The 72,089-nt window shown below is 43.7% G+C and overlaps 3 protein-coding genes across 3 annotated transcripts; 2 read left to right on the top strand and 1 right to left on the bottom strand.

Moving 5' to 3' along the window:
* Positions 1-5,205: 5,205 nt before the first annotated feature.
* LOC138775948 (membrane frizzled-related protein-like) lies at positions 5,206-22,698 on the top strand. Its single transcript, XM_069956090.1, has 12 exons — positions 5,206-5,368; positions 6,494-6,602; positions 6,740-6,853; positions 8,263-8,370; positions 9,347-9,554; positions 9,637-9,767; positions 10,162-10,287; positions 11,991-12,216; positions 13,712-13,842; positions 15,904-16,038; positions 16,965-17,092; positions 22,250-22,698. The coding sequence occupies exons 1-12, from the start codon at positions 5,219-5,221 to the stop codon at positions 22,472-22,474; spliced, it is 1,791 nt and encodes a 596-aa protein (XP_069812191.1). The 5' UTR covers positions 5,206-5,218; the 3' UTR covers positions 22,475-22,698.
* A 2,279-nt stretch (positions 22,699-24,977) lies between these two features.
* LOC138775949 (complement C1q tumor necrosis factor-related protein 5-like) lies at positions 24,978-31,723 on the top strand. The gene is made up of 3 exons (XM_069956091.1): positions 24,978-25,104; positions 27,191-27,405; positions 30,641-31,723. The coding sequence occupies exons 2-3, from the start codon at positions 27,195-27,197 to the stop codon at positions 31,177-31,179; spliced, it is 750 nt and encodes a 249-aa protein (XP_069812192.1). The 5' UTR covers positions 24,978-25,104; positions 27,191-27,194; the 3' UTR covers positions 31,180-31,723.
* A 13,891-nt stretch (positions 31,724-45,614) lies between these two features.
* LOC138775947 (E3 ubiquitin-protein ligase RNF26-like) lies at positions 45,615-48,059 on the bottom strand. Its single transcript, XM_069956089.1, has one exon. It carries the CDS (start codon positions 47,573-47,575, stop codon positions 46,262-46,264), a length of 1,314 nt encoding a protein of 437 aa, XP_069812190.1. The 5' UTR covers positions 47,576-48,059; the 3' UTR covers positions 45,615-46,261.
* Between the last annotated feature and the right edge of the window lie 24,030 nt (positions 48,060-72,089).

The following is a 72,089-nucleotide window of genomic DNA, read 5'->3' on the forward strand; positions in this document are numbered from 1 at the left end:
CAGCTTGGTTCCATTGAAATAAATGGAGCCTAATTACAAACCACACTGGATCTGGAGACAAGAGTGGTGCTGTCTCTGGAAGAAAGGGGACATGTTTTTGTAGCGCTGGATAACTCCTTTAATCCGAACCCGAACTTTCGGCATTTGATTAGCGGTGGCTGCTGAAGTTGGATAAAGCCCTAAGGCTATGTGGAAAACATGGATATAGTCATTGGCTGTATCCATGTTTTCCAGACAACCTTAGAGCTTTATCCAAGTTCAGCAGCCGCCGCTAATCAAATACCGAAAGTTCGGGTTCGGATCGACTCGAACCCGAACCCGGTTTGCTCATCTCTAGTCCTTATACACACTGGTTTCTCACACCGCATGACTCCAGAGCACAAGCTTCTATAGTCTGCAGGTTTGCCCAAACATCTTCTTGAGATAAAAACACACAACTTCCGAAATGAGTCATATAAACAACAAAAAGTACTTAGCTGCCCATGTTCACATGTCAGCTATACATTCACAGAAGGGACACTTATATTATTTTGATTTGAATCCATCCTTTCCATTTGTCTTAACAGAATAATCTTTTTTCATTCATGACCATAGCAACACATCCCCAACTTAGTAATTCCCCCTCCCCCCACACACACTCACACAGTCTCATTAATATTTAGCCCCCTGGCCCCCCTTACTTTGTAATCTCCCTCCAATACATATTGTCATATATGCCTCTGTGTGCTTGCACTCCATAAAAAATAATAAAATAAAAACCTAACCCTGTTCACAGGACGCATTCCTATGGTTCTCTTCTCTCTTCTTTGCCGTCTTCATACAGGCGACAGATTGGTTTATGCCTGCTGACTGTGAATGTGCAGAATCTAGAATTCATGACTAAAGGGGTATTCCACTCAAACATAACTATTGATATGTTGCTGCCCATAGTGAGACTAAGAGCATACTTGTTATCTATTTTGTCTCCTTCCCTTAGTTTTGCTGAAGACACAATAATCTGTGTGTGAGCCTTTATCTCTGTCCCCCCCTCCCTTCTGAGACAGCTGGTGTAAACAAGTCCTTGCAAGGCTTATGCTGCGTGTACACGGAACGATTATCGTGCGAATTTGCACAATAACAATCGAATTCGAACGATAATCGTATGTGTAAATGCTGCGAACGATCAAACGACGAGTGATAAATCGTTCATTTTGATCTTTCAACAACTTCTCAAATTGTCGTTGATCGTTCGCAAAAAATTTGCAGATCGTTTCGTGTGAACAGTCGTTCGCCGATTTAACCAATGTGTAAGATAGGCTTAAGCGATTGCAAAACGAATTTTCCGTACGATATATCGTACCGTCTAAACGCTGATCGTTATGAAAAAAAAAAAAAACGTTACTCCGACATCGTTAATTGTACGATTGGGCAAATTATCGTAGCATTAATCTGCAACACTGAAGCTTCTTTGTAATGCTGGGAGGGTTATTCTGAGGTCAAGTTACTAATGAACTCGCTGTGATTAACCCTCTCAGCATTACAGAAGCTACAATGTTGTAGATACAACCAGTCAGAGACTTGTTTACATCATCTGTCTCAGAAGGGTGGAGGGGGAGACAGAAAAAGGCTTACACCGGTGGTAGACATATCATTTGTGCAGGTGGTTCAGCTGCACAGGGGCCCAGGCCAACAGAGGGCCTACCAGGCTCTCACTCTGAGCCTCAGCCTAGCGGGCCCCTTCACTGCACCAGGCCCCGCCACATAGGTTATATGTATCAGGCATCCACCAATGTACCAGGCGCCCAATCAGATATCCTGCCACCCGCGGCCTGCCAGTGCCGAGATGGCAGCAGCTGTGGCCTGCACCACATCCCACACTCCTCTATAGGATGGGTAGTGTGTGGGGTTGCACAGGGGCCCTATGTAGTCTATGTCCACCCCTGGCTTACTCACAGATTTTTGTGTTTTCAGCAGAAAGCAGCAGCTGAGAACTGGAGGAAGACCGAATATATAATAACAAGTATGGATTGAGTTGTTAGTCTCATCATGGGCAGCAACATATCAAAAGTTATGTTTGAGTGGAATATTGCATTATGCCACCTGCATCATATAAAAAGTTCTTTTGCTCTTTTGTCATTTTAAGAAATGCCCTTTTATTTTTGAGATCTTTCGGATAACAGATGACACTTATTACTGTGTTATATATCTCCATGGATACAGTTAGTACAAACACCTTACACCCAGTAGCGAAAATAGGCGGGGGCAAAGGGGGCGGTCGCCCCCGGGCCCACTCAGGCAGGGGCCCACTAAGGTCTCAGACAGTTAATGCTGTCTGCAAAAGCTATTGCTTTTGCAGACAGTCTTAACACATGTCTGTCCTGGCCGAGGCCCCCAAGAAGCCAACAGCACCTGGCAATAGCGGGCCCCTTTAGCTGTCGGATGCCGTGCCCGGCCAGGGCTGGATCTTCTCCCTGCTTCTTCCTCACAAGCTGCTGCTGGCCCCTCCCCCTCATACCACACTCTGTAGGACAGTGAGGGGGAGGGGCCAGCAGCAGCTTGTGAGGAAGAAGCAGGGAGAAGATCCAGCCCTGGCCGGGCACGGCATCCCACAGCTGAGGGGGCCCGCTATTGCCAGGTGCTGTTGGCTTCTTGGAGGCCCCGGCCACTACAGACATGTGTGGGGAGGGACCAGCAGCTGGAGGCATCCTGCCGTCCATGGCTGCCAGAGAGGGACTGAAGTCATCCAGCAGCAGCTCTGACAGTAAGTGAGGCTGCTGAGCGCTGGAAGGTGTCAGGTACTGTGAGAGGAGTGACAACACACAGACAGACACAGACACACAACCACCCACCCACACCACTGACCAGACACAGCAGCTATATACAGTATATATATGACCAAATAATCAGGAGGAGCCACATATATATATATATATATATACAGCTCTGGGACCATCTTGTACTCAGTATGATGGAGGTCACACAGCTTTCCAGAATCTTCTATTCAGTATAATGGAGGTCACCCAGCTTTCCCAGTATCCTGTAGTCAGTATAATGGAGGTCACCCAGCTTTCCCAGTATCCTGTAGTCAGTATAATGGAGGTCACCCAGCTTTTCCAGTATCCTGTAGTCAGTATAATGGAGGTCACCCAGCTTTCCCAGTCTCCTGTAGTCAGTATAATGGAGGTCACCCAGCTTTTCCAGTATCCTGTAGTCAGTATAATGGAGGTCACCCAGCCTTTCCAGTATCCTGTAGTCAGTATAATGGAGGTCACCCAGCTTTTCCAGCATTTGTACTCAGTATGATGGATAGATAGATAGACAGACAGACATACATACAGACAGACAGACAGACAGACAGACAGGAGATAGATAGATGATAGATAGGAGATAGATAGACAGACAGAGAGGTAGACAGACAGACAGATGGAGTGATATATAGATAGATAGATAGATAGATAGATAGATAGATAGATAGGAGATAGATAGATAGGAGATAGATAGACAGACAGAGAGGTAGACAGACAGACAGATGGAGTGATATATAGATAGATAGATAGATAGATAGATAGATAGATAGATAGGAGATAGATAGATAGATAGATAGATAGACGGATAGATAGATAGATAGATAGATAGGAGATAGATAGATAGATAGATAGATAGATAGATAGATAGATAGGAGATAGATAGATAGATAGATAGATAGATAGATAGGAGATAGATAGATAGGAGATATATAGATAGATAGATAGATAGATAGGAGATAGATAGATAGATAGATAGATAGATAGATAGATAGGAGATAGATAGATAGATAGATAGATAGGAGATAGATAGGAGATAGATAGATAGATAGGAGATAGATAGATAGATAGATAGATAGATAGATAGATAGATAGATAGATAGATAGGAGATAGATAGATAGATAGATAGATAGGAGATAGATAGATAGATAGATAGATAGATAGATAGATAGATAGATAGATAGACGGATGGATAGATAGATAGATAGGAGATAGATAGATAGATAGATAGATAGATAGATAGATAGATAGATAGATAGATAGGAGATAGATAGATAGATAGATAGATAGATAGATAGATAGATAGATAGGAGATAGATAGATAGATAGGAGATAGATAGACGGATAGATAGATAGATAGATAGATAGATAGATAGATAGATAGGAGATAGATAGATAGATAGATAGATAGATAGGAGATAGATAGATAGATAGATAGATAGATAGATAGATAGGAGATAGATAGATAGATAGGAGATAGATACATAAATAGATAGATAGATAGATAGATAGATAGATAGATGTCTAAAAGCTTATTACCTATACCACTATTATTTTTAGGCAAAGATAATCTGGTTAAAAGGGTTCTCCAGAATTAAAAGAAAAACAGCATAATTGTTTTCTTCCAAAAACAGCGCCACCCCTGCTCTTAGGTTGTGTGTGGTATCACAACTTGGCTCCATTCACTTTAGTTGAATACCACACACAAACTGAGGACAAGAGTGGTGCTGTCTGTGGAAGAAGGTAGCTATATTTTTCTAATCTTAAAGGGAACCTGTCACCCCCCGTACCGGGGTGAGAGGCTCCCGACCCCCCGTTAGAGACCCCTATACTTACCTCATCCCGCCGGGTCCCGCTTCTGGATTCGGTCGGGTCCCGGAGATCTCAGCCGCTGCAGCCCGGCGCGCGCGCTGAGAGATGAGTCCAACACCCATAGAGAATGACAGGAGAGTCCAGCGCTCCGTCATTCTCTATGAGCGTTGGACTCATCTGTCAGCACGCGCGCCGGGCTGCAGCGGCTGAGATCTTCATCACCCGACCGGATCCAGAAGCGGGACCCGGCGGGATGAGGTAAGTATAGGGGTCTCTAACGGGGGGTCGGGAGCCTGTCACCCCGGCACGGGGGGTGACAGGTTCCCTTTAAGCCCTTTTACTTTTTTGCGGTTCTATATTCCAGATGTAGAAGCCTCTTACACTGCTCTGTATCCTTATTCACTATCAGAAATGTAGAACAATATTCCCTTTATTATTCAGAAATCCTTGTCACCTGCTGAGGTTTCCTATGGGTAACCTTGGTTGGGGGCCCACTCAGCCTCACTCGCCCCCCCTAGGCTGAACCCCTAGCTACGCCCCTGCTTACACCAAATAAAGAGCCATAATAAATGCAGTGTAACAATTATATCCATTGTTTTAACAGAATCATTTAAATTCATTCATGACCATAACAAAGCACATCCAGAGCTGGGTAACTTTGTATCCATCAAACCCAGAACCAGGAGGATCCGGAGACGCAGAACTTATACATCAGGAGCAGACAATGAGTGAAACCAGCTGTATCTCAATCTATGGGATGTCGGATGATGAGGTGAAATATCAAAATACTGTGTGAACCTAGTCTAATACTATATATAAAGTGAGCGGTGACTGCTATCACTGCTCACTGTGCTACAGGTAGAGCACCAATCATCACCCCCTCTGCAGAGCCTGCTGGAGCAGGGGACTAAATGGTTGGTGCCAGCCGAGGGGTCGTGTTTGATCAGTCTCCAGAGTACCCTTTAAATTTTCAGTTTTTGTTTCTTATATACTGACTAGGTGGACAGATATAGACTTCTATTACAAATGCCATTCATTTGTCATAATCTTCACAGTTGGTTTCCACCTAATATGATACACAACATGTTTGATGCAAATACTTTATCTTGCATTTGCTGTATTTGGGTATGTTCCCACTATGGAATACACGCGGAGGCTCATAGACTCCCCTGCGAATTCTGCCGTCCACCCAAAGAATTGACATGTCCTTGACCGGATGAAGCACAAAACATTTGCTGTCAGTCAGTGAGGACATGTCTGCTTCCACACTCCCCCCTCCCTGCACATATGATAAACCGTAACTGTGCGCATTAGACTGGTGAATGCCTACTACTTTCTTCCTTATATTGCTACTTTGTTTGCTTGTTGGTGATTTTATGCTACTTTCGATAAACTGCATACAACTTTGAGCACCTAGGATGTCTCTTTCTTTGTGCTTTGTGACTGCAACAAGCCCTCAATGGGCACCAGGGTCCTGGTGTGCAAAACTTATTTTACATTGACAATGAGGAAAAAAAAATGTTAATTCTAAAACAAACACAAATCAAATCAACTCTAAATCCCACATACACAAGACCCCATTGTTCATAGACTTATTTTATGAATAACCTATTTTATAGATTTTATTTTGTAGAATTTATTTGGATTATTTCTTCATCCTAATCTGCTTGTTATGAAGAATTCAATATCTGACAACATTTCCTCACTGTAATTCAAGAGAATGTCAACCTAACTGCAATTCCACAGCTGACTGCCGTGCTCCAGCTGCTTTAATTCTCTTAGGGCCAGTTCACAAGGAGTAAAACTGGCGGAATTCCGCGTCATGCAATTTATATATAAATAATGCATGGGTTCAGTTTTGATTACTGAAACAAACACATTTTTCCTTCTGTGACAGGTGAAGTTCTGTAACCTAGTCTTTGATCCTGTATCAGAGCTGTTAACATCAACTTCGGGATCATCTCCAAATCGAGAATTTGTTCAACATTCCTCTCAGGTCAGCACTGGTAAGAAAAAAAAAAAGTAGAATTTAACTGGTTTGTGATTAAAACACTACTGAGTATGAAGATTTCTAATGATTTATTTTTTTATACCTAACTATAGATTCCTTAAACTTTTTGGGTAACGTTTTTTGTCTCTTTAGTTTCTCTGCAGAGCAGAGGGCTTCAGACAAGTCGTCTGCCTATCCTTATTATTGCCGCCATTATTCTGGTCATTGTGTTGATTTTTAGCCTGACAATGGGAATTCTGCTGAACAGTGAGTTATGAACAGCAATTTGATTTTCATGTTGTAACGTAAGGAAGAAACAGAGACCCCTATTTATCAATGACAACTTCTCTGGGATCGGAGACACCCAGGGTGTGCAGAGGCCTTGGACACTACTATGTCTCAGGGCCTGTGAATGATGTGTTACCATTTCTACGTTAGAAGAAAGGGTTCTGAGGGATTTCATTGTAAACTAAAAATTCAATAATCCCTGAATGTTCATACAATGGCTCCGAAAAGAACATCAAATCTGTTTTTTGGAACCGAAATCGAAAGCATTTTTCTGTTAGTAAACAATCAGAAAATCCAGATGGAAATATCATCTTCCCAAGCAAAACGATTGTGTGGGAGCATGAATGAACTCATCTGTCTATTTTTCCAATATGTACAAGTGCTAAGTATAATGAGTTTTCATATTCTCCGTATAATTATCTCATGGGCTGTACGGCTCTAAAATGACAATGCTATTGATTTTTGAACCATTTGTTGAAAGGCCACATTCACACGGCCATTACCATACGATAATAATACACGTGTTTTGTCATGGTTTTCCAGAAATAGCAATTCTATGATTAAATTCTTGAAATAACATTTTCTTAAATTGTCATCTACTCCTCCTCCCCCCTACTAAAGTCATCCTTCATTCTGAAAAAACGCTAAACATCCACCTCACGAGAGGAGATAGACTATCAGCTTATAAGGGTAGTGGTTGAGGAGAGTGGCAGAGAGAGACAATATCTCACAATATTATATCTCACCATAGTACCTGATCACAGCTTACACTGCTCAATACTGCCACTGTCCTCCATATTACTTCTGAGGGTGTTCTATAGAGATTTAGGAGAACAGAATCTCCTCTTCTCTGTGTGTATGCATTGTATTGGAGACATCATAGCAAATGGTCTTCCCCCACTAGCTTAGAGACAACTGAATATTAGAAGTTGAGCCTGAAGGGGAAAACTGATGAACAATAATATCTATACATACTGATATTCCTTGTGTACACACTGCAACGTATTGTAAAACATAGATTACATTATAGCAATTTCTTCCTCTATATATGTGGAAATACTAACTTTGTTGGGAGTCAATATGGCAGCAGAGGGTATTAGTGAGCCTATCCATAGATTATCTCCAAATGAAAGTGTCAGACTAAAGAAAGAGTTGAGATTTCTGCATTGTAGAAAGTCCAACAAATGAATAAAAAAGAGGTTAATAGAGCGAGAAAAAAGTTAAGGATTACTGTAATAATGAACAGATTCCACCTCTCACTTTTTTAGCTCCTTTATATAAAAACAGTAGGATCTACATGATTTATTTTTATAGGTGAAATGCTTTACTTTACCATATTATCACCAATATTTTTTTTTGTAAAATCCACTGTTTTCTCTTAAACACAGGATATAAAGTTAATGATATGAAAGCAGGTGTTGTTTTATTGTCCAATCAGAGTGTAGCTACAGGCCCAGAAACCAATGTGATCAGGGAATCTACAGAAACACCTTCTGGTAAGTCATTGATGTAAGAATTGATATTATAACTCACTTCTAAGGATACGTGCACACAGAGCAAAAGTGTTCATTCTTCAGCGCGGAGACAGGAGAGGCTGTTACTATGACAGGGAGGCTGGCGGCATCTGCCGTGGAATTCCACCACTTTTGCTCCATGTGCACGTAGCCTAATGCTGAATATGTTCTTAGTATATTCTTAGTGTTTCCTTATTTCATACTGTAAATTGCCGTAAGACTACGTGACGTCATAAACTGTTGAAATGCCCTAGAGACAAGTCAAAGGTTTTGCTCTGACAAGGTCTGAGTGTTCAGGCCCTGACTGATCACAATAAGGAGCGGGGACAGAAGTGCACAGATGAGCACTTCTCTCTCTACTCTCCGTCTATAGGACTAAGGGTCTTATTACATAGTTACATAGTTAATATTAGACACAGTGATTTTTTGTTTTCGCCGATGAACGATTGCAAACGAGCGTTTTTAGGAATGACCTAAAAACGTTCACCATAACACACAGAACGATGCTTGTTAGTTAAAATCGCTACTAAGATTGTTTACTCCTGATTCCAGCAAAAGAAGGAACGATGTGTACATACATGGAAGATTAGTGAACATTTAGCGATTAGCGATGATTTTATGGTCAACTTAAAAGTTGCGTTTAGTGACACATGAATGATTTTTAAAATTATTTGCCTGCATACACACGGAAAGATTATTGCTTAAAATTGAACAATATAACAAATTTTCACAAGATAATAGTCCCGTGTAATAGAAGGTCCCATAGATTTGAATAATGAGCAATCGCTACATACCCATCTATCAGTAAAGGGAGCCATAAGTAGCACCTAAGTAGCACCACTCATTCATGTATAATTCCCAGGTTGTTACATAATATTGCAATGTTTACACAGATGTTAATCACGGACACTTAGTGGGTAAAAGTATCAATTTTGTTTTTCCCTTATATCCTCCCTAGTGTGCGGTGGATTGCTCAGGGACTCTGGGGGATCACTAAGTTCTCCAAATTACCCCTTCCACTACCCCCCAAACTGTCACTGTTCTTGGATGCTAGAAGCAGGCGAGGGGCGTCTTGTCCAGCTGAAGGTCATGGCATTAGACGTTGGACATCATGGGTTTTGCTTCTTTGATTGGTTGGAGCTAAAAGATGACAATTCATCACGCAGGTAGAGTCTCCAGTATAAAACTTAGCAGCAGATAATAGTCTATGTGTGATGTTACCTGTGATACCTTCTGTGATTGTTGCAGATTCTGCGGCTCTGAAGCTCCCACCACTTACATTTCCAGCTCCAGCTGGTTACAGGTTCAGTTTGTGTCTAAGGATCACACTGGTGGTACAGGCTTCCTTGCTACATATCAGATGATTGAAGTGACTCAGGGTAGGTAAGACAATGTAATATTTGTAAGGATTTAAAGGGGTACTCTAGAGAAAAAAATTATATATTTTTTTTAATCAACAGGTGTCAGAAAGTTATACAGATCTGTAAATTACTTCTATTTAAATATCAAGTCTTCCTGTACTTATCAGCTGTTGTATGCCCTGTAGGAAGTGGTGTAATTGTTCCACTCTGATATGGTGCTCCTGTCCTTGACAGGAACTGATCAAAGTAGTAGCAAATCCTCATAGAAAACCTTTCCTGCCCAGGACAGTTCCTGACACAGATATTTAATAGAAGTGATTTACAAATCTGTGTAACTTTCTGACACCAGTTGATTTGAAAAAAAACAAAAAAAACAAAACAAAGTATCTTTTTAATATTTGTTCTTTGGCAGGAAGCTGTTCCTGGGATGAATTTTTATGTGATGGAAGGCGTTGTCTCTTGCTTCCTTCCCTGTGTGATGGAGTTCCAGATTGTGATGACCATAAAGATGAGGAGAACTGCAGCCAGAGGCACTGGGGTATGTCTGCTCATTACAATGCTATAGAGAAACTAAATGTCAGTATATAAATGTACAGTGTATCTGAGGTAGCTAAAGAAAATAGAGTGTTTCATAGGATAGTACGGTATGCCAAGAAATTGTATATTCTTTGGGGTTAGGGGGTATAATATACCTGTAGGTAGTGTTCTTACCGTTGTATAAAAGATTAGACAGCTTATAGGGCCTGTAGGTTAGACTGTGGAAGGATGCTGCTTTTTCAAGGAGGTGAGAATGCTATCTATCTATATGTATCTAGTGCTGCCAGAAGAGGTTTCCGAGAAAAACCCTGGGATGTCGGTGCAAACTTTAATGGGATGGAAAAAGAACCTGGTTACAGTCAAATCCAATGTATATTAAATGTCAGCATAAAACATAGTTCTGATGTCTCTCCAGCAGATATACAGTATGAGATGACCATATACATGAAGCAATATTTAAATTGTCATAACATTTTAGCTTTTTACAAGATGACAGGGTCATGTCGAAAATTTTGATCGGCCAGGGTCTGAGACCCTCACTGATTGTTAGTATAAGCCAGAGAGGTGCACTGTAGTACATTCGCTCCCCGCCTTTATTCATGTGGCTCGAGTCTATGGGGCTGTCTGGACGGTGATTATTGACAGCTGGGAGGTGCTGCCGGATGCTGCTCCCCTGCTTGTTCTCCTGATCGGTGGGATCCCTGCTGAGACTGATCATAACTTTTGACATGTCCCAGTTTTTCTTAATATTGGCTTTAACAACAGGTTTCAGAACAGGGGGAGGAGCAGCCGTCAAAGTATGAGATAAAGAATAGTAAAGAGAAATTAAAAGAAAGATTACAATGATATGTATAAGCTTATTAACTTTATTAAATGTAGACTTTCTGGGAGAATAGAAAAAATACAGGTATTGTAGTTGTGGTTATAATTTAGAGGATACAAGGTGGTGGTGGGGGGGGGGGGGCGGTGTATCTGACAGGAGGCAGGCCAGAGATCATGTTTCCCCTTTACCATTCTTCATCTCATACGGTAGTTTGACAGCTGTTCCTCCCCCTTCTTCTCTGGACCTGTTCTTGGCACTCTTCCAAGGTTTTTCTCTGAAATCACATATTTATGAACAAGAATTTTGTATGTCAAATGACTTAGAAATCTTAGATATTGCAGACTTTATGGGGAAATTCAGTTAGACTGATCTTTTTCGATATACAGGTATCACTTGATAATCCCTCATTGGTATTTCCCACCACAATGGATTTCCAAATTAAGAGGCTCTGGAGCTCTGGAAATCTCGCACAACATGCTAAGCACACAGGGGGGATTTATCTATAGTATATGCATGCCGGTTTTAAAGGGGTTATATAGCGCTACAAAAACATGGCCACTTTCTTCCAGAGACAGCCCCACTCTTGTCTCCAGCTTGGGCGGGGTTTTGCTGCTCAGTTCCATTGAAGTGAATCGAGCTTAATTGCAAACTGCACCTGAAGTGGAGACAAGATTGGAGGCGTGTTGTCTCTGAAAGAAAGCGGCCATGTTTTTGTAGCACTGGATAACCCCTTTAACTGTGCCCTGCACTAGATTTATTAAGAGGTGAGCACGGCAGCCTCGGAAATCTACACTCGCTCGCAGCCGGCTATGATTTATGCCATAGTAAATAAGGTGTAAAAAAGGGGCTACATTCACCCACCTTTGTGCTTATGTCTTTAGATTGTGGGGGTTCGCTCAGCAGTCTGCAGGGATCCATTTTCTCCCCCAATCATCCAGATCTGTATCCTGGGAAAACAGTATGTAGATGGGTTATCTCTGTCAATGATGGACTGATCATTCAGATTCAGTTCCACAATTTCAGCCTAGAATCAGAAAAGGGCTGTACATTTGACTATGTGGAGGTCCATGACAGCGCTGGATTGGGAATTGCCAGTTCAATGGGAAGGTAAGTCCAAAAATGCACAGGAAAGAACCTTCTAATACCTGATAAGATTATAATTCTCAAACCTGGAGAAAAGACCCTATTACACGGAGCAATAACCTGCCCCATCAGGCCGATTCATCAGACATGTGTTATCAATGATCAGGCCAACGACTGAGGAATATGTGTAAAAAAAAAAAAACAAAAAAAAAACTTTATACATACCTCTCCATGCTCCCTCTCGTTGTTCTTCTAGCATCTGCCCACAGCCGCCACCGAAACTTTAGAAGCGGTCTAAGTGACAGGTCACTCGGCCAATCAGTGCGTGTGACGCTGTCCTGTCTTGGCCAGTGATTGGCTGAGCAGCCTGTCACTGCACAGATGAGTGTAGAAGCTTCTGTGGTGGCTCCTGACAGTGGGGAAACGCTAGAAGGTCACCAGGGAGAGTGAAGAGGTAAGTAAAAAAAAACTTTATTTTCTATATAAAGCAAGGACTACAGGGACATTGCTAATAATGTCCATGCAGCCCTTACTGCACTATAGTCGAGCTGTGTAATAGGCTCCATAAGTAAGCGCCAATCGAGAAGAATATTGTGTTGTGTAATGGTGCGCATACACTGGCAGATTTTGGAAGCCAAAGCCAGGAATGCATTTGAAAAGAGGAAAAATCTCAGCCTTTCCTTTATGACCTGTTCCCTGTTTATAGTCTGTTCCCGGCTTTGGCTTATAAAATCTGTCAGATAAATCTGTCTGTGTAAACACACCATAATACGGCCCTAAGAATGATGTCTTTCCCATTGCACTGGATGAATAAGGAATTTTAGTCCCCGACTTTCTTTATTAGGAAAGTTGTTTTGTGAATAGTCGTTTTTATTTGGAAAACCAATATTCAAATCATTCAGATCATATCTGCTATATAAGGTATTAGCCAGAGTGACCAGCAGCCACAAAAATTGGCTCTCACATTGGACCTGGCTTGCATATAAGAAAAGCTTGCTGATATTAATGGAAACTCTGTAACGCTTCATTTCTCTTGTGGTGGACCTACAGGGAAATTGGACGCTTGTCTGCAGTTCCCTGGGTGATCTCTGTAATCTGCCAAAGTGTAACCGTAAACTGTCCAAAGTGTAAGGGTTGCAAATTTATTAAAAAAAAAAAACGCATCAAAACGCATCTGTTTTTTTAACGCACACAAAAACCTAGTTGACCTTACTTTTGTGTACGTTTAAAAAACGGATGCCTTTTGATCTGTTTCTTTTATAATGGAAATCAATGGAAAAAACGGATCAAAACAGATGCACACAAATGCATCTGTTTTTTCCATCCCTTTTTGGCAAAAACGGATGAAAAAATGTATTGCAAAAACGTGTGGACCCAGCCTATCTGTTTATTTCTAAAAGATTAGGATGTGACTCATTCTTGTTTTCTTATATAATATAACCTCATTTAGTTGAAATTTTGCTGAACATGAAAAAAAAAGGAACTGTAGACTTTTTAATCTACCTTCTAATGTTTTTAGGTTCTGTGGGTCTGAGATGCCACCCGCCCTCACGTCTTCTGGGGCACAGATGACCATTTTGTTTGTAGCAGATGAAGAAATATCAGATATTGGATTCTATGCTACATATAAGGCGTTCAATGCTACAGAAAGTAAGTGAACTAAACAATAAACCAGGTATCTAGGCTGTCTTTAGATTACAGTGTACCTAAAACAAGCTTCTACCATGCCATAGGGTTTGGATAGGGGGGAGGGGGGGGGGGTGCTAGAAATTTGTGGGGGTTTCTGCACCCAGACCTCCACTGATCAGAGCTTCCGACATGTCTCTATAAGTTTGTTAAAACTTTAGACACACTTTAAGGCTACGTTCACACTACGTATATTTCAGTCAGTATTGTGGTCCTCATATTGCAACCAAAACCAGGCGTGGATTGAAAACACAGAAAGGCTCTGCTCACACAATGTTGAAATTGAGTGGATGGCCGCCATTTAATGGCAAATATTTGCTGTTATTTTAAAGGCTGTTATATTGAAATAATGGCCGTTATTTACTGTTATATGACGGCCATCCACTCAATTTCAACATTGTGTGAGCAGAGCCTTTCTGTGTTTTCAATCCACGCCTGGTTTTGGTTGCAATATGAGGACCACAATACTGACTGAAATATACGTAGTGTGAACCCAGCCTAAAGGAGTTTTCCAGCAAAAATCTTTTCTTTCAATTTGTAATTTACTTCTATGAAAAAAATCTCGTCTTCCCAAATTTATTAGCTGCTGTATGTCCTGCAGGAAATGTTGTTTCATTTTCAGTCTGACACAGTGCTCTTTGCTGCCATCTCTGGCCGAAAGAAGAACTGTCCAGAGAAGGAGAGGCTTTTTATTGTGTAGCAATGGTGCCATACAGCTGATCAGTAGGGTAGGGGTGCTGGGTGTTGGCACCCCAACGATCGGTGACTGATGGCGTATCCTTTGAATAGCTAATCAGTCTGTTTTACCCGGAAAACTACTTTAACGTCTAACCATATGATAGAAAAAAAAGGGAAACTTTGGCAGCATATCTATGACTCTGTTCACACTGCAGGTTGCACGCTGCTTGTGGCTTAAGTACAGACAAAAAACAAAAGGTGCAACAGCAACCCACAGGTGAAAGGGCCTACCGTTTATACTCCTCCCAGCGTACACACGATAAACACCTGCTCTGTAGATATTAAAAATTATAAAAAAAATTTAGTCAGGATCTTAGCAAACTATTTGATCAAACAGAGTGTACCATGTCGCCACGTTAAGGCGTCCTCAGAGACACGGTCCCTACTCTAGCATTTTCACACTAACAATGGCCTCTCCTGGGCTTTAATAAGCCTACAACTGGGCAGATAGGAGCCAAATTATCTCTTTTATAGCGGTCTTGGGACATGGGTGGAGTGCAGGCCAACAGGAGGTAGCCACCCCACCCCACCCACATTCAACAGAAAAAAAGGGAAGTGAAAAGAGATCATTTGGCTCCTATCTGCCAGTTGTAGGCTTATTCAGCCCAGGAGAGGCCATTGTAGAGTGAAAATGCTAGAGTAGGGACCTTGTCTCTGGGGACGCCTTAATGTGGCAACATGGTACACTCTGATCAAATAGTTTGCTAAGATCCTCACTTTTCTAAAGAAAAAAAAATATATATTAATTTTTAATATCTACAGAGCAGGTGTTTACTGTGTGTACACTGGGAGGAGTATATACGGTAGGCCCTTGCACCTGTGGGTTGCTGTTGCACCTTTTGTTTTTTGTTTATCCATATGATAGCATAATAAGCTTATCGCTGGAGTCTTACCGCTAGGAACCTTTCTGATCCTGAGAATAGAGATGCAATTGTTCCTGCGATGGATAGCTGATTGTGTCTGCACACCCAACATGGCTGGCACACCGTTCATCCTTTATGGGGCTGTCGAACATTTCTCAGTGCTCACAAATGTGGTCGGGCAGATGAGATGAGTGCTCCATTTATTGTGGGGACAACTGTATCTCCATTCTCAGGATAAGCGGCGGTTCCCAGCAGTCTGACCTGCTGCGATCAGCTTGTTATCCTCTGTACTATGGCTAGGGGATGACAAGCTGAGATGGGAATACTCCTTTAATCCGTGGCATCTTGTATGGCATGTGTGTTTTTTTCTAAAATATAATTATTCCTGATGCAATACTGAGTGCTCTGAATATTCCTCAAACAGATGAATGTGGTTCCATGGAGATAAGGTGTGATGATGGAAAGTGTCTACCATTGCAGTGGGCCTGTGATGGATGGCGGGACTGTCCTGATGGCAGAGATGAACAGGGCTGTCTGGTGGTAACAGAACCTGAACCAGGTAATAATACAGCAATATTAACAATGTTAGTTCATTCTAAAAACTTGGTTACATCCGAGGATACACACACTATTGTATGTAATCTCTTTGTTCTCACCTGTTTTCAATACAATGGCATGGATCATTTTAGAGAAAGGGTGGGGTTAAATATGGAATCAAATATATAATATGCAGAAAAAATAAATAAATAAACCTTCCAAATGGTAATAATCCTACCATGGTTACAGACCACCAACAAACTCTTCATGACTATAGGTTAGCAAGGAAACAAATGGATGTGAGAGGAGAAGCACCTGACTACAAACACTGTACATTGTCTGCAGCCATAGATACACAAACATCAGCAAAGAAGAACACGTTAAAAGGGATGATTCCATATATATTTTAACAAATAATATTTAAGTATTCAACTAACAAGAAGCTGTCCCACAAACAGTGCACACTTCAGCATACAGCCACACGTGCCAGGTAACTGCAAGTAGGACCTGCTAGTCCTCCGTGGCTCAGCTCACATACACCTTTGGGTTTTGCTCAGCATTTAACGGTTCATCACATCAGCAGATAGGAAGATGCGGCACTCGCCACTTGGTTAAAAGAGACCTTTATTCCATACTAGGGTCGAGGAGTGGAGGTTCGTGGACAGGCGACGGCCGACGGCCCGCTTCACGCACCAAACACTGTGCACATAAAGGGTTTATCCAAAATTAGAAAAACATGGCCACCTTCTTCCAGAAACTGCATCACCTGAGGGCAGATGTGGCGCTGTTTTTGGAAGAACTTTGGTTTTCTAATTCTGGATTTTATACATTTTAATTTAGAGCTAAATTTAGGCCTGATAGAAATGTCCCTTCAATAGAGAATATTATGGCATTATATGTGTCATATACAACTGTTCATATAAACACTTGTTTCCTCTTTTTCTGTAGAAAACCCATGCCAGCCACTTAAAGTTCCTCTGTGCCAGGGCCTGTCTTATTCTCTCACTGTGTTTCCGAATCTCTGGGTATCTCTTCTAGAGCAGCCAGCGGTCAGTGAGCACATGAAAGGATATCAGGTACAGTGGTTCTATAGATTTCTGGATTATGCGCTCTAGAACAGAGTTTTGCCAACCACAAATATTGTGTGATAATTTCTATTTAATGTTTTCAGCTATAACATAGAAATAATCCAATTGTTAATTGTAGAAATAAAATGTTGAAATATTGAATTTTAAGGAAATCTATTACTAGGTTTATGATGCTTTAAATGAGGGCAACATAAACTGGTGACAGAAATGCTGAGCAGATCGGTGTATTACTTACATCTTACTGTTCAGCCGTTCCTCTAATATGCAGGAGAATTCTTGACTGCCTATACACAGCACTGATAGATAACTGCCAATCAGCAGCTGGTAGGTGGAGTTTTCTGCTTCTCATGAACATCCAGGACTTCTGGACTCATGCACATAATGGAGAGGACTACTTATTGACTATAGAACAATGTAAGTGATACATCATTCTGTTCAGCTTCTCCGTCACTATTTTATACTACTCTTAGATAGGACAGCATAAACCTTCAGACAGAGGCAGAATACAGCAGAGACACTTTCTGAGCTGTCTACAGTAGTGTCTCAGTTCATTTATTTCGGCCCTCTATATTTGTACAAAATGATTTCTTTCTAGAGAGGATGAAATTGACAAAAAGAGTTGTTGGAAGTGCGGTGGACAGACAGGTCACCATTAGAGGACTGGACCATTGATCTCATTCTGCAGACATTTTACACTCTATGTGTAATTTGTAAAAATGATCAATTTATGAAACCATTAATGTCCTCTTGGAAACATGATGCCTTTAAAGTCTGTGTCATATTGCTTATCCATTCTGCAGCTTTAGAAGCCTCTTCAATAGGAGATGAAGTACAATCTTGAGTTGCAAGGAGCACTCTAAAAACTTTCATGATATGGCAGAAGAAAGGTGACGTTAGTGCAGTGAATAGAGTGTTGACTATAATCTGTGAGTTCTGCTATCAGCATTAAAGCATACCAGGCCGGTGCTCAGGAATAGACCAGCACCATGTGTGGGAAGTGGTCGGCGGTTCAAAAAAGGACCGCGCCACCAGCATCCCCATGCCAAAGCCGATCCATTCATGTAAAAAACCCAAAGCGATGTACTTAGTAGTACATTTCCTTTAAATAGGATAACTGCATCAGCTCAAACTTTCAGTATCGGTAACTACTACTACTACCATATGAAGGGGAGAAGGCCTGAAATAAGATCTAGTGTTTTCTAGACACACAAAAATCTCAGAAGCATGTAATACCTTCAGATATTCTGGATTCTGTGAAATCCAAAAATCCTCAAAGCTGTGGTATATACTTTTCAGTTTGGCGCAGTGCTCCCTGCTGCCAACCTCTGTCAGCAGGAGCAAATCCTCATAGCAAACCTCTTCTGAACAGTTCCTAACATAGACAGAGGTGGCAGCAGAGAGCACTGTATCAGACTGGAGTAATACACCACTTCCTGTGTGACATACAGAAGTTGATAAGTACTTAAAGGAGAAGTCCGGTGAAAATTTTTATTTAAGTATTGTATTGCCCCCCCCCCCCCCAAAAAAAAAAAAGTTATACAAATCACCAATATACACTTATTACGTGAAATGCAAAGTGCTTTTTTCCCTGCACTTACTACTGCACCAAGGCTTCACTTCCGGGATAACATAGTGATGTCACTTCCTGGATAAAATGGTGATGTCACGACCCGACTCCCAGACCTGTGTGGCTGTGGCTGCTGGAGAGGATGATGGCAGAGGGATGCTCAGTGCCCCTCCAGTGTCCCTCAGTGTCCCCCTGCCATCATCCTCCTTAGCAGCCACAGCCAGCACATCTCTGGGAGTCGGGTCGTGACATCACCATGTTATCCAGGAAGTGAAGCCTTGATGCAGTAGTAAGTGCAGGGAAAATAGCACTTTATGTGCATTCCCATAATAATTGTAGAGTACTGATTTGTATAACTTTTGGGGAATAATACAATAATTTAATAAAAATTTTCACCGGACTTTGTTTTTTTTTATTAGAAGGCATTTGCAAATCTTTAAAGTGACACTGTCACCCCCTTTTTGCATCATCACTTCTCTACACAGGTGTAAAGGGTAAATTTATCAGTTTTCATACCTTATTTTATATCATACCTCATGGTGCTTGTTCCTGTACAAAGTGATCTTTTATCTGTGGATTGTGCTATCTGGGCGGGGCTTCACGGCCTAAGCGCCACTTAGCCACACCCACAAGGTCACAGTTGGCCATGCCCCTGTGACGTCCTCGACGCATAGGCACCACCCCTCGGCTGCCATTGGAATAAGCCAGCCTAAAGGTCTAGACCCCACACCCCCTCTAGGTCGGCCCATACCAATGGCCGCTGAGGGGGCGGGGCCTATGTGGCAATGCTGTCACGAGGGCGGAGTTAACTGTGGTATTGTAGGCAGGGCTAAGTGGCACTTCACGCGCAAACCTTGCCCAGATCCGCAGATGATAAAAGATCACTTTTTCCTGGAACAAGCACCATGAAGTATGATATAAAATATGGTAGGAAAACTGCTAAATTTACTCTTTACCCCTGTGTAGAGAAGTCAGAATGCAAAAAGGGGGTGACAGTGTCACTTTAAGATTACTGACCCAAATTTTGCCCTGGAATAATCCTTGAATTTCTCATATCCCAAAAATTTTAAAAGTGCCTCTGTAAGCCCTCATGTTAAGTTTACTTTAATAAAGAAAGTTTCTGCATTGGAATATTCTTCATGACTGCTGTGATGACTTAGCATGGGGACACTGAGGTGGTGCCTGGGGAATTGTCTATTTTGGTCCAGTTTATTTAGGATAATAGGATCATAATTCACTTAATTTTATATAAGGAAAAGTATTCATATTTATAAATAATCCTTAAGTGACTAGAAGCCTGTTTACTTTGTAACTTCTGCTTCCTGACATCATAAGTGAGGAAACATCTGCTGATAAGGCAATTCATGTCACAGGAGTGTTTTTCCAAACTGTGAGAGTTGACTTGCTGGTGATATGCCCCAGAGTACTTGATGTGGCCTGGCGTGCCTCCTAAATGACTGTAATACAGTAGGTGGGGCTAATTCACAGAGTGTAATAAAGCAAGTGAGTTAGATTTGATTGACAGCTGTGGAGAGAGACATGTGGCTGTGCACTCCCTCTGGCTGTATCTTGGAAGTCTCAGGAGTCAGACCCGGAGCGATCAGTAACTTTTCTGTCTGATGACATACACTATCATAGATACATAGGAGATTGTCAGCACTTGCTCCATCTAGTCTGCCCTTTTAGTGTTTCCCTTCTTATTATCTTAGGATAGATATATGTTTCTCCCAGGCAGGTTTATATTCTGTTATTGTAGATATACCTATCACATCTGCTGGAAGTTTGTTCCAAGCCTCTACTACTCTTTCAGTAAAGTAATATTTTCTCATATTATTTTTTTATATAAAAAAAAACACTTTCCTCCTGAATCTTATTTACTTAAAGGTTTCAATCACGTCCTCCCTTTCTCCTCTTTCCTTCAGACTATACAAATTCAAATCCTTGAGTCTTTCCCGAAAGATTTTAAGAAAGCACTACCTCTAAATGATTCACTTCTAGAGTATTTTCCAACACAGTACTGCCGATATGATACTTAGACAGAGGATTCCTCCTCCCCAAGTGCATTATTTTACATTTGGAAACATTGAACTGCAGTTAGCCAAATCATTTTCCATATTACTGACACCTCCAGGAATATCAACCCTATTACACACTTTTGCATCAGCAAACAGACAAGCCTTACCCACTAAACCTTTTCGTATGTCACTTACATACATATTAAAAAGAATAGGACCCAGAACAGACCCTTGTGGCACACCACTTGTAACTAGTCTCTGCTCGGAATATACACCATTAACAACAACCCTCTGATATCTATTCCTCAGCCAACCACAAATCCACTGAACTTTCCAGGGAGGAAGTCAATTTTTTATTAACTTCTCGATCAGCTCTTTATGGGGAACTGTATCAAAGGCTTTGCTGAAGTCCAGATAGACGATATCCATAGTATCCATATGACATAGTATCAAGGAAGTCCAGCAACATCCAAAGAAGTAAAAAATTACTTTTTAGGCTTTGTTCACACGTACCAGATCCGCAGCGGATTTCGCTGCTAACTCGCTGCTAACTCCACTAGTGTGAATGGGTCCCATACAAGGAGCGGATCCGCTGCGTGTATGGGACCCGGCCCCTTTAACCCCTTGGAGCCTGAATCAAGCCGCGGCACCGAGCAGTTTATGTATGCTCGGGGCTGGGGCTGGGGCTGCGGGCGGGCGGCCGGCCGGCCAGGGGATTAAAGGGGCTGCAGGCTGAGGACGGGAGTTAAAGGGGCTGGGTCCCATACACACAGCGGATCCGCTCCGTGTATGGGACCCATTCACCTTCACACTACTGGATCCAGCGGATTTCGCTGCTAACTCGTAGCGTGAAATCTGCTGCGGATCGGTACGCGTGAACACAGCCTTAAGGGGAAACTGACATCTGGAAAAGATATTCTAAAGTGCCTACATGTTTAAATAACTATGTAAGCAGTGAGGCTATCTATTGTCGAAAATATTGCATTGCCCACCAATATATGATTAATGTGGTTGTCTTCTTTAGGCTATGTTTACACAACGTCAAAAACAGAGAAAAGGCAGACGATTTTGCTATTTAAAATAATGTCCGTTTTTGCCGCAATTTAGCTTACTGCAATGTAATGCATTGCTGTCAATGGGAAAAACGGACGTCCAATGTGCACAGCTTATTGAATAATAGACGTTATTGCAGCGGATGTCAAAATAATGGTTATTTTCATTATTTTCGGAGGTCTTTTGCAAACAGCAGACATTTTTTATTAATTGTTTACACACAGTTTTTCTTTTGTCACTATCAACGTTTTTACTATTAAAGTCAATGGACTTTTCAATTAAGCCACACCCAAAGGGTAATTAGTAGCCCCAAACTAGAATAATGCACATCAGTGCACTAAGGGGGGCCAGACAGTTAAGTGACGTCCGTTATTTTAGACTCAAAATGACGGACGTAATTTTAAAGCTGAAAAAACGTTGTGTGAACATAGCCTTAGTTTTTTTTGTTTTTGTTTTTTATTAGTTAATTTTTTTGCCATTGTCTAACACAGTGCTGTTTTTCCCTAACAGATACTTCAAGAATTACCATGTTTCCCAGCCTTGCGTCCATTACTGTGTGCCTTGCTGCTTCCCAGCTGTTCACCTGATGGTGGGGCCTTGCAGCCATGTCGCTCAGTCTGCCTAAATGCTATGAGTCTATGCCTGACACAGTTAGAGCAACTTGGTCTATCATGGCCATTTAACTGTGACCACTTACCAATACAGGGTCAGCAGTCAGACTGTGTGATTCCCTAAAATCCTCCTATGTATTCAGCTCAGTAAAATCTGTCTCCAGGAATATCTATTAATTACAATAAATCTGTACGAGATCTGCGGATAACTAATCAGCTCTTTCTCAGATGTTTTGTATTTTTGGGCATGATGGTCGATAGAATTCTATACCAGCGAACTTGGTTTTACTCATAATGTAAATTTTACATTTCAAATCTACCTTAATAAATTAGTAATTTTGCAAACAATTTGCTTTGCCTAACTAGATGCTGTTATTCTTAATGTGATATTGTCACCCCTTTCCATATAGGGAGTCCTCAGAACTTAAGCTTATATTCTGGACATTTCATATTTACTGTATAAAGGAGTTCTTGGTGGTCTCTTCGCTCAAAAATGCATGTTATTGTTGGTTGACAGTGCCATCTGGGCGGGGCTTCACTGCCATTGTGCCCCATATCCCCGCCTACATCAGCACAGTAGGCCCCACCCCCTCTGTCATGTCTTCCCAATTGGCCAACCTGGAGGCCTAGGCCCCGCCTGCTCTATGATGTCATCAGAACTGGCGGATCAGAAGGAGCTTGACGTAGGATTTAAGTAAGTTTACTGCATGTGGGCTAAACACCACCTGTGTTGTTCTTTTCAAGGACTAGGACTAGTTCGGCAGAATATGGCAAAGAATGACACAGTGGTGTTTAGCCCACATGCAATAAAATTATTAAAATCCTCCTTCAGCTCTTTCTGAACTGGCTAGTTCTGATCGTGACACTGAGGGGAAGGGGCCTAGATGTCATCATGGGGCGGGGCCTACAGCATTGATGTAGGCTGGGGTATGAGGCTTGATGGCCTTGAAGCCCTGCCCAAATGGCATTGCTTACCAATGATAACATGCATTTTTGAGTGGAGAGATCACCAAGAAATCCTTTATACAGTAAGATATGTTTCCTATCATTTAAATAAACTTCTGACATGTCACAGTGACATGTCAGAGGTTTGTATCAGTCAGGGTCTGGGTGCTGAGACCCCCGTCAATCGTTAGAATGAAGGGGCAGACAAGAGCAGTAGCGCGCATCAACTGCCAAACTTTTCAATAGGCGCACCCTTTGTGCTACACCCCTTGCTGGTTCCTTGTCTGATGGTGTCTGCAGATGTCCACACTCCTCCCCTCCTCTTCAGCTGCTGGCTCACGCGGCTGCTTGTCTGTAATCAGTGTGACTCCACCTACCTCTGCCTCCACCAATTCTGTTCCACCTGAACCTATTTAAAGTTGCTTCTCCTGTTCCTCCTTGCCTTAGTGTTGTTTGGTCCTCATGTTCCTAAGCAAAGGTGTGTTCCTATGTCTACTATTCTGTTTATCCCAACCTGTGCCTGTTTTCTCAGATTACACTTGCCTCCCCTGTTTGTACTGTTTGCCTCTTACATTGCCTAATTGGACTGTATCGGCCTGCTGACTAAACTGACACTGTCTGGTCCGGGGCCAGCTACTGCCCACAGCAGCACTATACTTGTGGAGTGACCTGGTGTTCTCTAGCTGCAGAAGTCCAGCATCTGCATCCCAGAAGAGGATAAAGGGGGAAGACTTAGAGGGCACTTAGGGTACTATTACACGGAGCGATTTTTAACGATTAACGACTAATGATAAACAATCACAAACGGGATTGTTTATCGTTAACCTGAAATCGTTCACCATATTACACAGAATTATAGTCGTTAGTTACAATGAACAATGTACAATTACACTGAACGAACAAATGCGGAATGACAGCGAACGATTAGTGAACGATTAACGATAATTTTAAGTTCAGATCTAGATCAACAACATACAAACGATTTTTCGATCGTTGCCTGCAATTACACAGAACAATTATTGTTTAAATTCGAACGATATAGCGATTTTTCTTATGATAATCGTCCGATGTAATAGGGCCCTTAGGCTCCACTCCCTGATATGGCACAAAGCCAAACTGGTTCGGAAGAACAGGGGGTCCACATACGCTGCCTGTTATATATTCTTTTAGTGCAAAGTGGCATAGAGGCTTTCCCAAACTCTTGAATAGTTGAGGGCTGTAACTATGTAACAATGTCAGCAGTTTGGAACAGGAATTGCAGCTAACAGGTTCACTTTACAGTAAGTGAGCACAATACATGAGAGCATATTTTTTCTTTTGGTAAGAAATGTTATCAGACATTCCTTTTTTCCAACAAATTCTTCACTCACTGATTCACTAACTGACCTGTAAGTTTTTGCAGTGAGTGTATGGACATGTTCGATTTTACTTTGCAATTCTTTTGCTATTACTCACTGCCGCACTTAAGCCAAGTCCTACCGTTTCACGTGTTACATGCTCCTATTGTTATATACTCATCAGCTGTCCTTTAGCTGTTCAGGATTTACTTTGTGCAGTTTCCATTTGTAATTTTTCTCTTTCCTAATTTTCACCAACCATTAACCTTGTTGTGTCCTCAACCTCATTTCCTGTCTCTCATTCCCGTTCTTCCCACTGTACTGGATATTTTTCCCTTGTGGTTTTTGGCTCCCTGATAGAATAGTTTGACTCACAAAAGGGGGGAGAAGGGATGAAAGCGTCACGGCTGGAGGAGAGAAAGAACTAGTTTAGGACTGGATCAGACAGCAAGGGATCAAGACAAAGAGCAGAGTGAGTACAGAGTGTGAAATGAGTTCTCCAAAACAATTCTATATGGTATCATGCACTGGATAATCTGATAATCTGAGGGCTGGCTATACGTAATGTAGAGGTGGCTTAATATGTTGCGTGAGTGAGATTTCTCTTTCCTTCTACTCTTATTTCCTCACTGTAACTGGTCACTTTTCTACTCTGCTTCTCTTGCTGGTTTTACACGATAAGGTTTATAAGAATTATAACATATGGAAGTGCTGTTCATTGTCCATTGTGTTGTCATTATTTATATTTTATTGTTTTATCTAAACCCAATATACAATTACACAGCATATTTACCTTATAACTGTGGACTGGTAATGACTTCACATATGTATTGTAGGATTTACCAAATTACCCACAACACCATTAAAGGGAACCAATCACCTCCCTGAGGGAGTGTAACTTAGTACCTTACAACTCTCCAACGTTGTGCCCGGTAGTCTCCAGCAGGACAGCAATTTCAAAATATCGATCTTTAATCCTCCTTCTTGGCACCCAGTAAGTAGGCATAAAGGAGGACAAGCAGCGGCATATAGTCACGCTGCCTCCGCCATTCCATGGCCTCCCTTGCCTGTTTGTGCACGCTTTGCGGGGTTAGCGGGGTTACCCTCGGGAGACGTTGGAGAGCTGTGCCCAGCAGCTGTAAAGTACTGTAAGGGTCCTATTACACGGCCCGATCATAAACTGTAAACGAGCGCTGATTTTCTAGATCAGCGCTCGTTTACTGAGAATTTACACAGGCCGACTATCAGGCAGAAAGAGCCACACAGATTTCATTAATGATGTCCGTGCAGCCCTTTCCTTTAGTGTAAAATAACAAAATATTAACTCACCTTACCACGTTCTCTGGTTCCCACGTTTCTTGGAGGCCTTCCCGCTGTTTGTACTGGCCGTGAAAGGCCGCAGCCAGTGATTGGCTGTGCGGCCGGCGGCTTGTCTCGTCCAGCGACTGGCTGAGCGGCCGCGGCTTGTCAGTGCAAATGCCAGTACAGAAGGCAGAGCTGCAGACAGCGGGGAAGGCCTCCAAGGACACCAGAGAACGTGGTAAGGTAAGTAAATAGTTTTTTATTTTATACTACAATCAGCCGCCGGACATGCGTCACTATTAAACGTAGCAATGCGCACACAACGCCTGATGATTTTAGGTCTGGACCTAAAGAAACGATCAGTCAATGATCGTGTCATCGGCTGAATGTTCTCTCTATAACACGAAGCGATAATCTACCGAATCGGCCTGGTCCTCCCATTCTAGCCCTAGCACAAATTGCAAATAAAAAAAGACACTGGTTAATGTAAACATGTCAAATCAATGCAAGAAAGATTGACTTTACTCTTTCATAAGATGGGTACCTGTCAGTTCCAAAGATGTTCTTGAACTTCTAAAAACCTTTGTTCACCCTCGTTATAATTAAAGTGATATAATCAGGAACATGCAAGAAAGATACATACAGAAGTAAGTTGTCAAACAGGTTTGCTTCATATATAAGTTAAGATTCACTCTTAACCCCCTTCATGATTGCTGACATGGCTGCTTGTTGCATATAGAGATGAACTCAGGTGCTAAGTGCACTCTATATGCACCAGCTGCCAGCTGTGTTGACCCCCCCCCCCCCATGGCACAATCACAGAGTACTGATCAGTCACCATGGCAGCTGGAGGCCTTCTAAAGGCCTCTATAGCTGCTATAGTAAATCTGCTTGTACCACTTCCCTGTACAAACAGGGCACTGATTACATTGATTAATCCAATGCAACAGCATTGCATTGATCACTAAAGGCAACATAGTGCTCGCGATCATTAGCAGCTCTTCTGGGTGCCTACCCTGCCTGACCCTTGTGCAGGATATAATTAAAGTTCTATAGATATATACATGTAAACTACTAAAATGCAAACAATGATGTGGCTTGGTGCAAATGCAAACTCCACATCTCACAAAACTACTTGTCTGTACAGAAAACAAAACGAGAAGGTTCTACCTATCTATACATCTATATATCTATCTAGTGATAAAATACATCACTTGCCTTTCTGATTAACTTCTAATAAATATATTCTTTGGCAGAACAATGCTCCTTCCTGTTTTTGTTATATTTTCCTTCGTATCAAATTCTTTACAAGTAGAAGATAACAAGATAACATCACCTTGCTGTGGAACCCCGGGAATTCCTGGGATTCCTGGAACACATGGCTCTACAGGATTATCAGGAAGGGATGGCCGAGATGGTAGAGATGGAGCTCCGGGGACAAGTGGATCCAAAGGAGACCCTGGAGAACCAGGTAAACAAAGCTTTCCAACAATGCATTTCAAAGGGGTTTCTTTTTTCTTAACATATTACAAACACACTTTTATTTCTCATCATTGTGCTTTCAAGACAGTTATCATTAACATTGTTCCAATGTATTGGTCATGTGAACATTGGCAATGTTATTCATAAATGGCAAAAGTGGCAAGATAATGTGTCATGGGATATCTCTTCCCTCACTCACTCTATAGAGCCTCATATGTGATACAGCTGCAGTCTATCTCATTGTGTCAGGGTAGTTGTAGAACTCTGCAGGCAGCTGATCAATGAATGGACGTATCTGCTAGTACTGGTATTTTAGGCTACATTCTCACGTCCGTAGTGCAGCCCGCATCCCGGACCGCACTATGAATGTGCATCTGTAGTGCTCGGGGCCTCAAGAAGCAATACTTTGCCTTTCCATTAGTACAGCAATCTGTGCCGGAAATTGCAGTCTGTGTTACAGCAGGTCCTATTTTTTTGCAGCCTGGATCATGGCCCCATACACACGTACAGACGTGTGTACGGGGCCACTGAATAACATTGGTCCCATGTTCTGTCCGCAATTGTGAACAGAACAATGGACGTGTGAATTTGGCCTTAGAGCAACATTCTGTGCATGGAGAAACATACAGAAGAACAATGAGAGTGGCGTTAGGTAGGGAAGGAAAGGCCATGATGGTGATGATGTAATTATGTAGTTCACAGGAAGTAAGTAACAGACTGACATCTTGTTTACATGTTGGAGCAAGCTATTTTCTGGTTGCCAGATTGGTGGTTACATGACCTAACTGCAGTGATAAAATGTATGAATGCAGCTGAGCTGTGATGAAAAAGATGACCCTGTTTTCTGTGCCACAAAATTATGGCAGAGAATTCCTTGGATACAAAATACATCAGCTCTGTAACATGCTCATAACTGCAGATAAAACTAATAATACCTGTCTCTTAGATGATGGCTGTAAAGTTATATTCATGTTTTTCTTCCAAGCTTAAGAGCTGTAAAGGCTGCGTTAAGCTGCAGCATGCATGCCTTCAACCCCCCCCCCCCACCACCACCCCACACACACACACGCACACACTCTTTCTGGCTTGACTTTAAAGGAGAAGTCCAGCCCTGGTTGAAATCTAAAAGGGTACATAACAACCAATCCTTACGTATCTCGTACCCCTTATGCCCGCGATCTGCCGCCTGAGCGGAAAGCATTTTTCTCTGAGTTGTGATAACGTAATGACTCAAATGACTGGAAAATGCCCATTACGGATGGACTGACTGGCTGAGCGGGCAGACCAACAACCGGGTTGTGACGTTGTCTCAGGTGGAGATCCAGAAACCCATATGGGAGTCCCGGAGCGGCGATTCGACACTGGAGAGGCACGGGGAGAGGTAAATTTTGATAGTTTTTTATGTTCCCCCATGCCCCTGCATTTTGAAAAAAACATAACATGGCCGTACTTCTCCTTTAAGCACTGAACCATGTACATCAATCATGCAGTGCAGTAAAGGAAGGAGAAGGTGTGCATGATGCAGCAGCTCAATATTGCCTTCATGGCACTTAAGCCTAGAAGGAAAATTTGATTTTATATTTTGCGAGCAGCCATCTGCTAACATTGTCAGATAACATTGTTTTATCTCCCCTATCTTCCCCTGGGTGCACCTCTGAGCAAGATATATAGTTGACAGATTCCCTTTGTGCAGTACAGGTTTCTGTGGTAGTCCTTACACTAGCTGATCGATTTACAGTCTCCATTCGTTGTGGTCACTAAAAGGTATTCCTATCTCACATATCCTATGTCAAGAAAGAAACCCCCCAACCACTATCCCACCTGGTGAGCCAGCCCCCAGACACTGCATTCTAGCAAAGAGTTAATGGAGAGTTGGTGGCACCATTGTACTGTTCTTTCTATTCTCTTATAAGGAAGTTACAGAAACTGCCAAGCACACTTTCATAACTCCCATACATGTAAATTAGGAGGGCACACAAGCAGCCACATCTACGTTAACTCTCCGCCTGGATGGACGAGGGAAAGGGTGGAATACAACTGAAATTAGTAGTGGCACCACTGAAGACAAAGGATATAAGAAGAGTCCCAGCAGTACCAGTCAGTGCCCTCCCAGTACAGCAGGTGGCATGATAATATCATTGTGATGCATGCATCATCCTGGAGCAGACTAACCAGAAGAGGCCAGGCTCTATGATGGAGTGGAAATAGTTTTGATCAGTGGGCATAGTGTGAGGCATACTCTTATTTAGGGCGGCATAGTGTGTGGCATATTTTTATTTAGTGGGCACAATGTAGGCGCTTTGGTTTAATGGGGAAACAGTGGGGGTTTTAGAAAGTGTAATCTTCTAACTTTGCAGACCCCATTCATATAACTTTCCAATCCAAGTAGGGAACCTGTTGTAGAAAACATGAATCCCAGCTATGCAGTCATGTCTCTCCTTCTTATCATCCACATCTTATTAAATTAGAGGAGGAAAGACCTTCGCTATCAGGCTAGGTTTACACAACGTCTTTCTTTGGTCGCTCGACAGACGTCTTTTTGAACATCCGTCATTTTGAAGTCAAATAACATCTGTAACTTTAGGCTGTGTTCACACAACGTAAGTTCCGTAGTAATCAAGGCCATGATTACTATGAAACTTACATTGTGCTGCAACTAGAGGGAATCCCGTCCGGAGTGTATACACATAGTATACACTCCGACCGGAATAGCTAGCAGTGCCGCAAAAAACTGACATGTCAGTTTACTGCAGCTGCTATTCATTGAATAGTGGCCGCAGAGAATCTGTCAGCTTACACAATGAAGCTTGCGGCACACCGATCTTCCATGACACCAGCTTTTCTGTGGCCTGGCTGGTTCACAAAACGGCCAGTGTCTTACGCCATGTAACATGACTTTACAATGCGTCCGTGATTTCCAAATTACGGACATTATTTGGCCTCAAAATGATGGACGTCCAAAAAGACAGCCGTCAAATGGCCAAAAAAAGACGTTGTCTGAACCTAGCCTCAGAATGAAGCCCCCTAAGTGAATTTATGAGTGTAGCGCTTTGTGACTGTTCCATAAACACCTGTCTTTTCAATAGCATATTGAGAAGCAGTGCTGATAACTAATAGGAAATCTCTTACAGACATGTCCGCTGCAAATATTTAGCCAAAGTGCAAAGTTTTAGTCAATTACGTAAAAGATTAATACTAATATGTGTAAAATGTTTTCCTGACAGGAATGACTGGAGCCAAGGGCCAGACCGGAGAGCCTGGACTTCCTGGTGCACAAGGAGATCGGGGCGATCAAGGAGAGTGTGCAGTTTCTCCCCGTTCTGCCTTTTGTGCCAAACTATCTCAGTCGCGGAGCCCTCCTATTCCTGGACAACCAGTTCCATTTGGAAACGTTCTTATCAATGAACAAGGACATTACAACCCAGAAACTGGTCGCTTTAAATGTGTGGTCCCTGGACTGTACTATTTCTCTCTTCATGGCACAGTGTACCGTGGAAACCTTCATGTGCAGCTGATGAAGAATGGACACTCCCAGGCCTCTTTTTTCCAGCCGGGGGATGCAGCAAAGCCAGGAGCGTTGTGTGGAGGAGCAGCCTTTCACTTAGAACCTAGTGATGAGGTGTGGGTACAGGTGGGTGACTATCCTGGTCTTTACTCAAGTAGTGGAACAGACAGCGTTTTCACTGGATTTCTTATCTATTCTGACTGGGAACCAAACCCTGTGTTCCGCCCTCTGACCTCAGCCGATCATAAGACAGTGTAACATACAATTAGCAGATGAAATACTTGGGGTCTACTTTTTGTTACCTTTTTAATGGAGAGCATAGGCCCAAAGGCATATGGTTTGAACTCCACCACCACTAATAACAAAGATTATAACATTTTACTATGAAATAAATCAACCTTTATAATATAAGAGATTTACAGGCCTAGATACATCATCTTATCACTACGCTGTAACTTAATATAACATTATCACATGACTTGTAACAATAGATACACCTCAACAGTATACTAACTCTGGATATTACTATCTTTACCTATTGATACATCAGCCATATCCCAAAATAATTTACTTTCATAAACACCAATCTATGTATAACATCATGCTTCTAAATAGTCATGCGCTTAGTAAATAAAAGGGATGATCCCTCCTCTCCATGACCACATACAGTATATGTACCACACATACCAATATAACAAATAATTTTATGCCTCAGTGGTGACATACCATTACTACATTGACAAGTATAATCTGTAATCTATAGACCTGATATGTGTGATTAAAATACAGTTATATCAAGTTACTCACTGGAATTTATGTTCTTTTTTTTTTTTATATCTGGCCCGGGCTGCCATGATGTTGCTACAGAGTGCCCACTGTGGTGTACCACCCGGTAACTCATTACTGCCCCTATATAAGTAGTGACCACTTTTATTCTCCCTTCAAAGTAGTAAAGCATCCAAACATAGTAAAAGTGCCCCCCTCCAGAGTTGATGCCAGTTTAGTGCCCTTCACACAGTAATAGTGCCATCAGCTCGGTAATGGTGGCATCTTAGTGTCCCTATTCAATAATGATGCCTACTTAGTGCCCTCTAATTGTATTGCCCCTTAATGCTTTCCACTAATAATTCCTTGGTGCCTCCACTCCCCATGGTGCCCCCTAATCAGTAAAAATGCTTCTTAGTCCCCCCACTGATTACTGAATGCCCCCCTTAGTGTCCCCCTTAGCACACTCACTGTAGAGTATTGATGTGCATTGCCCCTTAATGACCCCAATTAGTAATTATGCCCTCATTTTTACTCCCATTTAGTAATAATTCCCTCCTAATGGTGTGTATACACAAAATGATCATCGTTGGAATTTTTGCTATAAGGATTGCATTTGAGCAATAATTGGCTCGTGTAAACACAGCGAACGACCAAGCATCGAGCGAGAAATCGTTCATTGTGCTCTTTCAACATATTTTCAAATTGTCGTTGGCAGGCCTGTATTTAGAGTTCATGCTGCCCTAGGCACTTTGCACGCCGAGGCGCCCCCCCGGCACTGGCTGGTTACATGCATGATATATACCCTTTTCCGCTCTGCTTGATGCCCGCTATTCTCATCAAACAGGCGTGATAGAGGAAGGAAGGAGGCCGGGGACGTCTTAGTTTGTGGACCGCTTCTGTCCAGTGTCGAACTGGGGTACCTGGGGCCCACCAGAGGAAATAATCCTTGGGGCCACCAATATAGAACCAGTGAGACACGACACGCTGACCCCATCCTTTCCTGGATTCATCTGTATCTGTGACAAATCCCTTTTTCAGTCGAACTAAAACTCTCAGAACCCTCTCTATTTATACAGCTCTCAGGGTATGCTGGGAGTTGTAGTCTCTGAGAGGACAACCCTGTAATAAATCACTGTGTGCAGAGGCTCCTGGTGGCTGCAATCTGGGGGTGACAACCATCAGCCCTGAAGGTCCAGCAATACATCTGTCTACACTGTACTACAACTCCCAGCATATCATGAGGGCTGCAGACTGTCAGTACATGCTGGGAGTTGTAGTGCCTGCAGCTGCTGTAGTTGGGTCCTAGGTGCATTATACACTGGATGCTTTGTGACATATAAGAATACATAGATCTGTGGGGGCTCAGTGTAGGGAAGTCACCTCAGAACATCACTAATAGGGAATAGAACAAAACATCTCCCCCTATCCCTATTAGTGATGTTCTGGGGTCACTTCCCTACACTGAGCCCCCACAGATCTATGTATTCTTATATGCCACAAAGCATCCAGTGTATAATGCAGCTAGGGCTCAACTACAACGGCTACAGGCACTACAACTCCCAGCATATCCTGAGGGCTGCAGACTGTCAGTACATGCTGGGAGTTGTAGTGCATGCAGCTGTTGTAGTTGGGTCCTATACACTGGATGCTTTGTGACATATAAGAATACATAGATCTGTGGGGGCTCAGTGCAGGGAAGTGACCCCAGAACATCACTAATAGGGATAGGGGCAGATGTTTTGTTCTATCCCCTATCAGTGCTGTTCTGGGGTCACTTCCCTACACTGAGCCCCCCACCGATCTATGTATTGTGATCTCCCACAAAGCATCCAGTGTATAATGCACCTAGGACCCAACTACAACAGCTGCAGGCACTACAACTCCCAGCATGTACTGACAGTCTGCAGCCCTCAGCATATGCTGGGAGTTGTAGTGCCTGCAGCTGTTGTAGTTGGGTTCTAGCTTAAAAGTTTGCGCTAGTGTACTGTAGTGACTGCGGGGCTGTGTCAGTACACTACCGCAAACAATACACTGACCCAATGGTACACAGGCTCTGCACACGATAGAAGTGATTACAGTGCAGTTACTAATGACTCACAGGTGACGTCTTCTCCGATTGCCGTCGCTCACTTTTTTGCTTTCTTCTCCATCTAACGCAGCAACATGAAGACTTCTCCGACCAAAACTCGTCTGCAGGCGGGCAGCTGGGGTGACTGTGAGGGGGAGCAGCTAGGGGTGGCAGGGGGAGAGTCTAGGGAGGCAGAGGGAGAAGCTAGGGTGGCTGGGAGAAGATGGGGCAGCTGGGGTGGCAGGGGGAGAAGATGGGGTGGCAGGGGGAGCAGAAGGGGGGACAGGCGGAGGAGAAGGGGCCAGGAGAAGATGGGGTGATAGACAGGGCGAGAAGCTGGGGGGAAGGGAGAGCAGCTGGGGGGCAAGGGAGAAGCTGGGGTAGCAGGTGGAGCAGCAGTGGGGACAGGCGGAGAAGCAGATGGGGCAGGGGGAGAAGCTGGGGGGCAGAGAGAGCAGAAGGGGGTGCAGGGGGAGAGGCTGGGGGAGGTGCAGAGGGAGAGGCTGGGGGGTGCTGGGGGAGAGGCTGGGGGGTGCAGGAGGAGAAGCTGGGGGGTGCTGGAGGAATGGCGGTGGGGGTGCTGGGGGAGAGGCTGGGGGGTGCAGAGGGAGAAGCTGGGGGGTGTAGGAGGAGAGACTGGGGGGGTGCTGGCGGAGAGGCTGGGGGTGCAGAGGGGAGAGGTTGGGGGGTGCAGAGGGAGAGGCTGGGGGGGTGTTGGGGGAGAGGCTGGGGGGGGGTGCTGGTGAGAGGCTGGGGGGGTGCTGGTGGAGAGGCTGGGGGGTGCAGAGGGAGAGGCAGGCTGGGGGGGTGCTAGAGGAGAGGCTGGGGGTGCTGGGGGAGAGACTGGGGGGTGCTGGTGAGAGGCTGGGGGGGTGCTGGTGAGAAGCTGGGGGGATGCTGGGGGAGAGGCTGTGGGGATGCTGGGAAAGAGGCTGGGGGGGGGGTGCTGGTGAGAGGCTGGGGGGTGCAGAGGGAGAGGCAGGCTGGGGGGGTGCTAGAGGAGAGGCTGGGGGTGCTGGGGGAGAGACTGGGGGGGTGCTGGTGAGAGGCTGGGGGGGGTGCTGGTGAAAAGCTGGGGGGGGTGCTGGTGAGAAGCTGGGGGAGAGGCTGTGGGGATACTGGGAGAGAGGCTGGGGGGGGGTGCTGGTGCGAGGCTGGGGGGGGTGCTGGGGAGAGACTGGGGGGGGTGCTGGGGAGAGGCTGGGGGGGGGTGCTGGGGAGAGGCTGGGGGGGGTGCTGGTGAGAGGCTGGGGGGGGTGCTGGTGAGAGGCTGGGGGGGTGCTGGTGAGAGGCTGGGGGGGTGCTGGTGAGAGGCTGGGGGGGGTGCTGGTGAGAAACTGGGGGGTGCTGGTGAGAGGCTGGGGGGGTGCTGGGGAGAGACTGGGGGGGGTGCTGGTGAGAGGCTGGGGGGGTGCTGGTGAGAGGCTGGGGGGGGTGCTGGTGAGAGGCTGGGGGGGGTGCTGGTGAGAGGCTGGGGGGGGGTGCTGGGGAGAGGCTGGGGGGGTGCTGGGGAGAGGCTGGGGGGGGTGCTGGGGAGAGGCTGGGGGGGGTGCTGGTGAGAGGCTGGGGGGGGGGTGCTGGTGCGAGGCTCGGGGGGTGCTGGTGAGAGGCTGGGGGGGGGTGCTGGGAGAGAGGCTGGGGGGGGGGTGCTGGTGAGAGGCTGGGGGGGTGCTGGTGAGAGGCTGGGGGGGGGTGCTGGTGAGAGGCTGGGGGGGGTGCTGGTGAGAGGCTGGGGGGGGGTGCTGGTGAGAGGCTGGGGTGCTGGGGAGAGACTGGGGGGTGCTGGGGAGAGGCTGGGGGGGGGGTGCTGGTGAGAGGCTGGGGGTGCTGGGGAGAGACTGGGGGTGATGGGGAGAGACTGGGGGTGATGGGGAGAGACTGGGGGTGATGGGGAGAGACTGGGGGTGATGGGGAGAGACTGGGGGGTGCAGAGGGAGAGGCAGGCTGGGGGGGTGCTAGAGGAGAGGCTGGGGGTGATGGGGAGAGACTGGGGGTGATGGGGAGAGACTGGGGGGATGCTGGGAGAGAGGCTGGGGAAGAGGGAGCGGCCGGGGAGCAGAGGCAGGTGAGGCAGGTGAGGCAGGTGAGGTAGGCCGGGGCCGGGTCCGGGTCCAGTGAGCTTCCGGCGGGCACACACCGCCTCTATCACAGGTTGGAAGCTCACAGCTGCAGCCCCGCGCTGCACGAACTTCTCTCCTGTTCGGCGCGATGACGTCACGTGCGTCGGGTGGGGTGACTGTGAGGGGGAGCAGCTAGGGGTGGCAGGGGGAGAGTCTAGGGAGGCAGAGGGAGAAGCTAGGGTGGCTGGGAGAAGATGGGGCAGCTGGGGTGGCAGGGGGAGAAGATGGGGTGGCAGGGGAGCAGAAGGGGGGACAGGCGGAGGAGAAGGGGCCAGGAGAAGATGGGGTGATAGACAGGGCGAGAAGCTGGGGGGAAGGGAGAGCAGCTGGGGGGCAAGGGAGAAGCTGGGGTAGCAGGGGGAGCAGCAGTGGGGACAGGCGGAGAAGCAGATGGGGCAGGGGGAGAAGCTGGGGGGCAGAGAGAGCAGAAGGGGGTGCAGGGGGAGAGGCTGGGGGAGGTGCAGAGGGAAGAGGCTGGGGGGTGCTGGGGGAGAGGCTGGGGGGTGCAGGAGGAGAAGCTGGGGGGTGCTGGAGGAATGGCGGTGGGGGTGCTGGGGGAGAGGCTGGGGGTGCAGAGGGAGAAGCTGGGGGAGAGGCTGGGGGGTGTAGGAGGAGAGACTGGGGGGGTGCTGGCGGAGAGGCTGGGGGTGCAGAGGGGAGAGGTTGGGGGGTGCAGAGGGAGAGGCTGGGGGGGTGTTGGGGGAGAGGCTGGGGGGGGTGCTGGTAAGAGGCTGGGGGGGTGCTGGTGGAGAGGCTGGGGGGTGCAGAGGGAGAGGCAGGCTGGGGGGGTGCTAGAGGAGAGGCTGGGGGTGCTGGGGGAGAGACTGGGGGGTGCTGGTGAGAGGCTGGGGGGGTGCTGGTGAGAAGCTGGGGGATGCTGGGGGAGAGGCTGTGGGGATGCTGGGAAAGAGGCTGGGGGGGGGGGGTGCTGGTGAGAGGCTGGGGGGTGCAGAGGGAGAGGCAGGCTGGGGGGGTGCTAGAGGAGAGGCTGGGGGTGATGGGGAGAGACTGGGGGTGATGGGGAGAGACTGGGGGGATGCTGGGAGAGAGGCTGGGGAAGAGGGAGCGGCCGGGGAGCAGAGGCAGGTGAGGCAGGTGAGGCAGGTGAGGTAGGCCGGGGCCGGGGCCGGGTCCGGGTCCAGTGAGCTTCCGGCGGGCACACACCGCCTCTATCACAGGTTGGAAGCTCACAGCTGCAGCCCCGCGCTGCACGAACTTCTCTCCTGTTCGGCGCGATGACGTCACGTGCGTCGGTGCCGACCGGGAGAGAAGGACCGCAGGGCTGCAGCTGTGAGCTTCCGGCCTGTGATAGAGGCGGTGTGTGCCCGCCGGAAGCTCACTGGAAGCTGCACAACCCCCGAACAGCACCCCCCCCCCGGGGGCGGCGGACTAGGCACCCGTGGTCCGGTGCCTACGGCGGCAGGGGAGATTTTTTATTTTTTTTTTTAATAAAAAATAATTTTTGTTCCCTGCGGGTGCCGCCCCCCGCAGGGCGCCGCCCTAGGCACCGGACCACGGGTGCCTAGTGGCAAATACGGCCCTGGTCGTTGGTCGTACGCTAAAAATTTGCAGATCGCTTTGTCTAAACAGTCTTTCAAAGATTCACCCTATGCGTGAGATGGGCTTAAGAGATCTTAAAAACTATCGCAATAATGGTTTTTCTAACGATTTATTTGTCTAAAGCTGATCGTTATATAAAAACCAAATTGTTGCTTCAAAATCATTAAACAATCCATTGGCCAAATTATCGCTTCGTGTAAACGGACCATAAGTGACCCTTGTTAGTAAAATTTCCCCCTTAGTAATTATGGTTCCATAATCCCCTCCACTTCGTAATAATGTCCCCTTTGTTAATGATACCCCCTGTCATCTGTATATTGATCTGTATGTTGATTTTTCTAACAATCGTGTGCATGTGACTGTTACAGGAATAGTCCAGCTGGCCTTTACATACACACTGTTTACACACTGTAAAAACAACGGCCATTCCGTGTCTACGACCATTGTGTAACGCTACCTTTTTAATAGCGGTTGTTCATGATCAACATTTCTGTATCGTAGGTGGCCTTAAACAACGACTGTTTACATGTAACAGACGTTGTTTGTACGGCGTGTGAACATAGCCTTACTATGATATTCCACAGAGTTAATGTTTGAACAATGTATTGTCAACATATGGCATGAAAAAAAGTGAGATTATTGTACATCAGTTTATCACAATTAGCAAAAAAGAAGCATGACAAGAGAGCGCCATAAACCATGGATGTTCTGCATACAATAATGACAATAAACAATTATATAATACATAAAGAGTTGTGTCTACAACCTTGTCTTTCAATGCAAAAACTACCTGAAAACCAGATCCTATTTACGTGATGTGTAATTCCCATTTACCTAGTAAAAAGGAAAAATGAGCCATGAAGCTGTCCTTCAGGAAGTGATGTATTCTGTCCAGTGACAACTTCCTGCAGGGTATACAGCAGCTGATAAGTACAAGAAGTAATAAGTTGTAATTTTTGTTTTAAAAACATTTTTCTTCTTCAGAGCCTTTAATTACAGGTCATAAAATTTTATACCAAGTGCAGGGGCATACCTAGGATTCATGGGGACCTATAACAAGAAACTGTACAGGGCCCCATGCATCCTGTACCCCCCCATACTCACATGACCCGGCGCAGTCGTGATGAGGCACTCACAGTGGTATGGGTGTGCAAGCCGCTCCTTAAAATGCTGTCCTGGGGTGGGGGGAGGAGGAGGATCCTTGCAGCAGGGGTGCTGCAATGCAGTCCGCTCTGAGACGCTGTCTCTTGTTGGAGGGAGGCAGATAATCGTGCCAGCGGCGCAGGCCCTGAGACACTGGGGGGAGGCATAGGATTGCGGCTGCGGGCCCCGCTGGTACACTATCTTGATCTGGGTGGGGGATTTGCTGATTTGTTTTTGGTAAGCTGCCAGTGCCAAAGTTTTATACACATAGAACACATACCCCACCAACCCCCTAAGCTATACCCCTGTAACACTGCCCGATATCTGTTCTCTTTCAAAGGACCACAGGATCCAGTTATCTCTACTGTACCATTGTCTCCAACAATATACTGTATCATCACATGGAAACAACACTCAGAACAGAGATGATCAATGCCTAATGTCATGGAATGGATGAAAGCCACATTTATGGCATGCCTACCCTTGTGCCTAGCGCTTAGCTACTTCTACAGCTATCAACAGGGCTGAAAGCATGAGTATAACTGTGTATGTTATTATTTCAGCCACTAGATGGCGCAAAAGTCACAAAGGTTTTCATAAACTCTGTATGAAGTCTGAATATGGAAGCTATGCATGCTTCATATTACTATACAGTGGTTCCTCAAGTTACAATGACTCTATGTTCTAAAATGTCTACTGTATCTTGAAATTATTGTAACTACAGACAATAACATCTTGGAAAACTGGTAACTGGTTCTAAATGCCAACAGTAACAGACTATATGTACTATAGAGGGGTGGGGAGGGGGCGCCTGGTAGACTGCCAGTATAAGATCACTCCTCACTCTTAGTCCCTCAATATTCTTATTTCAAATACAATCCCTCCATAGTTATAATAATCCAGCAGGGCCCCTCTCTTCTATCATCTGCTTGCTCTTCAAGGCAGTGCTTATTGGGTAAAGTGGACTCCTGTTCCCTTAGCGAAAACTAAACATAGTGCTCATTGTGCCCCAACCACTATTACGAGGGGCTCAGACAAAGAATTATTATTGTTTCTTGTTAGGACTGTTGTTGGGTGCTGGGGTGTCAGGCTGGGATATTGCCTGGGGCCCCCCCATCCCCAGGGATATGGTGCAGTGGACTTTTGGCCTGGCCAGAGCCAGTCTCTAGCAGCAAAGATTAGCAGATGTAGTAAAAGGAGAACATGGAAGCAGAATTATGGAAAAAGTGTTTTCAGGCTACAAACACAATAAAATACTCTATAACGCTATGTTCATACGAGACCTGCCATTCCGTGACCCGACCGGTCTTAGAAAAATTCATCCTGGCCGCTACTGCAGTAAGGATTCCCTCGGCCTGCAGCACTAGGTAAGTACCGCATAAATCATGGCCGTTGAAACAACGGCCGTGATTTCTGCGGAGCTTACGTAGTGTGAACATAGCCTAAGAGTTATTAATAACCTTTCAGGACTTTTCAAATGACATCATGTGCTGCAAGTCAACAGAAAGTCAGCTGCAGAATATAACTGTCCTAACTTACCAGAAAGATGTCACAAGGTAATCCCAAGTGTTCTGCCTGGAATGTGACACCACGTTAGGTGCTGACATCTATGCCACCTGACCAGAGAGCCATCAGATATTGGCAGCTGATGATTTTACTACGACATGCCTTCCTTCTGGAGAAAATGGTTATCCCAAGGGGGATCTCACCGGGCTGACTTCTCTTGCTCTACATACCTCTCCCCTAGGTCCTTACATCTTTAATAGAAAAGACTCCACAATGGAACACCACTTAAAGGGGTACTCCAATGAAAATCTTTTTTTCTTTAAAATCAACTGGTTTTAGAAAGTTATATAGATGCGTAATTTACTTCTATTAAAAAATCTCAAGTCTTTCTGTACTCATCAGCTGCTGTATGTCCTGCAGGAAGAGGTGTAATCTTTTTTTAGTCTGACACAGTGCTCTCTGCTACAACCTTTGTGCTAGACAGGAACTGTCCAGAACAGGAGAAGTTTTCTATGAGGATTTGGTCAGGTGGCAGCAGAGAGCACTGTGTCAGGCTGAAAGGAAAACACCACTTCCTGCAGGACATACAGCAGCTGATAAGTATGGGACGACTTGAAATTTTAAAATACAAATCTATATAACTTTCTGAAACCAGTTGATTTTAAAGAAAAAGATTTTTGCCATAGTAGCCCTTTAATTTCCTTCTTTTTGTTTGTCTCCTTCTGCCCTTTCACTCCTCCATAATGGGCCTGAGATCACATAAAAACCAGTCTTTTTTCAGCCTAGGCTTGTACGTAGTTTTTAAGATGCTTTTCAGGATTGGTGGTCATTGTTATTATATTTGGATCCATTGTGACAGGCTGGCCATTCCTGGGAATATTGACAGCTCTCAACGTGATGCAATCCCAGAGCCCTAAATACATTTATAACATCCTGCTTATTACTACTGTAATCTGTTCCTCTGCCAAACTCTGCCCTTCTCAGGCACTGCTACATTAGGCCTGGACTCTGCTGATCACTTTCCTACAGAGCTTTCCAAGTTATGCAACATTGGCAGCAGTCTACACCGTGCCTGAAGCCAACTTCACTCCACAGGGGAAAAGACATGCCTTCCTGACCCCACAGGAGGTGGTGTATGGGTCTCCTGGATTTATCTAGCATTACACCCAGCTCATTGTTTTTAATTTTATAACTTCTAGTGGGGGAAAAATATGAAGATTGTTTTCTGGCAGCCTTAACATCATTGTCTTCCTTTTTGTTTGTTTTTTAACTTCCACTTTGTCTACGGAGGGCCCCTTACTTTTGGGCGCATCCCAGACACTTGACCTTCCAGCTAGTAGCCTTTTCCACTTAATGGTCCCCCTGAACTGGGGTGTTATGCAAAAGACCAAGGGGCTTAAAGGTTAGAGTCCTACCTACCAGCTGCGCATTCTTTGAGCTACCCTTACGGTATGTCCACACTGAGTAAAAAAGGCGGAATTCCGTCGTGGAATCCCGCCTGTCTCAGTGTCCCATAGTCAGTTTATCGCAGAGAAAAGCAGTGTCACACTGAGGCAGGCGGGGTTCCGCAGCGGAGAGTTCCGCCGTGGAATTCCACCAGTTTTACTCAGTGTGAACATACCCTTACTGTTACGCATGATGTGCTATCTTTCACTTTCAACATTTCCTGCAGGACATAAAGCATGTGAAGTATGGGAAGGCTTAAGATTTTTAAATAGAAGTAAATTACAAATCTCTATAATTCTCTTAAACCAGTTGATTTGAAAGAAAAAGATTTTCGATGGATAACCCCTTTAAGCTTCTCTTCATTTGATGGGAGACAGCATTTGAGCCATTACTTACATTTTTCATGTACACAAATGTGACAAACCACTAGTCACATAGGAAATACATATCAATGAAGACGTATTATATACTTCCCAAGGTTAAGTGGCTCTGACATTTCACGACTCATTCTGACGAATAGATATTAGGGTTTTCAGACACTGTAAGTATCTCAAGTGCCCTACATATATCAGGTGCCTATAACTTATTCTTAGTTTTTTATTCCTCATGCTTTTTAGTGGGATTAACTAGAAGTTAAGCCCCTATTCCACAGGCCGATATTGAGGAGCAAACTAGCGATATCGGCGCTCGTTTGCTCCTTGTTCCCCGCTAGCTGCCGCAGCTATTCCACAGCACACCACGGCAGCGAGCGGGTGAGTGCGGAGGAGGCCTCGCGGGGGGGGGGGGGGATGGAGGTCTGCCCGGGTGATTACTAGATCGTCCGGGCAGCCCATAGCAGATAGCAGCGGTCTACTGCCACTGCTCCTATTCCACAGATCGCTGGCTGCTATCCTGGTTGTTTGTTTTTCAACATGTTTGAAAGACAAACGATGCAACGATCAGCCGACATGAATTATGTCGGCTGATCGTTGCCTTCTATTCCAAGGGACGATTATTGTCCGTAACAGCAGATATCGTCCAATAATCGTTCTGTGGAATAGGGCCTTTACCGTCATTCCATCAACTTCCATAACATGCGCATAGCACATGCGCGCGAAATGGCTGTCGCTGGTGTGCGTGTTGTGTTTGTCCTCCCTCACCTACACCTGTTCCAGTTATGAATATCACTTTTTCTACAATAAAGTCGACACGCGCTGGTGAGTGCCGCTTCTGTTAACTATATTGGATTCATTATCACAGTGGTGTTGATCCATTTAAAAGAGCCTTTAGGTAATGAAGATAGATTAAACAATTATATTTGTAAGGCCAGACTAGATGGCTCAGTCCACAGTGCTGCCACTAGTGATGTTTGCACAGCCCTTGCTTTCATCACCCGTTAACCATACATCACTTACTACGCGGTAGTAGATATGCAGCCAGCAGCAGATGATTTATTTGACAGGTTGAAAGACAACGATCAGCTGTCTCTATTACAGAGGGAGATATCTGGATATCTGCCTGTTTTGGCAGATAATCTCTAAGTGTAACATGGCCTATAGACATTCGAAGGGAGGCATGATCATCGCTCAGTTGCTGCTTCCGCTGGATGATTGGGCAACCACGATCTTGGGTACCTGCACTCTGCGTAAGTTCCATGCAAAAGCCCTAATAAATCAGAAAAAGGCTCCTGAAAGAAACTCAATCAGCATGAATTGATCAATGGTTGCCCGATCTTCTAGCGACAGGAGCGACTGCACCAATCAGAAAAACCTGCACAAGGTACACTTTAGGAATCTAAATGGCCTGTACAAAAAATATGCTGAAAAGCTGTTAAAGGTAAAACGCCCTCAAAAGCCCTTCCCACCGACTGGAGGAAAAAGGGTTCAGTCTCCAGAGGTGATCACTCCCATTTGGGAGTTTATTTTGCCTCCCTCTAGATAAATAAGGAGGTTAAGATGAAAGGGTCACCCACGCCCTCCATATATATTTCTGTAATATAATAAACTTGTCAGGTTACTATGCGTGCTGTCACCAATGAAACTTAACAGAAAGATCCCAAATTCACATAGAGTTAGTTGAAGTACAGGAAAAGTAGATGACAATATATGCTTATATATCACAATAAATTCTCGGGAGTTTTGTATATACAGATATCATTAGCATTTCCAGGCCTTTGTGACAGCAATTCCTGTTGTAGTCCGTTGCATGTTATCCTTCTGTGAACCAGGGTCAAAAACCAACTGTAGACAATAATAGGAAACTGACAAAGTGACTCAAATGCACTTGTGTTTTCTTAAGGAATGATATTTTTCTCATTTATTGGCCAAAAGCCATAAGACTGTCAGGCTCAGTTTACCCTATATGCTTATAAGGTCTTCTTCCCTCAAAATATACTAAAATATTATATAAGTCACTTTATATCCAAAAGACTTTCTTCAAATGTAAGAAGATGATTATTCAAACAAGCTCGGTGCAATACACTGGTTGGGCAAATAAAAAAAACCTCTCCCAAGTGGCGCGAGGAGCTAGGAGCTTTGTTATCTCCATTATTTAGTTATTCTTATGTGCTTTATATCAAGCACAGACTAGACCTAAAATAACTTGATTGTCCTGTATATCCCTGCAATAGCACTAGACTAAACTATGCCAAAAGAAACAACCAGAAAACATTAGGAATTGGACAGTCACAAGTGAGCCACAAGCCAAAACTCTGAAATGTGCAAAGGAAACACACAATCAAAACTCAATGGGGGCATTTATTAAAGGGGTTATCCAGCGAAAATCAAGTCTTCCAATACTTATTAGCTATATGTCATGCAGGAAATGTTTTATTTTCAGTCAGACACAGTTCTCTCTGCTGCCATCTCTGGCCGAGACAGGAACTGTCCAGAGAAGGAGAGGTTTTCTATGGGGATTTGCTGCTACTCTGGACAGTTCCTGTCTGGGACAAAGATGTCAGCAGAGAGCACTATGTCAGACTGAAACTAAAACACTTTCTGCAGGACATACCGTAGCTGATAAGTATGGGAAGTGACTTAAGATTTTTTAATAGAAGTAAATTACAAATCTATATAACTGCATGTATCTCTTGATAAATTCATCAGATGGGAAGGAATGTCAGATTAGAGTGGTGTACAGTTACATAACTTTTGATAAGTTTCCCCCAGTGACTTCCAAATACAGCTAATAGGATAACACTGAGCAATAGCATAAGAATAGCATTTATCAGTCTATCAGCATGGATCAGAACAATGACATTGATAAATGACCTTTTTTAAAAAAAAAAGCCTTAAAAGGGGTAGTTCAGCAAAAAAATGTTTGTTTTTTTCCCCCCAAAATCAACTGGTGCCAAAAAGTGCCAGAGATTTGTAATTTCCAGTCAAGAGCAGTAGCAAATGCCTATAGAAAACCTATAAAATAAACCCTATAAATGCTCTATAAATCAATACTGAAAGTTATGCTGGGCTTACACGGAACGATAATTCGCCCGATCGTACGATTAACGATGTCGGAGTAACATCAGAGTTTTTTTTACATAACAATCAGCATTTAGACGGTACAATATATCGTACGGAAAAATCGTTTTGCGATAGTTTTAAGATCGCCCGTCCGCAGCCCGGCCCCTGCTCATCCGCAGCCCGGCCACGCATCCTACAGCCCCCCCCGCCGCCCTGACCACCACCCCCGATCGCCACGAGCATACCTTACCTGCTCGGCGTAGCGGGTGTTCGAAATTCCCGACTCCCCTCTTCAGTGCATTGATTGGCTGAAGAGAGGAGTCGGGAATTTTAAACCGATCCTCTTCAGCCAATCAGTGCTGCCATGCATTGATTGAAATTCCCAGCTCCTCTCTTCAGCCAAACAGTGCTGAAGAGGAGCACTAATTGGCTGAAGAGGAGCTGTTTGAAATTCCTGGCTCCTCTCTTCAGCCAATCAATGCACTGAAGAGGGGAGCCGGGAATTTCGAACACCCGCTATGCCAAGAAGGTAAGGTATGCTCGTCGCCGGGGTGGCGGGGCTATCGGAGCGGCGGGGGTGGCGATCGAGCCGGCGCAGGGGGCTGTAGGATGCGTGGCCGGGCTGTGGATGAGCGAGGGACCAGGCTGCGGGCGGCCGGACTTTCGTGACGACCGTTTACACGGAACGATCTGCGATTTTTTTTGCAAACGATCAACGACGATTTGAGAACATGTTGAAATATCAAAATGAACGATTTCTCGTTCGTCGTTTGATCGTTCGCTGCGTTTACCGTTATCGTGCGAATTCGCACAATAATCGTTCCGTGTAAACGCAGCATTACATGTAGTAATTAGTTCGTTCTACTACTGCTTTTAGATATAATCCCAACAAAAAGAAAAGGCACATGACATACAACAGTGCTGAGATTCATTTATATTGTCCAATACGACAGAACATTATATGTAACTGGAACATTTAACGTGAAATTAACATCACAGTGAACAGTTGTCCAAAACGTATGGAATGCTCCAGAGACTTTTATCCATTACGGAGGAAGGTGACAACATAGTAATACAGGTTGTTGAAAAAACATTCAAAATCCCTTTCACAGCTTCAGACACATGGGCCCTTATGAGTAGAAAAATATTTGCCTGTTCTATTCTTAAAAAGGATGACCCAGTGTCCAACTTTTAAAACATTAAAAAAAAAAAAAAAAAAACAACTTGTGTGGTTCTTAATACCCTATATAACTCCATGCCATTAAGTAGCATAGGGCCAGTCAATCCTGGTATTACATGTAAACAGTGAGCGTTTGCAGTATCATTTTCCGACAAAGTGGACAGTTCCGCTGAAGTATTGGCTGCTGCAGAAGGATCTCAGTGCACTGTGCGCACAGACAGAGGTGGCGGCATGGCAGCAAGAGGACAGTTTTATTTTCATCTTGGCAGATGACACATTTCTTACTCTCTTCCTGCTGCTTTAAAAGCTTCCAGGGATCCTCAGCGCCTGCCTCCGTCTCATGAGAGGTTGATGCATAGGCCGGGGGCACAGGCGGCGCCCTTTGTGGAACTTGAGGCCGTTCAGGCAGTGTATTCCGAGCTGGGGCGTGTTGTACCTGGGCAGGTGGTGGATTGTGCACACGGGTAGCTCCTGCAGCCCTGGCCACTCTTGCTGGTGCACCCTGTGCTCTAGTCCTCGCTAGGTTCTGGTCTCGGTCCCATGCAGCTCGGTACATTCTGACAAGCTGTAGACACCTGGCCGCAGCCCTCCTCCAGAACTCTGTATTAAGCAGGTGATGTATTAGTATTTGGATAAAGTGGCCGACCCTGCGCAGTCTTTCTTGGAATGAACGTAATGCAGGCGAGGGCCTAAGGATCACACGGGAAACCCAAACCAAGAACAGCAACAGGACCACTTCATAAAGGTGTCTGAAGAGGATTACTCCTATCCCCGTACTGCAGGATACCAGCAAGTCCACAGCTAACTGGAATGGCGTCCAGAATAGGATGACCACAGCCACGGCGGAGCTGGAGATCTGGGACAGCAGTGCTGCAATAACATCTTTCCCCACAAAAAATAAGTTTAGTAAAGTTAACCAGAGGCCCAAGGCTGCGGAAAAGAGGTTCTGCACACCGATCAGACACACGTTCACCAGGCTATTCACAATGTAGGCCACCAGGCTGCTTGCTATACCCAGGGCCTCCCAGACCTGGCGCTGGAAATTCTGTCCAGACAGCGCAATGTTGAGAATGCCGCGCTGCATCATCTCCTTACTCCGCAGCAACACGTGGCACATCAGGTTCCATAGCAGCTGCAAACTGTCCAGTCCTGACAGCAGCCCCCGCACGCCATCGCCCACCGCGTGCACAGAGGCCAGCGCCAGGTTACCGCAGGTCTCTCCCAGCAGGGCCAGCGACACTAGGGTATTCTCCCAGCAGCGTAGCAGGCCAAGGGTTATGGTTCCTGGCAAATTGAGAATGAAATGAATGGTCCAGAAGAGAAATGTGAGAATGGAGGAAACAAGCCAGTAATTCAGGTCCAGAACCAGGAGCAGCAGGTCCAGGGTCCAGCCCAGGCCACTCAGGAGCAGCAGAATGGCCTGCATGGCTGAGGGGGAGCAGGGCTGGGAGAGGCCTCATCTACTGACACAGCATCCAAGTGGTCACAGCACTGCAGATCGGGCTGACCTCCAGCCCAGCACGATCACCACTCCTTACTAGACTTTAGAGCGGGTGCAGTCACCACCTCCTCTCCCGGCTCTCAGGTGTCTCAGTCCGCAGCGTACACTCAGCCTCTAGCCTCCACTGGCGGCTTCTCACCACCTGAAAGGACCGAACAGGTCACTAGTCCCGGAGCACAGCAGCGGCTGTCCTGAGGCAAGGAGCAACGTTCAGGGCGCCGCCATGTTGGTCCTCCAGCTGCTTGTTTGTGGAAGCACGGCTAGCGACGTTCAGGCAGGAGCAAAGGAACGAAGATTGCATCGATTCCCTCAATAAAGCCTAGGCGTACCCAGCCTCTGCAACCGTCGTAGATAGGGTTAATGCTGGACGCTGCTGATTGGTGGAATCCTGGCCAATGAAGTTCCGTTGAGTGATTCAAAGTTTGTGCAGGGCGCAGAGTGTAGAGACTAGTAAATAGTGCGTGAGGCGGAGGGGGCGGGGCTAGTGATCGGGTCACACGGCTGCGCACGTGTAGAGAGCCGTCACATCAGCTCCCTCAGCATAGTGTGCAGGCCTCGCTACTCACCTCATCATCACTGTGCTTGGTGGGTGGTGATAATGCACTGACCTCCAACCCAGTGCCAGGGAGCTCACTGTACAAGCACATAGTATCATTCTTATGAATATGAAACATATAGACCTACAGCCCCCAAATGCAATGATTTCCTATGTCCCCTTTTAACTTTTGGTATTTTTTTTTTTTAATTCATATAACAGGTTATGATTCAAAATTCCATGATGCCACATCACATGCAGGCTGATAAATCTGTTGCAGCTGAACCACTTGTCTACTCTCAGTTTACACCAGCTATTGTTTTGTTTAACCCCTTAAGGTCAAAGGCAATTTTCGTTTTTGCGCTTTTACTTATTCCATTTTAAGTTTAAAAGTCAACAGCGCTTGCATTTTTTCACCTAGAGACGTATATGAGCGCTTATTTTTGCGAAACCAATTGTACTTTGTAATGACAGGAATTATTTTTCCATAACATATGCTGCGAAACCGGAAAAAAAATCATTTGCGCTGTCAAATTGAAAAAAAAAACTAATTCGTTTTGATTTCGGGGAGTTTTGCATTTACGCCGTTCGTCCCATGGTAAAACTGACTTGTTATGCATGTTCCTCAAGTCGTTACGATTACTATGATATATAACATGTATAACTTATATTGTATCGGATGGCCTGTAAAAAATTCAAACCATTGTTAACAAATATACGTTCCTTAAAATCGCTCCATTCCCAGGCTTATAGCGCTTTTATCCTTTGGTCTATGGGGCTGTGTGAGGTGTCATTTTTTGCGCCATGATGCGTTCTTTCTATCGGTACCTTGATTGCGCATATATGACTTTTTGATCACTTTTTATTAAATTTTTTCTGGATTTGATGCGACCAAAAATGCGCAATTTTGCACTTTGGAATTTTTTTGCGCTGACGCCGTTTACCGTGCGAGATCAGGAATGTGATTAATTAATAGTTCGGGCGATTACGTGTGCGGCGATACTAAATATGTTTATTTATTTGTTTATTTATTAATTTATATTTATAAAATGGGAAAAGGGGGGTGATTTGGACTTTTATTAGGGGAGGGGATTTTTTATTAATAAAAACACTTTTTTACTTTTTTTTTTACATGGACTAGAAGCCCCCCTAGGGGACTTGTATATAGACAGCACTGATCTCTCATAGAGATCAATGCTGTGTATATACACAGCAAAGATCCATGAGATCGGTCATAGATTACTATGGCCTGCTGCAGGCCATAGCAATCTATTGCCGAGTCGGGATCAGCGTCATTCCGACGCTGAGGCCCGGCACGGGCAGAAGAACGGATCTCCCCCCCCGCAATCGCATCGCGGGGGGGAGATCCGACTCACTAGACACCAGGGATAGTGTGCATAAAGCACATCAATGCAGCTGTCAGGTTTGACAGCTGCATTGAAGTGCTTAATTAGCCGGCGCGGCAACGGGACCCGCGCCGGCTAACAGAGGCACTGCCCGGCTGCACATGTCAGCCGGGATCAGCGCCGTTCAGAGCGGGGTCCCGGCGGGACCCCGCTCTGAACACCCCCGTGGCACCATGACGTATCAGATACGTCATGGGTCGCTAAGGGGTTAAAGGGGTTATCCAGCGCTATAAAACATTGCCACTTCCAGAGACAGCACCGCACTTGTCTCCAGTTTGGGTGCAGGTTTTGTAATGCTGCGTTTACACTGAACGATTATCGTGCAAATTTGCACTATAACGATCGAATTCGAACGATAATTGTACGTGTTAACGCAGCGAACGATCAAGCGACGAGTGAGAAATCGTTCATTTTGATCTTAAAAAAATTTGCAGATCGTTCAGTGTAAACAGTCGTTAACCGATTTAACCTATGTGCGAGATAGGCTTAAGCGATAGCAAAACAAATTTTCCGTACGATATATCATTCCGTCTAAACGCTGATTGTTATAAAAGAAAAATTGTTACTTCGAAATCGTTAATTGACGATCGGGCGAATTATCGCTCCGTGTGAACCCAGCATAACTCAGTTCCATTAAAGTGAATGGAGCTTAATTGCAAACCATTCCTGAGCTGGAGACAAGAGCGGAGTTGTCTCTGGAAGTAAGCGGCCAAGTTTTTGTAGTGCTGGATAACCCCTTTAAGGTGCGCCAGATTGTTAAGTCGGATTGTCACTCGTTGGTGCAGAATGTCACACATAAGACCTTTCTCTCTTCTTTTTTTCCCTAAGGTTACACCCACTTTTTAGACCCGGAAGTAGTCTAAAAAGCATAATAATCAGCTTAATAAATGTAGCCAAAATTCCTGGGCACCACATTTAGGCGCAAACACCTTAGTACATCTCGCCCATTGTGCAGTGCAGTCACTGACACTGAGGAATGTGAAACCCACAGGTCCTTATCAGATTTGCAGCGGATTTCACGCTGTGAGTTTGCAGGGAAATCCACTGAAAATTCTTGTACAGTAAAGTTCAATAGGGTTTCATTCCGCTGCAAGTAACCCTGCCTGTGCACTGATTGGCTGATGGGAGCCTCACATGCAGCCGCGGCGCTGAGCAGGTAATGTATGCTCCGGGCGCGGGCGGTTACATATTAAAATTTCACTGCGGGTATGTAACCCCATTGAACTTCACAATACATGGATACACAGCGGATTTCGCTGAAAACTTGCGGGACGCCGCTCCAGTCTCTGTTTGGGTGAGTGGCCAGTCGAGGCCTTTTTCCCCACTAATCATTACATCATCACAACTCAGGGGGCAAATGCCTTCCGATGGGGGTCCAGAGGTTGGACCTGCCGCTCACCACGGGCACAGGGGGGAGGTAATTCCGTACTTGTAATTAATTTCCCCCCTTGCTAGCTGCAGGATTTTATAAATTTGCCAGACTTCTCCTTTAAAGGGAACCTGTCACCCCCCTTGCCGGGGTGATAGGCTCCCGATCCCCCGTTAGAGCCCCCTATACTCACCTAATCCCGCCGGATCCCGCTTCTGGAGGTGGTCGGGTGATGAAGATCTCAGCCGCTGCAGCCCGGCGCTGGACTCTCCTGTCATTCTCTATGGGTGCTGGACTCATCTCTCAGCGCGCGCGCCGGGCTGCAGTGGCTGAGATCTTCATCACCCGACCACCTCCAGAAGCGGGACCCGGCGGGATTAGGTGAGTATAGGGGGCTCTAACGGGGGGTCGGGAGCCTGTCACCCCGGCACGGGGGGTTACAGGTTCCTTTAATATTTATATGTGCTGAATATTTATTTGTAATATATATATAAATATATATATATATATATATATATATATATATATCAGAGCTGTACTCACTGTTTATATGCTTGATATAGGCTGACCATGGCTGTTGTCTTTCGGTTGATAAAGCCACGCGAAACACGCGTAGGGTGAGTAGGTGATGCGGACTTCATGTAATACAGGCATCCTCCAGTGCTCATAAGTATTTAACATTGTTTGGTGATTTCACTATGTATGAGATACTTATTTAGTATCTTTCTTATCCCTTAGGGCTTAGCCCGAATATATACTTGTTATTGATTGTTGTTTACATCATTATGTGTGCCATTTAGTGGAGGCTGTCTGTATTTCTATAACTGTACATACCTTTATTAGCATGTGCAATATATGATCCTATAAAGTACATTTATATGTCCCCTCACTGTTTGTTTGTTTGTTTTTCCATCTGTCTGGTTCTGCTTTACTCTTTTCATTTTTTAATGAATTTTATTAAATATGAATTATCTAAATAAAGTTTTTGATATGATTTACTTGTGATTGTCCTGCATTTTTCTGATCCTTCATTGGGTTTTTTCTTTTGGTGTTTGAAGTTGTTGGTGCATTTAGGACTAGTTACTTTGGGCATTTTTTTCTTGCTTGGATGATCGCTTAAGCCTATCTCACACATTGGTTAAATCGGCAAACGACTTTTCACACGGAACGATCTGCGAATTTTTTGCGAACGATCAATGACGATTTGAGAACATGTTCAAAGATCAAAATGAACGATTTCTCGCTTGTTGTTTGATCGTTCGCTGTGTTTACAAGTACGATTATCGTTATAATTCGATCGATTTGATCGCAAATTCGCACGATAATTGTTCCGTGTAAACGCAGCATAAGATAGCTTGATAAATCTCCCCTGTGTTAGGACTCGAACCATGCCTCTGGCCCGGCGTCCATAGCAGCCAGACTGCTTCTTAGGTTTTGCTCTGCTCTGCTATTCCATGTGGTAGCAGAGCCCAGTGTTTCACTCTCTGGCTGATCAGCATAGGTGTTTTGAGTGTTCACTGATTATTGACTGACAGCTGACTTACCAGTTAGCTGTCTGTATCTGGGCAGGACCTGGAGCCTCAGCCCCAATCATGTCAGGGGCTGGGACTACAGGGTGCATAAGTATCCTCACTTGTCTCATGTTCCTTGCCTGAGATAGAGCCTATTTCATAGTGTTCCTTGATCTAGCTGTTTTCCCTGCATTGTATTTTTGGTTACCAGACCTTTGGCTTTTGGACTTGACTATTCTCCTGGATTACGTTTTTTACTGCGCAGCCCTCCTGTTGCTGACTTGGACCTCTGACCTTTCTGTATTGTGTTGCGTTTGTCCTGTCTGTTGTTTTGTGTTCACACTATATAGGGTAGGGACCGCCGACAAGTTGTCCGCTGTCGCTAGGACTGCTGTGGCAAGTTGGCAGATGCAGCGGGGCGGGTGCCAGTGTTAGGGCTGCACCTGTCCTTTGTCTTGCTGTTCCTATATATCCTGACACCCTGCAGAAGTATTTGACATCTTATAGCTATTTTGGGAAATGTCCCCCTCCCCCCAAAAAATAAATGAAGTATTCTCAAGTAATCATGTTGCCTTATACCTTTCATAAAATTATATATTTGTAATTTAACTTAATATGACTTTTACATTTATATATTGGCAGCAGTAATAGGTAACCTCTGCCAGTCAATGTAAAAATAAATAAACCTGACATTTTCTTTAAATAGTCAGTCATTAGCAATACATAATAATAAATCAGCAGGGGAGGTGATATTCTACGTAACATATTTGTAATTTACTTAGCTTTGTTTTACAGCTTTTTACAGCCTCTTTTCTATACATTGCTATAAATTCAGCCACTAGGTGTCTCACTTACTGGAAAATTGCTGTTGAGGCTCTGTCACTGAGGCTATTTTGTCTTTGGCAGAAAAGACACCAAATGCAGGTAGTGATGTTAGGTGTCCCTCTGCTCTGCACAGGCTGGCCTTCTCAAGATGAGGAATGTACACATCAACAGCTGAGTAATCAAACAGATCTTCAGGCCTAATGCTGGGTTTACACGGAACGATTATCGTGCAAATTGACACGATAACGATCGAATTCGAACGATAATCGTACGTGTAAAAGCAGCGAACGTTCGAACGACGAGCGAGAAATCGTTCATTTTGATCTTTTAACAGGTTCTGAAATCATCGTTCATCGTTCGAAAAAAATTCGCCGATCGTTCCGTGTAAACAGTCGTTCACAGATTTTTCCTATGTGCGAGATAGGCTTAAGCGATCGCAAAACGATCGGAAAACGAATTTTCTGTACGATCTATCGTTCCATCTAAACGCTGATCATTATAAAAGAAAAATTGTTACTTGGAAATCGTACGATTGGGCAAATTATCGCTCCGTGTAAACCCAGCATAAGGCAAATCCCATATATTAAGTGCAGAAGCATGAGCTGCACAATAGGGCACTAAACAGACCGCTGAATTGGTGATATTAAAATAAAATTGGACAGCATACATAAGGTAAGTATTAACTACATATTTGCTGTTTTATAATTTCTTTATGTCATAGTAGGTACACTTAAAAAATTATAGGAAAAAAGCTGTATATTAAAAATGTGAAAAATATAATTCTATTCCCTGGCATAGCCAGAATAGTGTTAGCTAAGATGCTTGTGCAAAAAAAAAGACACTGACCATATTTATGACTGCGTCAGTCACGGGTATAGACTACTTTACAGGCATACTTTTAGATTTGCACATATCTGCCTATGAGCTTATAAGTGATTTAGTCATGGGGTGTTATGTCGGAGGATTGACCGAACACTTGCTAGGTGGTGAGGTTCGACGCCAGCTCTATGGTGGTTGGCTGAGATATGCCAGGCCCAGTGATGTTATGTTGTGACGCCAGTGCCGGTTGGGCACACAGGTATGGTGGCACACCTGCTTTTAGTTTAGAAGGCCGGTTGTACCTTGTTCCCCTGTGGACAGTGTCCTGCCGGGCTGCTACTGGGTCCCTTGGGATGATATCATGGTGGGCTTGAGTGGTGTAGTAACTGCCACCCACAGGAAGGGGAAATGTCCCAAGGATGTAGTGTACACTTTGTCGGTGTGGGGTGAAGAATCACAGAGTCTCTTTATCATAAATAATCTTGTTTTTACTTTAAAAGTACTTGTGTGCAGCAGGTAATACAACTTTCCCTTGATAAGATACGTTTCTATTGAGAAAGTACTTGATAATACACTTGGTAGTACACTTGATAATACAGCAAGCAGATCTGTCATAGGGATACAGTGAAGAGCAGTCGTGCTGACTGAGTAGCGTGATGACATACAAAGAATCATAGTAGCAGAGAGGAGGATGTCGTGAGAGTCCCAACCCAAGTAGTACTATGCTCTGCCGGGATGTTGGAGGATGAGGTAGAAGAATACTTAGAAGAAAAAGAGAATATTTGTGCCTGTGTATTGACCTTTGGGTCTTCACACCACCTAATGCCCACCAGTGTCGGGTGACACAAGGTTCCAGACCTTGCTACCTGGAATGAGCGGAATGCTGAGGATTTCCTGCTGACAACCACACTGCAAAATAGAGTTTCTAGGTTCTTAGCAACTTTGCTCTATCCAGATCAGTTCCTAGCTTACTGCTGTCTGTGGGTACTGCACTGTGGCTCTTCTAGTCTACGGCATGGGTTGAGATGATCTCTGACTTGTCCTCTCCTGTAGGAGCTTAACACTGCATAGTGTTGTGTAGAGTACACTGAAGAGAAACTGTTATCTGTTTATACCTTGTTCCTTCCCATACGGGGTTCTGACTAAGACTGAACTACTAAGAGTAGGGGACCTAGCAGAGGGCAAGGGCCTGGAGAGGACCACTGTAGAAAGCTTTCTAGCTTACGTCCTTCCTCTACAATGTCCAACACAAAAGACTAAAACACTTCCTCTACCCATGTGACTTCCTTCCTCAGCGTATCTAAGGTGCGCTGTGAGTGGGTGAAGAGTGCATTAGAAGAAGTAAAGAGAGATGATAGGATAGAAGAGGAAAAGATCCCCATGTGTTCACAGATCCATGTGACACACAAATAAACAAAAACCCTTTACATACGCCGTGCAGCATCTAAGTACATATACCTATAATAGCGATATCTAGTGGCGAAACCTTATCAATACCTTCATCACCACTTGTGTACAATACATACAGGCTTTTATGAAGGGTGTAACCAATAGCAACACCTGTGGTGGGACACCACAATTTGAAACTTTCCATATCTGCAACTTTCCTAATCTGCAATATCAATGCAGCTTGCATTGATATTGGTCAATGTGCCCCACTGTTTTAAAAAGGCCACTAAAACTAATGTAATCAGCACCAACTGGATGGTCCTGAAGTTTAGCATTCTGGCATGTGTCCCGTGCCTCTTGAACCAAGTAGGGGCAGTGGAGATCTGTAGAGTAATGTCAGTGATCCATTACAAACGTTGCTGCTCACTGTTAGATACAATGCATTAAATACAATTTCAGCTGAAGATCCTCAAAGCCTAATGTATAATATTCGAAAACTTTACTTTATTGTTATATATGATCTTGTTTATCTCACATACTGAATTGGTTTCATATGATAGGAGCACGTCACTGCTATTACAACCCTCCTATGTTTCCCATAATCCATTGTTATATACCTAATACTATGCACTGACAGCAAACACAAATGTCACCAGTGGGTATGATCAGCTATGATAGATTTACCGTTATTAAAACTGGTAAAGGATAAATAAATATTCTTCCCCCTTTCCCACTAAATAAGATGTCTGTGATAAATGTATCTAAGTTTCATGTTTTCCATGCTGAAAAATGAACAGATGCTAGGAGGGAGCGGGGAGAGGGTAAAGTGTCTGGCGAGAAGCAAGGAGCAGCCCAAATTTAGAAGCATAGAACTATTTCTGCATCATGCAGATCATAGTGAGGAATGTGGAAGGGGGGGCCTGTGACTGCTATGTGGCGCGGCTGGTAGTGAATAAGGCTGGCATGGTGTTTGTTGATAGAGATGAATTTGGTATGGGAGACACAGATGTGTAAACTAAGGGGGAACACGTAATATATAAAGGAACATGATTAGTTACTGTAGTACATATTATTAGATTAGGATTAGGGGTATGTACCTTGCTGGAGATCTACTGTAGTTGCAAGACGCTACTGTATATATATATATATATATATATATATATATATATAAGAGTTCACAGTTTTTAAAAATTATGACTTGGTTTAAGAGCATTGCTTTGGTTTAAGAGCTCCCTATACTGGGTGGGAGCACGAGTGGAGGAGGGGCATGGTCTGCATGGTGGGGTCTTCAGCCCTGTACTCTGACCCAGGAAGTCTCCCTCACCTTCCAAATCATAGCAGATCCACTTCAGGCTGGGGCTTCCATCAGGGGACAGGACTGTGGAGACAATCTCTCCATAGCTGTAACCCCTCTCTCCCCGGACAGAGAGCGCTGCATGTATGTGCCCACATATGTCCTGCTCATTCCTTTATGCTCCCTGCAGTCTCTGTCCACCTTTGTGTTTCCTATCTTCTTCATTCCTGCTATAATGCTCCTGCACTTACACTCAGCTATACACACTGCTGCTGTGTTATCAGGGTTATGCACTTACTTTACATTATACACCACATGCTGATTGCTATACTGTACAGTAACTTATAATATCACATATTCTGCTGTTTCTGAATGTTTGTTTCATCAGTTTTACATGTTATTCAGAATAATAAATCATTATATTTGGTGTGTGGAACCAATTGTCTGCATTTCTATGATTTCTTATGGGAAACTTTGCTTTGGTTTAAGAGTGGATTTGGTTTACAAGCGCGGTCCTGGAACGAATTATGCTCATAATCCAAAGCACCACTGTATGTATATACAATATATATATATATATATATATATATATATATTACACTGGACCCATAGTAGATCTTACTGATGGCTGAATAAGACATGGATTTAGTAATATAAAGCTTGTTACTGAAAAAAATTATTTTAAAGCCCCCCAAAACACAATGCAGCAATAGTACCCATTATTAGGCTGGTACTGGGCCTCTGTGGTTGCTTTCCTGCCCTCTCCCCCCTTTCCCTAGCCTCTGTCTTATCTTCTGCCCCTGTTCCCCAGGTGCCTTCTCCTATTCTTTTCTTTTCCCTCTTGCTGCTCTCCTACCCTCCTTTTTTTACCTTTTTTTTTTTCCTGTCCTCTGACTGATGTGACCCTATATGTTAAGCAGGATTCTCATCTACTTTTGCATCCCAGGGCATTAATACCAAGGCATTCTGCTCTAACAAAGTGGCATTGTCTCGCACTGGTGACATCCTGTTCCCTGCATGTTTATGGGGATTCTCTCCCTCTCTGGAGCCCAAGCTACTGCCCTCCGCCTTTAAAAGTCCAAAAACACATAGGCTCGTCAGTTACCCTCCATACAGAAACCTTGATATGCCATGTTTATGATCGCAAGTTATGCCTTTTTGGCAAAAGAAACTGCAGTCATTGTTAAAAAGAAAATGTGTAGAAATTGTGTCAACGCATTTCTAAGCTACGAACGGTTCTTATTCATAGCACTTACTATGAGATGCTGGAATTCTGCATCTATGACATCAGTGACATCTGAGTAAGCTGCAATGGAGTAGTGATAGCTCTGGAAGGGTCATCAGAGACTAAGTACCACTGTGACCCTGGCTCAGGGGGCAGGGGCTTGAGTTATAGAGACTTTGCTGTTTAGAATTTTCAGTCTGGCAACTGTTATTCAAGTACATGCCGATAAGTGAAAACTGTCATGCACTGTAAACTTCTAGACACAAAATTTACTAGTCAATAATCTCTGACACCTTTGGGACAGCAGGATCCTCTTTTGCTTGATGTTTTTCCATGATAATTCCATGGCCCTGGCTACTGAGTATGGCTACAGGGTTGCTGATACTACTCACTTTTTTTGAGCAGGTGGTATTTTTATTGGGCTGTACAAAAATTACATCTGTTGTACCAAAATTATCATTAGATGCACAGGCCTTGATAAATCTTGCACAATTTTTTTGGCTAAAGTAGCTTGGCTGAAAAACAACACTAGGATAGAAGGGGAGTAATGCTGAGTATTTTTTTTTTTGTGTGCAAAAACTGAAAAATCGCACATGATAAATCTCACTAAAAAAGTAGCTAATAAGAAACCAAGCCCCCTAGGGGTATGTTCACACTGTGCAAATGTGGCCGAACTCTCCGCTGCAGGATCTCACCTGCCTCAGTGTTAACAATAAAAAAAAAAACAGAAAAATTTTGTACCTCATGCGCAAAAACTCCATTTTAGCCAAAATAATAGCACAACCCAATGATGCAGATGCCCCTTAAAGTTATGATGGGTCATATGAGTGAGTTCTCTACAGGGAAGCAGAAAACGTGAAAGGGCAGGTGTCTAATACAGTGGACGCCAAGTACCCCACCAAGCAAAGGAAAGTTGTATAGGTACTTTACTAGGCTCCTTGTAACACTACCATCAGACCGCTAATATTTGTCCCTAGTACAAGCCATACATGCACTACATATGCACATAGAAACAACCAAAAAGAGAGCACCTGACAAGCAAGTGACAAATGGCGGCGGTACAGGAACACAACTTCAAGGAAGGGATAAAAAAACCGGGGAGCAACATTTAATTCAAAAGGTTAACACACCCTTGGATTAAAGTGGCCCTACACAGACCTGTAACTGGACCTGGCCTGGTACAAAGCACTTTGGACATCCTCAATTTATTAACAGTTGGCCTTGGCATGGATTCAATACTTTTATATTAAAACATTTGCTTTCACACTTTAGACCCATGTCATATTCCTTTGGAATGGCAAGTGGATGGCACTGAACCCAGACTTTCCTCCTGGTATTGCTCCATGAATGTGTAACTAGATTGTGTAACTAGACATTTATAGAGTGAAAACATCAATCATGTTCTTGGAAACCTTCTAGGATGGATTTAGCTCAATGGAATGGTGCTAAGATAACCTTCACCATGGGGACCAGTGCAGTTGGAACACAAAGACACACAAAAAAGGTGTATATTAGCCCTGGAAAAATATAAAGTACCTAAACATAAATTGTTCCTTTGCATGTTCTGTGTTTTTTCCTTTGTTGAAAGTAGTTTTCGTTTGTTGATTGTCAACTGCAACCATGATCATCTCTATGGGCCAGGGGGGGGGGGGGGGTAAGCCACAGCCACACTGGTGCTGACTTATGCCTCCCAGAACATAAGCTGGTGGTAATAATTTTACATCTCTCCACTGACATCATATAAATTAGATAAAAGTAGGTTAGTGACTGAACAAACAATTTTCTTATGAACAATCTTTTCATAAATATAGTCATACACGTTTCATACACGTTGTTCAAACCTTAAAGGGATTATCTAACATGAGTAAACTTTTTATATATTGTTGCAAGTATATAGAAAATAATAAAGAGCCTGTGTTTACCACTGCACTCTCCTGGTGTCCTCCTTTGGTGTCTCCAGGCCCCCTGCTGACTGCTGCTAATCTCACTTCCAAGACAGATTTGTCTTGGGAGTGACAGCCCTCTTAGCCAATTACTGACTAAGACATGACAGTGCCATGGCTAGTGGTAGGCTGAGCAAGCTGTTACTGCCAGGATAAGTCAGTTTCAGAAGTGGCGGAGGGGTTGTTCAACAGGGGACCCAGAGTCACCGCAGCAGGACACTGTGGAAACACACAGAGGTAAGCATAGTTTGTATATTATTTTTAATATAATATTTTTGCAACACTATATAAAAAGTTTTCCCATGCCTGATAACTAGAGATGAGGGAACCTTGAGCATGCTCGAGTTCATCCAAACCCAAACGTTCGGCATTTGATTAGCGGTGGCTGCTGAACTTGGATAAAGCCCTAAGGCTATGTGGAAAACATGGATATAGTCATTGGCTGTATCCATGTTTTCCAGACAACCTTGGAGCTTCATCCAAGTTCAGCAGCCCCAGCTAATCAAATACCGAACGTTCGGGTTCGGATGGACTCGCACCCGAACCCGGTTCGCTCATCTCTACTGATAACCTCTTTAATCCCTATACCAATACATGATCAATGACATTGGGCGAATAACGAACAATCTTCATTGTTCTGAGAATATTCCTTCCCAAAAGATAATCTCCTGAAAACTTCCAACATGGCTGACTTCTTATCAGACGATAACAATCTGTCATCAGTTGGCTACACTCATTGCTAAATGTTAACCGAAGAAGGGTGACTTAGGGAGGAATTGTCACCTCCTTCTCCTCTATCTACAGACACAAAATTAGCAACATTATAACATTTTTTTCATTCAAGAACCAGACTATTAATCTTTCGTAGGTGTAAGATAATACAATTCTTTCTAGAAGAGTTCAGCAAAAGGACTGCACATGTGAAGGCAGGCTTCCACTTTCCTACCTCACCCCCCTTTTATTTCTCTACAGCTCTGATCTTTGCCATATGGTCACTCAGTCTACATTCATGCCTATTACTGATGTATTCCAGTGAGTGAATAAATTCTGAATGTTCATGGACAGTGCAATAGCTATGGTATAAGAGAAAAGAGGCCTTTCCTTTTAACAATATATTTAATTAATTTAATAAATTTTCTCTTTGCATAGAAGGTTAAACTGTGCTTTGAAGCAGTGCACTTTAAAGGGCTATCTATTGTTACAAAAAAATTACCCTGCATTTGACTAGTCTCTCATGAACTGGACGGAGGTCTGCTCATAGGTGGACTTAGGAGCGTCCACCCTGGACGTGAAGACGGAGTCTATGTGAATAGCGGCACTAGTGGGTTTAAAATGTACAAAATGTATACTTAACTTGATATTATTTTGGCTATAAATAGTACTTCCTGTGTATTTTTTGTGCATTATTAAGGTGACAGCACTATACAGAATATGGAACAACAGACTGGAGCTGACATATTGATTTATTAGCGCTTGGAATGTTTGGTGGCCCAATCCATAGACAATGAATATAGCACCAGAAGTGCAGATGGTCTGATTGCTCTATTCATTGTCGGGCAGTTGCGTCCCTGTTCTTGGGATCATTGGGGGTCCCAATGATTGGACCCCCCAGTAATTAGCTTGTTATCCTCTATCCTATGGGTAGGGGATAAAAAGTTAAGATGCGAATAACCTTTTATGGGCAAGGAGTCGCTGACACCTATCTCTCAACTTTACAAACTCTGTACATTACTGTGTACTTTTAAATTACTGGGAAAAGGATAGGAGGTTAGTGTCATCTGGCATTTATTTCCCCAGACCCCCATAATTTCCCCTGGCATTGGTTCCTATGCCTCCAGTAATGATAGGCAGGATTAACTGAGAATATCTTATGCTCTATGAAGAGCTTTCTGCAACACTACTTCCTCGTCTTCAAGGCCAGGGTCACACTTTGTATTTTTTTTTAAACAACAGCCGTTGTTGCAGTTTGCCGATTATATTAATCCCTATGGAATCACAGCCGCAGTGTTTACACACTGTGTGCACTGCGGCCGGGATTCCGTGCAGGAATACAGAAAACATTCTATTTTGTGCGGCCGCTATTCAGTGAACAGCAGCATAGACTGTGCAAAAGTACGGCCCCTGGTTGTACTTTACATTGTGTGCTTTGGCAAATTGGTGTGTGGGCACACCCGAATGTGCCTATATTCCAATTAAGTTGAAGTGATGTTCACCCGGCCTATAATGCAGAACAGACGCTGTTTTGCCATGTCTGAACAGGGCCTAAAAATGTATTGTACCCTAAAAAGGAGGGTGGCCATATTCTAATTTACCTCTTATTTTCCAGAAAAGAGCAGAATGTGAGCCAATGGAGGATCACTGGACCTATTGGACTCCGGTACAGCAAGCGGGTGCAGGTCTCCAAGAGAAAGTAGCCAGCAGGTGGTCACATAAGACCAAGAGAGGGAATCCGCATTGCAGAAGGGTATGATTTTATTTAACACAACGCGTTTCAGCCCTCCGTTTGCTAGGGGGTCTTTTTCAAGTGATTCAAGTTTCACTTGAAAAAGGGTGTTAAATAAAATCATACCCTTCTGCAATGCGGATTACCTCTCTTGGTCTTATGTGACCACCTGCTGGCTACTTTCTCTTGGAGACCTGCGCCCGCTTGCTGTACCGGAGTCCGATAGGTCCACTGATCCTCCATTGGATCACATTCTGCTCTTTGTTCCACCCCTGGTTTGGGGTTCTCCGGCCAGAGCTGCGGTCTTCAACCCAAAAATACGCTGTATAGAGTTGTGCCTAGAATCAGGTGAGCCTCTTCCTTTGGTGAGCTCCCTTATCCCACTATACCACATCAGGAGGCGCCCCTGTTTTCTTTTTTCTCTGTCCTCTTTCCAGAAAAGAACATCACATACAGTTGCAGCCTTTTTCCATTTTGAATCTTGAAGGCTCACCATACCATAGTCCTAGGAAATCTATCTGAAGAGCAGGACTTCATCCAAGCCCTGTAATTACCTTGTATTCCTGTCCCCAACTGGTCCTTACTAATGGATGCCCATATTCTAGGTCCCATCTTTTGGGTTCTTAAGTGTCTATTGCCAGGAACAATAGTAATGAGCCATAGAGACTTTAAAAGAATAATGGTTGAGCTCAGGTTGATCTCCCTAAAGTCAACCATCTTATATTTGAATGCACTTACTAGGCATTGCTCCCACTAGCCAGAATCCTTCTCCACACTGATAAGGGGCAAATACCCCGAAACAGCTGTCTGTAGATAGATACCTCGCTGGGGGTTTTCCTAAGCCCTGTCATTTTTGACTGTGGCTTGTTGTAAGTCGCATATGCGCAATCAAGGTATTAATAGAAAGAACACGTCATGGAGCAAAGAATGACACCTAGGTGGGTTCCTAGGTGAAAAATTCAAGTGCTATGGCCTTTTAAGCACAAGAAGGAAAAAACAAAAATGCAAAAATTTAAATTGGCCCGGTCCTCTAAAGGTTAAACCCCACCCAATCTGGAGACAAGAGTGGTGCAAAAGAGGCCATGTTTTTGTAGCATAGGCAAAAAGGGTGCTTAGACTTATGCAGGATTTTACTACATTATATCTCCACCACTGTTTTACCTGTTCTGTGGGCAGTGCTACGGGCACGGGCAGTGCTCGTAGTATACTAACTGTTACGGAATGGATGACATACCTTCATCCTCGGTGTCTCCTGCACTATGGGGACATATCAGCAGGTTATATTTGTCTAACCTGCTGATAGTTCCCCTTTAAACATCAGAATTGAAAAAAATAAATATTGTCCCAGTGTGATAAGAGCATATAACATAACATAACTGTAATTGATACTGTACATTTGCTGTTTGGCTGTACTTTCCCTTTGTTTAACTATTCTGTGCAATCAAATTTTTGTGAACTGTACTGAATGGAAAACACGATGTATAACAAAAACATCAAACAAGATTATTATCCTAAGGGACAATGCCATACATTAAATCTATACATTGTAAACAGTGGGTGGATGTGCCTTAGGGTCTATTCACATTGCATCTGTAGTGTAGGTTAGAAGTATGGGTGGGTGGAATTTTAAATGTGTACTTCATGGATGCTGCTAACGGATGCACAATAGCATCATCATCCATTTCCATTAGGCTATTGGGTTCAAAAAAGTATAGAGCAATAGCTGTATTTTGCTAAATGCCCTTGTATGGAATAGCATGACTGATCATAATACTGTTAGAGTTACATTTAATAAGTATACCAGCGTGACCCTCTGTCTCTCTTTGGTCTGTGTTAATGTGTGAGAGACTATGAGACCTTCACATTATGAGACCTTCACGGTCACATGTCAGGAGAGAATGCATTAAGCAGGCATTTCTCCTGGCTTGTTCTTGTGATCGATCGTGATCTAAACACTCAGAACTCTACCGATCAAAACCTGTGATATGCCCCTATGACGTAAGTTTTTATATTGACTGCCTATTTAGGCATCTTCACATTTGTCAATAATGAAGGTTAATTGTGTTTTACCAGTAGGTAAATTAAAGAGTACCCCTCACCAAAAAATTACTTTTGACATGTCATCTGCCATGTCAAATGAGCAGGCCTCGCGGCTTACATCCACACTGATCAGAAGATATTGGCAAGAAAAGATCCCCGGGCAGCAGCGCAGTCCATCAAAATTCAGAATGGAAGTTTATGGGAAACTTTAACATTCTGAACTGCCGGCTGGGGGTGGATCATGCTGCCGTGATTTCCCTCTGGCTTTATCTTCAGCTGGGAGACTTGCTCTGATGAAGGGCTGATGACATGTCAAAAGTGATTTATAGTGATCGTGTCAATTTAAAGGTACATTTAGTTAAGTGCCATTGTGGGCACCATCAATTTGTCCCTCTTCAGCACATACTGAAATTACCTTTGGTAATGATGTCCTTTTTATTTATTTTTTTTTAAGTTAAAATAATTTATTTTCTTCATTGGTGGAAAGTGTCACCAATGTGGGGCTTTGCAGCCATTGAGCCCTGCTTTGTTCTAGCACAGTAACCCTCACCCCGGAAACTATATAACTTTAAATTATGTTAATAAATGTGCCTTTTACCATTGGTTGCTACAGTAGGGTCCTCAGCGTTTTAAAAAAGGCACTTCTATGGAGACACTGTAATCCTGGAGCTAAGTCTTTAAAAAGCTGTATAATCCTATACTAACCACAATCCAACGGCCAAAATACACTAAATCCTACAAACACGGACACTGTTTTAGTCAATGAGTACAATCTGTATTAATCAAATTCATAAAAGACACAATAAGCAATAATAAAAGCCAGTAGCCATGCACATGAGACTAATAAGTCCACAAGATAGGTAAAAACAGTATTGCACAAGAACCAGTAAACATGTTTATACAGTAATCTGTGGGTAATAATTTATTGCACAGCCCCTTATTCCTAAATATTACACAAATACCACTTGGCCCAGAGTGTAAACATAAGGCGACCCGGTCACGTTTAAGTCATACTACCTGTGGACAGAAGTGTGTGCACGTTCCCCTCCAATGCACGTTTTGCGCAAAGCTTTTCTCTTTGAAAAGCTGTATTTTAGCACCACAGTCATAGATTTACCTGTGGTTGACTTATCCCCTGCACTTTTCAGGTAAAGATACACACTATAACTATAGACTTGCTTACCTGTAAATTTTAGAATTTAATTACAACAAACCACCTGGAAACAACCACTTAAAATTGCAATGAAATGGTCTTATGGCCACTATACATAATATATGGTGGATTGAAAATCTGTTATATGAAATCCGGTCTGGATAAGGGTGGTCTTCTCAAAGGGGTGGCCTTTTGGGGAGGTTTCACTGTATGTTTTTGTTTTGTTGCGAGCAGTGACACCAAACTATCACTGGTCAACAAGAAGATACATTTAGTTGGTAACATATCAATAACATACTCTTCTGCCTCCACTCAAGCTGCTGCTACTGCGAAAACTGATAAAAGCTCATTAAATATTTAACTTCAGTTCCTGTTCTTTGTATATAGGAGGGAGAACTAGAAGATTAGATCAGGATTAAGGAAACGGTTAATCCACTGGATATTGAGGTGGTGATCGACCAGTAGAAGAGTCTTTTAATCAGGTTCATTCTGCCCAAATTTAACCACTTTACCTTTGCTTTTTCTAGTTGCCTCTTCTTCTTAGCCATTGGGCTTTTTGGTCTCATAGACTACAGTGTTAGTGCAATGTATATCAACGTAAATCAGACCAAAAGTACCCTTGGTCTAAACAACTCTATGGGCATGTTATGGTATATGATTGTATATGCCAGTGAGATATTACCTGTGTACAAAGGCTAAGTCTAGTTCAGTAGCACCATGGGAGGGTCAGAATTGTGGATTTAATATGCACACCAAAACTAATATTACAGCTGTCTGAAAGTGGCCTAAAGCTTTGTTCAGTGGTGGGAATATTTCCTGTCATAGGTCAACGGGGAAGATTTTTCTTCTTAAAATGTTTCCATGTATCTTAAAACCTGATCCCATCCAATTGGTGCAGAAATATGTTTCTCCCATGATGTTTAATCTGTACAAAAGCCTAGTGTAAAAAAAAAAAAACTTTAAACAAATTGCCTGGCATCGCCATATATATATGTATTTTCCTGTCTTAGTAGCTTTGTAAATAATTATTTTTTAATCCATGATTTTTTTTTTTTTTTTTTAAGGAGGTGACTATGGCATGTAAGTGGACAAATGACTGAATCTGGATTATCAGCTGCCACCAAGGGGACAGCTCAGCTTCTAAGTTGAATATGTAATTGGGCATTATGGGGTTAATATGTGTAGACCATAAGTATGTTATACTCAGTAGGAAGCTGTCAAGGAGAATCCTCTGTCAAGGAGTCTGTGCATTGTGGATGTGTAACACACCAGGCTACCCAGTGTGAAATACAGGAGACAGCACTAACTGAATGCTGCATTTTCCATGTGTTTTTTCCCCCTCTGCTTTGACTTTAGCATTGGTATAAAACACAGCATTTTTGGGAAAAACACCATTGCAGTTTTTGATGCAGTTCAGCCAAAGCTAAAGAAATGGATTGAAAAAGGATGGAAAATATAAAGACAGAACAGGCAACTGCCTAAACCCTCTCGCACATCTACCACAGTACCCCCACTTTATACAGCATTCAGTAGCCTGACACACGTGATAAATATGGCTGCTGGCCCGGCTACAGTCCTCACCTGACTCTGACTTGATGGCAGGCTTTCAGAAAATAATTGATTCAGAGCCCGCCACTGTAATAAGCCAGAACAGCGGCATCCAGCATGACAGGTGAATGACTGACATGATAAGTCACTAGCAGGTCCTTGCCTACTAGTTGGCGGAAGTAGAGGTTCATTCCCCCATGATTTTACCTTGGTAAAAAAACAAGCCCTGCTGCCCTTTAAAGGGGCCTGTGCATCTAAAGAGGCCGGAAGGCAGGGTTTTCAATGCATCCCTGTGAGAGTGCACTCATAGAGAGGAATTGAAGACACTTATTTCCGGGTTTCTAAAGCCATGTGGAAAGAAAAGGGGTCAGAAGAGCTGGGAAGTAGGCGTCAACAGGATAGGAGCGCCACGCCACTGAAAAGCAATCATCACGAAGGAGCCTGCAGGCAGGGGCAAATCCAAAAAAAAGTTTTCTTCTTGTTTGTGTGTTTTTTTCTGGTGTTTTTTGTGGTTTTTTAAATGTGGAAAAAAACTGCAGACATTTTACTCCAAATTTTTGCTATTTTAGAGCAGTTTTTAAATGTCAAGTTTTTTTCACAAATTGTGCTGCCAATAACCACATTGCAATACTGTAAAACAAAAAAACCCACAGAAAATAAGATATAACACAGAAGAACAACCTGAAAACCCAGCCACATCCCTTTGCTTCACTATGGGATTATGATTGCTCTACCTTTTTTTTTCTCCTTAATCGGGCAGGTGCCTGGCATCCGTCAACAGATACAGCTGCGTACACAGTTTAGATGAAGAAGAAGCAGGTGGCTGTATGTGGGGGAGGGAGGGTGGCTGATGTCTGGTTGTGCAGTTGGCCGTATGAGTCAAGGTTATGTATAATTTGGTTACACTTGAACCACTTGTTTCATGACTTGTAGTGGCCTTGTCAGTAGCTTTGATGTAAAGCAAACTATTATGACAGCATGCTGAACTTTATATAGTGATAATTTATTTTACTGCATGTGCCCGGTTACAAGTTGTCTTTCTTATATCTATATTACATCTATATCTATCTACCGTCCTACATTATTTCCCTAATGCCTTCTGTAGAATTCTGCTCCTTTGAGAATTACATCTAATTTCCTGTACAATTATACATAATATATGCTTTCTGCAGAACTTCTTAACAAGCATAATGTTGCTACAAACAATATTAGCACTTAACAAAACCTAGCTCTGATATTCGCATGGTAAGTATGAACCTTTTCTGCAAATATGAGAATTAAAGGGGTACATACATCACATACATCACTGGGACTGGACAGTCGTTTTATGCCTGAGTCGGACAGAACTGATTACAAAGTTGTCACCGTGTCCAGTTCGGCATCTCGAAAATGCTGTATGCAGGGGAAGATCCAGTGACACAACTAATGCCACCAGACACCGGAATCATGATGGAGAGCCGGACATATGTAAAGGAAGCCAACACTCCTCAGCTGTCTGCTCTTTTGCTTATTTCTGCTTTTACGTTGAATGCATGTATTTTTCTGTAGGCTTGAAGTATCAGCATCACATAGTTACTGTATACAGTACATTACTGTTTACAGACATAACTGGGATAAAGCATTTCCATAAATGTTACTTCTTCATCAAACTTTTCTTCTAGCTTCAGTCTGAAGAAAGAGTATATGGAGTGTATACCAGACTGGATGGAGGCATAAGATTCTCAACCAGCTGGACAGTGCAGGAGCTCAATATCATGTCCAGAAGAGGGACATATAAATGAAACACGCTTGAGCCCGAAATAGAACTAAAGCCCTGGGAAAGAGCCCAAGACTCGTGAGAAGAGCTAAAGTGTTGCAGAGAGGATGTGTGCCCCCCTTATCATTCCCCACCTTCCTCTGGGGGATCAACTGCAAGTGCTTCTCTGGGAAACAAGGACCTTAGTATCCAAAGACATTGCTGAGTGACTGAGGCAGCTGCAATGGCTGCAGAGAGAGGATGCAGAGGAGGGAGGGAGGGGTATCTGGGGTGAAGTGGAAAGTAGAGAGCCTGAACAAATGCAGTTTTAATGAAATAGGTAGGGTGGGCAATAATACAGATGGAAATAGAAGGGCACTAATGAAACGGAAGGGGTCAGCAACTATTCCACTGGTAAAATGACATTGACATTTAGAGGCATATCATTAAAAGTAGAAAGTTTGTAGCTTTGAATGTCCTTATAAAAGACTTGAAGGGACATTCCTGCCTAAAATAAAATGTATATTCGACATGGGGAAGGGGGGTGGAGGTAGAAAAAAAATACCTACTTACCCCAGTGACCTACTGCTCCCCTGCAGCTCTCTTCACCAACGACTGGTTCCTTGATTTTCTCTCTTTTTTTTGCTTCTAAATCGAGCCCTCAGGAGCAGGACCAATCACTAGTTGAGACAGGACACCATTATGGCCAGTCTTTTAACTTGACTTTTAGGTATTTGGTTAATGTTTATAAATTGTGCACAACTGTAGTTGACTTTATATACGTGGTCTAACTCATTTACACCTAAATGAGCCACGGTCATAGTGGCTATACACCTGGAGCTTTTGCACTCACAGTCTATAGGATCTTCTCCATACCATTACCTTATTCTTCATGGAAGAGATGCAGTCGCAGTCTGATTGGCAGGGGTCCAACTGCTGTGACCCTCGCCAATTACTAGGCTCACATAGCAGCAGTGTTAGGAGGGTCCCATACCACTTTGCCTTCTGTCAGCTTTGCTTGTCTTTCTCCAAAATTCACTTGTCCCAAGACAACCCCTTTATGTTGTAGCTCTGCTTTCACTTAGATTTGTGCTATTTTAAAATCTGACAGTTACTCCATACGGCTAGGAACTCTCACAGTATTTATTCTATTGCAAACATTTTATCCAAGAGTTTTGGAATTTTTTCCTTCTATACCTTTGTTATACAGGTCATGTGTAGTTTTTCATAAAATAAACAATCTAATTGTATAAAAAGAGACCAACATATTCTTATATCCAAAATTCTTCAAAGGGCATGTATACTTTTACAACTATTTTTTAAATTCATCCCTGACCTCTGACAGCCACTGCATGTGGACCAAGGTTGGTGCTGCTCAGTAGATGCTTCTGATTACATTAAAGGGCTACTCTGGCACTTAAAAAGTTTTTATATGTTTATGTTCTTTTGTGAAACATAATAAACATCTTATTCTTACCTCACCCTGTTCCCCCAGTGTCCTCTTGCGCCATTTTTAGGTCCACCGACACTTCAGTGACAACTTCGTCTGGTCAGTAACAGCCCAGCAAATCACTGGTCAGTGTGCTGTCCCATCTCAGTCAATTGGCTGAGCGAGTTATCTCTACTGAGACAAGTTTGGCTTGGAGGTGGTGCCTGCTGTGGTCAGAGGGACCCCCTAGATGCCAAAGGAAGACATTGGGAAAGTGTTGAAAGGTAAAAATAAGCAGTTTATTATGTTTTACACAAGGGTAGCACAATATAAAAAAGTTTTCAAGGACTGGAGTACTTCTTTGTAGCATATTTCATGGTGTTAATATGGTTAAGATGTACAAGAACTGAAAAAAAAGAAGCTGAATAACTTCTGAGAACTGAGGCTTTAGGCCTGTTGACTAAAAACTGAGCGCATCATGCATTACAGTAGTTCCATTGTTAAACATGACACACTACCATTAAGAAGAATGTTGTTACTTTGTGATTGAAGAAGTCATATTGTTTTGAAGGTTGTGACTAATTATTATAAGAGGATCTACGGTATGTATAGGTCTGTTTAATGCCCTGTTTGTGGACCTTGACAAAGAGTAGAGACAAGAAAAACAGCCCATTTCATTTGCATCTACCCTAAATTTTGGCTGCGAAATATGTTGCAATAAAAACAATATAATTGGTGACTGCCATGCACTTCTTCTGTGATAGCTTTTTGAACAACATGGAGGTTAATGCAACAGCATCCAATATATTGATTGATTGTTTTTCAACCATGATCATGCACATTCCTTTGTATAATCCTGTAGTCAAGTGTTACTCCCTTCCACCTGCCTTACGCTTTTTGCTAACTTTGCTAACACATACAGTATATTGTTTATAAGAGGTTCCAGTGCAGCATTATTCATATCCATGGAGCACATCAAACAGGCAATTCATTGTAGACTTTAGGCTGAACACTATCTCTCCCAATCCTCCTATGTATTCTGGATGAAGAGAAGGAAGAGAGATGCTGTCAGTCATCTTTACATGGTCGGCAAATTGTCTGATTGCCGTTAGTCCAGCTCCTGGTGTCCATAAGGATACACAGCTGAATTTGCCAATGGAAGCTTTGTCTGGCCATACATTACCATGTTATCAGCCACTACTTGGAAATTGTAATATTAGATAGTTGAGTTGTCATGAATGTAATATGTGAATGGCTTGAGTCCATCAGAGCGGGAACAGCTCTTACAAAATGGCTTCTTGTTTTAGCTCATAGCTATGGCTGGAATCTCTGGAACTATAGCTATGATATCCATATGACCTAATAGGGTGTATGGATGGGATTGTCTTTATTATACTATATATAGCTAAATATATAAACTAATAGGATCTTTCTTAAAGGGGTTGTTCAGCAAAAAATAATAAAATAAAAAATTCTTTCAAATCAACTGGTGCCAGAAAGTGCCAGAAATTTGTAATCTACTTGTATTAAATAAAATCTCAGCTGCTGTATGTCCTGCAGGTTGTGTTTTCTTTCCAGTCTGGAGAGCAGGAGAGGTTTTTATGGGGATTTCAACTGCTCTCGACAGTTCCTGTCATATACAGAGATGGCAGCAGAGAGCACTGTGTCTGGAAATAGAATAGAAGTAAATTGCAAATCTCTGGAATTAACAATTGCCCTGAGGTAATATTATAGGAAGTGCTGCCCCCTTGCTGTGCCAGCCTGCCCAGTGGTCA

This window comes from Dendropsophus ebraccatus, unplaced genomic scaffold, assembly GCF_027789765.1.
Source record: "Dendropsophus ebraccatus isolate aDenEbr1 unplaced genomic scaffold, aDenEbr1.pat pat_scaffold_417_ctg1, whole genome shotgun sequence".
NCBI lineage: Eukaryota > Metazoa > Chordata > Amphibia > Anura > Hylidae > Dendropsophus > Dendropsophus ebraccatus.

Coding starts and splice junctions, on each gene's coding strand:
- LOC138775947 (XM_069956089.1), bottom strand. CDS start 47,575: ATGCAGGCCATTCTGCTGCTCCTGAGTGGCCTGGGCTGGACCCTGGAC.
- LOC138775949 (XM_069956091.1), top strand. CDS start 27,195: ATGCTCCTTCCTGTTTTTGTTATATTTTCCTTCGTATCAAATTCTTTA. Junction 27,406..30,640: donor AGGAGACCCTGGAGAACCAG/GTAAACAAAGCT, acceptor TTTTCCTGACAG/GAATGACTGGAGCCAAGGGC.
- LOC138775948 (XM_069956090.1), top strand. CDS start 5,219: ATGACCATAACAAAGCACATCCAGAGCTGGGTAACTTTGTATCCATCA. Junction 12,217..13,711: donor ATTGCCAGTTCAATGGGAAG/GTAAGTCCAAAA, acceptor TAATGTTTTTAG/GTTCTGTGGGTCTGAGATGC. Junction 17,093..22,249: donor AGCACATGAAAGGATATCAG/GTACAGTGGTTC, acceptor TTTCCCTAACAG/ATACTTCAAGAATTACCATG.